Source organism: Ambystoma mexicanum, chromosome 9 (assembly GCF_040938575.1).
Source record: "Ambystoma mexicanum isolate Mex_15411 chromosome 9, UKY_AmexF1_1, whole genome shotgun sequence".
Lineage (NCBI taxonomy): Eukaryota > Metazoa > Chordata > Amphibia > Caudata > Ambystomatidae > Ambystoma > Ambystoma mexicanum.
In genome coordinates this window covers 367,813,539-367,885,627 of record NC_090931.1, presented here as the reverse complement: position 1 = coordinate 367,885,627, position 72,089 = coordinate 367,813,539, and positions in this window count along the sequence as shown.

The following is a 72,089-nucleotide window of genomic DNA, read 5'->3' as shown; positions in this document are numbered from 1 at the left end:
TCTTTAGGAAGGTTTGGGATATGGTATTGGATCTGGTGTTCTTTCCTTAGGGTGTTCCAGATCTGACCACCTTACCTCCTTATCGAAATTTGGACATTCCAAGGGGCTGCATGAACCCTCCCCTTCTATCCGTCAACCTGACCCTCTTTCTATGACATTGCTATAACCCAACTGGAATGACTATCATCATCCCCTTCTCTGTCTAGATTTAATATGCTCAAAGACAATGCTCTGCGTTCATCACCGAACATGATTTCCTCTACAGCCTGTGGTTTTGGGATCCAGGATCATTTACTGCTGATTTGAGTCCCATACTCACTGTTCTGCTTCATTTGCTCATATATCTTATCGATCCTCTCTCTCTAGTACTTTCTGCATCATATCTTTCCTCTTCCTGTGCTACTTTAGGTACTTCTTGAGTCATTACTCTCATCGGGAAAAATTCACATACTGTGTTCCATCGTTCCTGTGTTTCATCACTCAGTCTTATTCATTCCTTAAGAATAAAGCTGGCATCAAGAACTCGCTGCCTTCTATTCTGTTCTATTCCTTCTTCCACTTTGCTTTGCTCTCTCGTGTCTTTCCTTGCCCTCTCTTCTTCTTGCTTTCATGCTTCCCTATTTATTTCTTCCCTTAGTTCTTCTTCTTCTCTTCTTTTCTGTAATCTTTTTTCCTTTACTCGTGGTACCTCTTCTTCCTCTCTCTTTCTTTCTTGCCTATTCCTTTCTACTATTTCTTTCTTCCTACTGTCGCACTTCGTTTGTCCTTCTGCCCGCTTTTCATCTTTCTCTTGTTCTTCTCTATATATCTTTTCCTGTTGTTCCATGCTTTTCCTTCCTTGCTCATTCTCCCTCAACCGCTTTTCTCATTCCCTATCCTTCTTTTCTTGCTAACCTTTGTAATCCTTTTGCCTAATTTCCTTGATCATCTCCCATTTAACTTGAGCAATATCTGCCGCTCATCCATTTTTTCTGTACAAGCGTTACTGCATAGGCCCTATCATTTTCTCCTTTCCATCTCTCAATTTCTCTATCCATATCTGTTGATATATTCGATCTCCTGCCTCTTTCCTCTTTAGCTCATATGAACTTACAGGCATCTTCCTTTCTTTTACTCTATTCTGGACTGTCATTGCTACTATAAGCAGAGGTTCATATGTTGGGTTACTATACCCCACAACTGCTTTTAATTCCTTTAAAGGGTAGAATCGTATCTGTTCTACATCTACGCTCTAAATCTCCAGTGGAGTAAGAGGAGACAAGGGCTCAATGCCCTCCCCTTTATGACCATTAAGCATCCACTCCTCTTGGACTGGGTCTTTTTTCTCCTCTTGCTACATTTTCCAAAGTTCTAAAAATGCCAATCTGTTCTCCAATTTCTTTCCCTTGTACGCAGCGTGCACATATGTGGTCATGTGTTGTAATCCTGCCTTTGACAATGATCCCCCTTGTGGATTTGGCATGAAAATGTTGTCAGCTTTGCCATTTACTCATTCTGCACTGTACTGTTTGAGCTTGGGCACATGTCACGGTAATGTTTGCAAAGGTGCATGAGAGGAGTGTCCCCCATAATGACAAGTCGCAATTAACTGTCGTTACCAGATCGTTAACAAACCTCTACCTATCTCAAAGCTTCTTGCTCAACACTTTTGATCTCAAAACAATAATCTGAGCAAGCACCATCAATTGCCGCTCAATCCTTTTATATTTATACAACCTATCTATCTTCTGATTGGTGCCAATCTTTTACTAAACTTTAACTCAAAACAGCGTCACTTCCAACCTTCACAGTTTGTCACCTCTCAGAACTTCGTACATCAAAATAACACTCAAAATAATGACACAATACGCATTAATAACTTTTGTGATCACCTTCCCTTTTCCCTGTAATCATTTATAGTAAAAGGTATTCTCTCCTTGCCTCCAATTATGTTACCCCGTACAGAGTTTAAGATGTCACCTTACAAGGTCCTGACTGTGTGTTCTCTCTTTTAATATTCCGACTGGAATTTGAGATGTCTTCTTCTATCTCCCTTGAAATAGGTTACGTAGGCGTTCCTTCATCTAGAAAAATGTTCCAATGACCGGAAAATATCACAATCCCACCCCTTTACATTGCCATTTCCCTTAGTCTACTTACATCTGTTTAATCAACTCAAGGCCTTTGGTATCGACTCATCCTCCAGTCTGATCACTTCACCTTCTGTACGCGGAGTGCACATGGAAACCGGCAGGGATTTCTTCAAAGAGGGACCTACCCACCGTCTCGATTCTTCATGCAAGTTTATTTCTATTGGCCACTCTCCACAGGAAACTCCACGATCTTCCAGCTAATGGTAGAGGATGGTGATCGTCCAAAAATCTCAAGTCCTACCAGTTTAGATCTGAAGAAATCTGCACCACTACCACATGAGCTCATGACCATTGGAATGTGCATTTATGGCTGGATGGGATTACATCAGAATAATACTGAGTCCAAATAACCGGAGAATCTGAAGAAAATGTAAAGTTGTTGTTTTATTAGCAACTATCTAAAAGAGGGCGGTTACAACGAACATCAACAGACGTATGCTCAGCCTGTCCATGATTTTCACAAAAAAACATAATGATATACTTCTTTATGCATCAGAGTGAAATCATACTATGTGGCAAAAGTGAAAAACCTATCAATGGTTGGTATTGGTTTAGGAACACATCTAGATATACAATCATATAGGAGCTAGGTTTGTTATTGGCTGTCCAATATCAGGTGGAAAACTCATGCCTACCTCTTCATACGTGTAATTTTAAGAAAAATCAGTTACACCGTGTTTCATTGGTTTCTCAAGCTATAAGGTCCTTCATTAGAGAGACTAATACAATTGGTTGGCACGTGTGTGCCATGTTTCGAACATTCAGTTCAATTAGCAGCACGTGAGCCAAGACCCAGGTGCAAGTAGATAAGATGTGAGACAGCCCTCCCACCCAATTAGCCCAGCATCTCTCATCACCCATGCCTTCTGCATGAAATTGTCTTTGTACTTTGGCCTTGCAGTGTATTCTCATCCTGGGAATGCACAAGAGTGAAGGCATTCACTCGCTATCGTTTCTGGAACTCCAAGTTCAAACTCTATTTCCACCTTTGTCTCACGTGAAAAGAGACCACAATTTGGTGAATTCTGTTTTAAATGCTTTAAATGAAAAAAAACTTTCCATCTGTTGTGTTCTTTCTTGCACCTTAACGTGAGAGGATTGATCCTCTGCACACTCATTCTTCTTCAGAGTAGATTGCTGACCTCGACTTCTTAGTTCTTGACTTCAGGCGAGACAGTCTCTCGATGCATCTCCAATAGCCTGCTATTCTACTGTGACACAGCTTTTCATTCATTCTCAATGATTCTTTGACTTAGTATTTCATGATACCAATGTCCAGTTTCTATACTATGACGGCTCTGCCTGCATTCTATTTGCTAATTATAGCTAGCGTACACAATGACTTGATCTATCTTGCATTTCAGCATCTGTACATTCATTAAACTTCCAATTCTACAGCACTTTTTACCATGTAATCTTCTCCTTTTTCATTTTAACGTTCACTTCACTCCACTTCATCATTTCTCATCTAGAATCCATACATCATTTTCATTCAGTATCTCAGGGCGTCATGCACACTTTTTTATGATGTCATCAGTTCATCTTCTTAGCTCTTTCTCATATTCCTTCAGGGTGTTTCTCCTGCAGGCTACGGTCAACTTGAGGGTACATTCAATATGGTCATCTTAATGGATAGCGTCTTCCATGTGATCGCTTTTTTATTGGTACAGTAGCTGAGGTGAGACAGGGCATGGTCTCATGACTCCAATACAGTGGAGGTAGAGGGTATTATCTCCTGCGGATGTATACGTCTTCTCCTCTACACCAGAGATTCAGTAGTTTTGGACAAAGTGGCGACTGGTCAAGTGACTGCCCATTGGATCTGACTTCTCAGTGACAATGAATGCAACTGCTGTGGCAGAGCATGAACAGAGAATCAATGCCACTGCTGATAAGGTAGAAAAGTAGAAGTTACAATACTGCCAAAATGAGGTATTATACATGTGTTAAGCATAGAGCAATTGATTTCAAATGAAGGAAAGAAGGTGGCACCTGAAAGAGCCGAGGAGATTATGAAAACGCCAAAGGCAAACACAGTGAAGCAGATGAAAACATTCATGGGGTTATGCAACTATGTCAGAGCCTGGGTGTTTGATTACAGTAAGTATACAAGACCACTTATGAAAGCTTTAAAGAAAGCACAAGTGGATAAAGTAAAAATATAATGGACTGAAGAAATGGAGGAAGGGTTTGAGGAGCTGAAAAGAGCAATTTGTGCAGCCCCTGTTTTGGTAATTCCCAATTATGCTGAGGAATTGTATTTGTTTTCTCACACAAATGAGACAGCTATGACAGCAGTGCTTATGCAGCGAACTACGTTGGTGTACAAACCTGTAGCGTATTACAGTGGGATTTTAGACCCAGTTATGAAAGGAAATGTCCCTTGCGAACAGTCATTGACAGCTGCGTTCGCAATTGAGAAGACTACAAGCATTGTGATGGGCTGCTCTATGACTCTCTTCATGGAGCAAAGCTCTGATTGCCCTTTTAGAGAAACCCAAAGGCACATTGACATCCCAAAAAGCTTCAGTTTATGAGGTAATTATTTCAAACCCAATGATTAAAATTGTAAGATGTAAAATAATGAATCCTACCACGTTTATAGCTGAGCCAACAGAAGAAGTCAATAATGTGCATGACTGTGATAATTATGTTGAATTATATGATGATATACCCTGAATATAGGAGAATGTTTTGGCTGGAGGGGAAATTCTATTTATTGATGGTTCTTTGAAAATTGTTTAAAGGCATTCAGTCGCAGTGGTAGTGAAACACAGATTACATGAGGAATTCAAAGTTGTACAAAGTGCAAGGCTACCATCTCACTTTTCAGCACAAGCAGCAGAATTAGTAGCGCATATTGTCGCTCTTGAGAGACACGAATGACAGGAAGTGAGAGTGTACAGTGACTCCGCCTATGTGACGTCAACCATACATGCAGGATTAGCGTGTTGGAAAAGGAGGTGCTACCTCTGTGTGGACGGCATTCGACTGCAGCATGCATCCTTATTGGACAGGCTTATTAAGGCACTACAACTCCCAGTGGACACAGCAGTAATTAAATGTGTAGCGCATATTAAGCAAACAGATTTTATCTCTTGCGGCAACAAAGCCGCAGACGAGGAAGCCAAAAGGGTTGCATATTCCCCAGATATTTTGATTTTTGATACCGAAAGTATTGAAGAAAAAGTAGTCATAACCATGTTAGTGTAAGAAGGGCTTAATAAATTGTCACTAACCCAGGTAATGGGGATTCAATGGAGTGTGCCATAAGAAGACCAGGAATTGTGGAAACGAAGGGGGTGTTCTTTTTCCCCCAGAGAAGCATTATGGTGATGGGATAGCACTGGAAAGCCGGTGATCCCAGTAGCGTTCTTAAAGGTCACGCTTGAACAGCTACATTACCCCGCACATGTAACTAAGGAATGTCTTGCTGCTATGATTGCGGAAGACTGGTTCATTCTGAATTTGTTGGAACACATTGCACTATTTATGGTAAACTGCATTGTGTGTAAAACGTTTACTGCTGGGCATACAATGAGAAGCATTAGAGGGGTAATACCTCAAACAAATGGTCAGTTTCAGCATTTAGATATCGAATATGTCGAAATGCTGCAGGTGTGTAATGAATGTAGGTATCTATTAGTGGTTAGGAGGTCCATGCACACAACCTGATGCCACTTGCGCAGCAACACTTTTAGTGTGCAAAGTTTTCCTGAAAAGAGGTGTGTGTGAAGTGCTGAGATCAGACAATGGGACACATTTTGTTAATGATCTATTTGAACAAATAGGGCTTCTATTGGATATAAAACACAAGTTTTATTCTGTTTATCACCTGCAAGTCAACGGAATATGTGAGAGACTCAACACCCTCCTGAAAGAAAGGATTGCCAAGATTACATTGACTTTGAAGACGGGATGGCTCTACTGCCTACCCCTAGCTTTATTTCCCCTTTGGAGTCAGCCAGGAACAGACCATCACCACATCCCTCACGAGTTAGTGAGAGGGCGGTGTATGAGAATGCCTCTTATACCTCCATCTAGGACTAGAAGTGATGCCCAGAGTGTAGCTAAAACTTTAGGTGATGTATTGCATGATTATTTGACATGTATTTGACATGTATGACCTCTATCATCTCTCTCATTACAGATCAAGTCAAATGAAAGGGGGGTTGCTCTCAGAACACAGATGAAGACAATTCAATAACCAACCCAACTGAACTTCTACTGGCACCTAAGTTATATGTTGGTGACTAAGTATTCATTAAAATCTTTACTAGGAAGTGGCATTAGCCACGTTTTAATGGTCCCTTTTGTGTTGAAAATGTCACCCCTTAAGCTGTAAAGGTCCAAAGAAGACGAGCTTGACTTCACTTGGGCGATGTAAAAGCCTATAAAGGTGAGACCCGCCCTCCCATTATTGAAAACCCAGAAACAAGACAAGAAGAAGAATTTCAGCATGTGCAGACTCGATCGATGACGAAGAAGAAGGATGATAAAGCACCTACTTGTACAGATTTATCTTGGACTAAAATTTGGTGGACATTCCTTATAGATATTTTAGTAGGAGTGCAAAGACTTGCTGAGAATTTTAGTAGGCCTAAAATGAACTTTAGAAACACATTGAATCATCAGTGTTATGCCTAAACATCAGTTCTTCATCAGAAATTGGAAACAAAATCAGTATCTAGATTCATTACGTGGTACATATCTGTTCTGAGCAGTTAAAAACATGGTACTTACTGACAGGGAAGTCCATCAGCTTGTGCTTGCAGTTTTTGTGTTTATGCTTCAAGCTTATCCTGCTCTTGTCAGAAGAGACATTGAAATTCACACTTTTTTACAAGATCCGAAAAATGGCCCTGTGATAAGAAGGCTTCTCATCGCAATAATCAAGCAGATTTTACAATTACAGGTGTAAAGAAATGTTATGATTGTATTAAAGATGAGAATTGTAGAAGACGGCATGGTTCTAGAGAATGAACAAGTGCAACAAGTACCAGGATGGTGCAAAAAGTGGATGCCAATGTTTTTGTGCATGATATATCCATGCATGATTACACTCTTTGGGCCTCATCACGACTTTGGCAGTGACCCTTAAATCCGGCGGTCGCGCTATTACCGCCGGAATAAGGGTCCGCCAAATCAGGACTTCAGCGGATTTCGCCCCAGCTCTTGGCTGGGGGGAAATCCGCTGAAAATGTGCGTTCATACCGCCGGCGGGAAATCCGCTGGCAGTATTAGCACGAAATTTCCCCATTGAGCCCAATGGGGAATGGGGCATTCTTGAATGGGCTCAATGGGGAATTACATTACCGCCAAACTTGTGATCCAGCGCTATTAGCGAAGGGGAGTTCAGCGGTAGGGCTAATACCGCTGGCGGTATTACCGCCAGCGTTACCGCCAAAGTCGTGATCAGGCCCTTTGTCTTTCTGTTCCTCATCTTTCACAGTCTCTATTGTGCTAGTACTTTCACTGAGGCAGAGGTCCCAATGGTTCTCCCCACTACAGGAACTGCTTTTGATTTGCTTACTTCCACTGAGGTAGAGGCCCCTATGGTTCTCACCACTGTGAAAATTGTTTTTGATTTGCTTCATGAGTATTACACAACCTTTGAATATGGGAGACTGAAGAGACATGCATAGGAAGATAATGAGAGGATAAATACCTATTTAGATAATGCAGTACACTTGGGTAATAACAAGGGGTATCAACACATGAGAAAGATGTGAGAGAGAACATCTAAGGAGAGTTGCTATGTCTGTGCTCTCATACCCTATGTCATGGATGCAGTGCAAACTTTAATCTCCAGAGAAGTTCCAAAACACGATGCCAGATGTCTCGTTCATCTTGCTGCATGTATGACTAGAGGAACATTTTAGGGAAGTTGGGCCACCTTGCGATGGAGGTCGAAATGGTCATTTCCATACCAGGATGTTTATATCAAGACTACAGAGATGGAAAAGGAACCTAAATGGAAGAGAAAGATGCTTGTATATCCTTCAGCAGGACAGGAAGAGGTGATCATTGAAGAGATGAAAAGAATGTACTGCCGTGATAGAACAGATTTAGCTGGATCTCCTGGATGTTGAGCACAAATTCAAGTTTTAGTCTATGGATGAGCGAAGTCCAAAAAGGGATAGGAAGAAGGATTGATGTCCTGTGCAGCTCACCTACTGAAGCCTGAATATGTACAAGAGGTGCAGAGGGTGAACAATGGATGTTTGAAGTCATGGGCTAAGCAGGCCAAACTACTAACATGGGTAGAAGACAAATCAGGTCCAATGGTTGTAATCCCATTGGCAAATGCAACATTGTGCTTCCGGAGACATGGAAAGAATCATGTAGGAGACAACAAAGACTGCAAAACTACAGTTGACGTTTCAAGGATGGGAGCAGGGACAGCCATCCCGATGGATCGATATTGGTCTTGTGGGCCTAGGGCCTACATGAAGCTGCCCACGGATTGGGAAGGAACGTGGTTTTTGGTTCTCATCCATGTTCCAGCATTAGTGATTCCTCAGAGTGATCTGAATATTGGAGAATTTCCAAAAGTAGACGCTCATTTGAGAAAAAGAAGATTGCTTGAATTTCTCAATCGAACCAGGAGAGGCAACTATTTCTTAGCCAATACAATAGAAGTGTATGACTCTATTCCGCATGAGCACAGTTTGTTCAAAAAAGAAGAGCTGAGAGCCATACTACTAATGACCTTACAGAACAGATATGTCCGTGACATGATCATAGCGATGGAAGGAGGAGTTTGCGCCAAAGTTGGGCCATCATGTTGCACATTTACACCTTCTCACGATGACGCAAATGGGACCTTGACAGAGGCCATGACGTTGCTCACGAATCTGCATAAAAAGATGGAAGACGAGATAGAGGACATTATAGATGACAGTTGGTTTGTTTTTATATTCTCTTGGATTCTGCAATGGATGGCATACATATTCAAGTTTCTTGGAGCAATATTGGTGATGGTGATGTTCAGATTCTCTGTAATCAAGGTAATTGATCAGTGCAAGAAGACGGCAAAGAAGGCAGTAGGAATGAAGATCATGATCGATAGAGAATCTTCATTTGGACCCATGGAAATGACTGCTGAAGATATCAGAAAATACATAGAAGCTAGTACCGTAGCACCAGAAGGAGCGAAGTGCCTGTATACAAAGAATCACAAGAAGTATGTGGATGATGGGTTTATTGTAATACAAATGGACAGTTCAACTACATGATCTGGAGCACAATATTAAATAAGAGCTGTCTTCTAATAGCCCGATGGTTCGAGGTTTGCACTTCCTGATAGGATTCTCCTATATAGCTGCTATCTTTGTGCTACAAATGCAAATGTATAATGTATTGTAAGGACTTAGTCTCGACTTACATCCTATCGTCCTGTGGGGTATTGGATATATCCTTCTGTGTTTTCTTCTATGCACATGGTACATATAATTGACCCACTTTCTATCCTCCTGTGGGGTATTGGATCTGTGTCCTTTTCAATGTACTTTGCACATTTAATTGCTGAATGCGAAACATAGAAACAAGGGTCATGTGTTGCATTACCTCTGAACCCTCTAGAATAGAAGGTGGTCAGTTGGTCTGTATATGTCTTGTGGCATTTGTCAGATTAAGATATAGAAACTAGGCCCACACAGATTGATGGCCAGATGTAATTATAAAGGCATTGGATACTGTTGTTCAGACCTTGTAATGATCTTCATGCCTTTAGATTTTTTCAGGTCCTTTGACTCTGAGGTAGCTTTTTTGCCGTGTTGTTGTCAGGGCAACAACCGCAATGATAGACGGCATGTTATGTGAAGTCATCGCGTTACGTGTCACGCAATTACATCATCACGTCACGCATAATCACGACGCGATGCGCTCAGTGCATTATGTTTAACGGTGGAGGCCTGATATCATCGAGGCTGCAGAGGACCATGTTGGCTTTAGTTGTAATATACGTGATCCACTTGTGAGAGGTAAGAAGGAGGCTTAGTGTTATGGGCAATCTTCAGTAGTGGAAGCCAGTCGAGTGACCGGCAGTGTGGCTAATTGTGGGTCTGTTTTTGCTACAGGCTAATTGGTGACAGTGGATGCCCAAATTGTTCATGTTGAAGAAAGGCATTATCTGGAATGGAACTGGACTGGAATAATGTGGTCCTTAGGTCCAATTAAAGTAAAGCAGTCAATGTGAATTAAGGTAAGGGCTGTTGCTGAACCTGGGGTTTTTTAGGTGCATTACCCCTTCTAATTTGGAACTTATTGAGTCTTTTGTTTTGCCAGATCCACTATTGTTGAGAAAGCTAACGTCTGACCCGCACTGGTGCAAATGTATATTTGAAGGTCTCCTTCCTAATCTTGTGCCAAGAGAGAAATAGAAATCATTCTCTAAAGAGAGGACACCAGTTTCCATGACCAAGGGTGAGGATTAAGTCCATACCCGTGCATTTATTTTTGGTTCGATCGGTGGAGGAAGTTGGGAATTGTTTAACTTAATTGAAGTTAGTTTTTTCAGATTGGTTTTAGGTTTTGGTCTAGTAGAGTAAAATCTCCATGCCACTAGAAAGGTGAAGAACAAGAATTGGAACTGTTAATTGACTTGAAGACATTTATTGCTACAAGTTATTTGGCTCAGGTATATTATTTATTGTATACCTGTGCACCCAATTGGTGATTAGGGATGGCTAAGTTTAGTAATCAAACCCAAAATGCCCATTTAGTAATGTGTTTATGTTTATATGTACCCTTAGATATAGGAACCCGGAGTATAGAGGAACGAAAAAACATACTGACAGCACAAGACAAATTTCTGCCCCTGAAGAATGTCCAGTTATTTACAACATCAAGGACAGAAACTAATGTGAGTTGGGCTATGTTGACACAGTAGGAAGCAAGAGAAATTAAGTTGCTACTGTGTGGTTTCAAGCATTTGTGAACTTGATTCTGTGAGGTGGAATAATTCTTGTTATCATTGTATACTGATATGTTGTGTATATGTGTTTTTTAATGCTTTGTGATACTTGTGCTGGAATAAGCAAACAAATTAAAATATGACATTTTTAGAAAACTTTGTGTAAGTGATTAATTATACTATACGCAGCCCACATTTGCTAAGTGGTTGCTTATAGTTTCTTGATATCCTAGGGTATAGTATGTTGTGTTATTGATTATGAATGTGTCCCTTCTTTTGGTTGAATATATATTGTATCCCCACTTGGTAGGAGTGATCATCACCACCATGTGGGGCAACCCTGGATTGAAATAACGTGTCTGTGAGGCACCTTTGTCTCGTAGTGATCCACCAGAGTAGTAGGAGGGATTGTGTTTCACTTTTAAGGTCCATACCTATTTTCTTGTGAGTTTGGTGTGGATTGTTTCCATCATATTTTATACAAGCATATTATCATGGCGACAGCATCAGAAAACAGTCTTGCCTATACTGAAGACTATATCTTACAGCTTTTGAATTCTATACCAGAGTTGGGTTTAGACAGTGAACTCTGTGATATAGGGAAGGACGATAAATGGAATGAACACACACAGCCTTGTAAGAGACTGGTACGTACAGAGTTACATGCCATCATCATGTTGGAATACCATAAGAACAAGGCTCTACCTCAGGGCCTGATAGAACACAATGAACCCAGGCTCTTTTTAGATAATGCAGACTTCAAATTAAAGTGGAGTTATATAGCCAACAAGTGTGGGAGAGATTTGCTAGTAGTGATCATCGAAACAGCTCAGAAACCACTAAAAAAATCTTGGTTGATTTAAATGCATTAGAAGAAGATATGAACAAGAAATTTGACATCAAAATCTTCAAAACTAAATTAGAAGCCCATATGAAAGAAATGCAAACATTCAAGGTTGAATCTAGTATAGAAAGAGTCAAGAGACTCAAAAAAGATCTAGCGAATTTTGCACATGATAAAGCCTTCCAATATGTCACAAAGGACTATAACTTTGGAGCTCCTACAGGGGGACAGAGACCCAACCGAAGAGTGAGGTTTAGTAACACATCATACAGCTCGAGTGAAGAAGGAGGAATGCCCAACGAAAATGAAGACACCAATGTGGGGGGTCAGAGAGGAAGAAATACGAATGCCCCAACACAAAGGGGTCGTAATTCAAGAGGAAATCAAGAAATGGGTCAACACGCCCACCTTTTTTAGGCAGAGTGAACAGCCGGCAGGAGTGGACAACAGACCGAATGCAGACACGCAGCTAACGGGGCTGGTAGTTAATTCATCCAGCAAGACCCTTTCCGAGGAAGAAGAACGGTGCTTGAATAAAGGTCTAAACTTTGTGGTATCAAAATACCATAATCCTTTCGAGTTTAGATTGGAATTTAATGCCTTTATGCGTAAAGTGCATTTAAAAGTATTTTTTGAAGACCAACCAGCCAGTACCCACACTAATTTTAGTGGCCTTAGAAATCCTTCCACTTTTTGTCTTCCTTACCACACACATTCTCAGGAATCAGTGGTTTTTGAAAAAAAGGTCTTACGAGATGAGGAAGAACTTGAAATGCAAGGTATGTCGAAAAATTCCAATCTGAGTCAGCGAGAAATTGCGATGCTATGTGGCTATCCGGTAGGCAGATAAGGGAGGTGTGTGGGATGTTTTAACCCACTAGTCCATGCCCTGCAACATTCCTGTGCGCTGCTTGCATCAGGAACATCAGAATGGCCGCCAGAAAGCATGATGTGCGCTAAAAATCACCCAGAAGTGCGCAGGAAAATCTGAAGAATAGGCCGCCAATCCGCTTTTGCCTTTGTCAGTGGTAACACAGGAGACCACTGCCAAAACCTGTCATTTGGTTACCCACAGAGGAAATTGAAACTACTTGAAAAAGTAATGCTGCATTGCAAGAGAAACACAGAGCTGTTTGAAAATCAGTTCATCTTGGCTGTTAAAAGTGCAAAAATCATGGTTCACAAACCACACAAAAGATCCAACCTCCTTGTTGGGTGTTAAACATCATTTTGCTTCAAGAATCCACATAAATACAATGTCAGCAGAAGTAAATTTATCAGAGGAAAATCCACATTTAAAGATGCTTGCTTGGAAAAATAGGTTACAAATGGGCGCAATACCGCTACTTGCCTGTGTCAGAAGCTGGCGATCTCTAAACCTGTCATCTTAAAACTTGTGTCTCAAAATCTAAGTATAGGGAAAGAAGAGACTTCCATCAAATGCAATATAGGTTGCCACTATTTAATTTTCATGTTGAAAAAAACTGGAATTGAAGATATGTTTGCTTATTTTTAAATTTGTAACTTTAAATTTCACAAAGAACAATGTCACAATTTACTGTAAGGTACCCTGATTCAGCTAAACGTCAAAGAGGTTTTCCCCCACTGAGAACACGCCACCCTTTTCCTTCCCACCAAAAGGAGAGGATCTCTCATTGGGATGCTAATGAGAAGAGGAGGAGACTTGCTCTGCTGCTCTGGTAAAGAGACAATGGGCTTCTTGAACTGAAAGAAAATGCTAATTCGGGTGTAGGCTGAAACCAGATGCCAAAGGCAGAGAGGCCTGGGACTGCTCTCTAGCCAGCCAAGACCTTGTGGGTGGAGAGAAGCAGTTTTGTTTATTCAGAAAGCACAGAAAATATGTTTGAGACAAAGACTTATAGAAAATTGTACCGGACTGGTAAAAATATGAAATTTAGAGGTTATTAAAATGAAAAGGCTGCTCACAAGTAGAAACTACTCTGGAATTTGTGTGATATTCAGAGACAGAACTATGAAATTGTGGACTTTGTAGCAGTTGTGATAATGTTAAAAATATGAAGCTTCACAAGAGTATGCCCAGACGGTATGTGCATGTATGTAAAAAATTGGTACAGAACTGACACTGAGCAACCAACTAAAAGGATGAAAAACTGTCATTTGTGATCCAAACGTCGTAGGAAGATGAGACTTGGACAGAAACGTGCCTTAGTTAATCTGTAATGTAAATATGTATTATTAACAAGTTGGGGATATTGGAAATATGTTTTTTTATGAAAAATTTATTTTCTGGGTAAAATCAAAGGGGAGGGTTTTTCTCTGGACCATAAACACGGCGTCACTCTGACACATCATGACACATCATGACACACTTTTTCCTTCTCAAATAAGGGGAGACGGTATTCTCTGACCTATCAGATGCTTAAAGGGTTGGGCATAGTATAATCAGCCTACCCACCCCCTTGGGAAATACATAAATAGGGACTGCTGAGGGCACAGGGGACACACACTCACTCATCAACTGATTCACTGGCGAAGCACCCTGCAGGAAGAAACTAGACTCCAGAACCCAGATCCAGACTCCAGAAATCTGAACCAAAAGGCCCAATCCAAAAAGCTGAACCCTTCTCAGCTGGCCTTTAAAATCTTGCAACCTGATTTTAACCCCTAAACTTCCAAGGGGCCTAACCAATTCAATAGCCCGGCTGTGCTGTTTGGCTGCTTCTGGCTAAGAACCCTTGCTAGAACCCTGAGATCCAGATCAGTAGAGCAGAGCTGTACCCAGAACCAACCCATCAGATCCAGCCGAAGAGGCCGTGCAGACCAGAGTACCTTGCTGAGAGCAGAACCAAGCACCTGAGACCTGCCCGGTGGCGAGCGAATTCCAGCCAAACCTTTGACCAGATCTTTCACGGGCCCATTCCAACCCATAGTTGTGAGTATTTAGCATAGAACTGTCCATAGCAAATCTCTTAGTATTAAGTAATCCAATGCAACCCATTCCAATAAATCCAGACTGCATTATAGAATCTCTTTTGTCTATCCTGAATCCTTCTCTAATCCATTTCCTTCTGTGATAATTGTAGTGATAATCATCTTTGCGCTAAATATATTTTCTGAAGAAAGACAAGTGTCTCGGCGGGCAAAAGTCAGAGCGGAGGCACCCTGTTCTGGTGGCTGACCGTTCGGGTATCTTGCATCTTCATAGCCTCTCAGTGTAAGCCAATATTTGTTCTAAATCTTCAACAGCACATCTTTCATTTTGAAATCTTGACTCTTTATAGAAAAATCTATCTTTACTAAAACCCCTGTAACTCCTGAACCGTACGTGCTAGGAATGAAAATTAACTGTAATTTTGAAGCTAACATCCTCAGCTTTCAAAGAATGCACTCCAATTCCTTCTAGTTCTGCTGTAAAGCCTTTCTCGCGCGCTGAACAGTTTGCCGCGATTTGCATTTGGCTCAATTTTACTCCATTTAAAAATAGCTATTTCTTGCTTTCAACATCTGAATTTCATTTTCCATCTGCTAATCATTCAACAATCATTGCTAGTGTATACCTGAACCAATCCAAACCAACTCTCACTAGTTCTGAATCACTTTAGCAAATTAAAGTCATTTTAGTATTTTTCCCATTCATTTCGTATTACATTCAAAAGCATTTGACCTGTTTAAAATCATTTCTGTTCTCTAAGCTTGCTGGGGGAATTGGGATTGAACTTGCAATTGTTGATTGCTATTCATGAAACCTGTGTGCCCTCATTCCATCTCTTCATACTGCATATAAGGGGGGATTGAGTAGTAACAGGGGGAAAGAGTGATTACATTGTCTTTGATTGAATTCATATCAAGTTTATTCTCTGCTGCATTCATTTCATCTCATTGCATTAATTGAACCCACATAAATTTATTCTCTGCTACCTTATTCTTCTCACCCATACTCCTATTGATTAAAGAGATTGTTGATTGTTGTGATCTCACCCCTTGCTGATCATTGTTCATATTCATAATAGTGTGGTATTTAGATATTGTTCATATTCATAAAAGTCTGATATATATATTGTGAAATTCTTCAAATAAATCTTTTAACTTTGCAAAACAAACCTACTTCTTTGTTCAGTGAGACCAGGGGGGATTCAAAGAGAGGGGCGTTATATAAGGGTACATCGTTCAGAAATAAAAGAACTTTTCACATAAAAATATATAAATAAGGGTTCCAGCTGGGCATTACAGCTAGGCATTGACTTAGTTGAAGTTCTGGGTTGAAACCACTTCCAGGTGCCACCGTCATTTTGAATAAAACAGATTACATCGACAAATGCCGTAGATTATTAGCAGATAACAACAGCTATCGGAAAATTGACCAAGATCCAAGTCCCGGCCTTATCAAAGGATAAGGGAGAAAGTTTACAAAGCAGTAGACCTGCAGTTAATCAGTAAACAGGAAGGGGATTACCTTACTAGGGAAACAGCGAGAATCCCCATGTTTTACATCCTACCCAAGTTACATAAAAACAAGGAGAAACCACCGGGTAGACCGATAGTGTCGGGTGTAAATTCCATTCTTGAACCTCTGTCTAAATACATAGATTTCTATCTACGTCCTTTTGTAAATAAAATGAAAAGCTATGTACAAGACACTAGAGATGATATTGTGAAAATCAAAGGATTGTCCTTTGATCCCACCAGAGATATATTGATTTGTCTTGACATTCAATCTTTATATACTAACATCCCCCAAAGAGCCACCTTGGAAGTGGTGGAAGAAACATTATTACAACGAGAAGACAACCATCCTGTGAGCAACGCCTTTATACAATGGTGTGCCAAACAGCCCTGGTCAATAACTTTTTCCAATTTCTGTGACAATTCTATATACAGGTGGAAGGGACCGCCATGGGTGCAGCCCTGGCCCCTAATTTAGCCAACCTATACATCGATATGGTCGAACAAACTGTGATTTATTCGGGGGCCAATCCATTTAAACCCCAGATAATACAATGGATGAGATATATCGATGACGTCTTCATGGTGTGGCATGGGTCGATTGAAGAGGCTAACAACTTTCTGGTTTGGTTGAATAATCAGAATAGGTATCTTAATTCACAGCGTCTATGAGATCCATTGAAGTCAACTATTTGCATTTGGGGATCTACCATAAAGACAACAAACTGTGGGTCAAACCCTTTGTGAAAAGTACTGACAAAAACGCACTTCTTCATTATAAGAGTCATCATGCCAAGCATGTACGGGACAACTTTCCTTTTGGCCACTTTTTGCATCTTAAACACAATAGCAGCACGAGGCGTGATTATGAAGAGGGTGCCAACATACTGATTGATAAATTGACAGACAGAGGTTACCTAGCCAAAATTGTGTCAATCAATCAGCGAAGCGAGCATTCAATAACAACCGGGAGGCTCTCTTTGAAAAGAAAAATAAAGACAAACACGAGAGTCCTGTGGTGTTAGGATATCACAAATGCTACTGCAGTCTCTTTGTCCTTGTTGTCCCATGAACAAATCGCCATCTGGACTTTGGTGCTCCAAAACGGTATGGATCTAGATATTCATTTTAACCTTGTTAGGAGGAATCGGTGCAGTCGTAAAAAGTGAGTGTTGCTCCTTTATATTAGATTACGCATGAGGCATCACTGATATCATCACCCACATTCGACATGCTGCAAGCCTCCTGCCCACATAGTACTAACACTTCCTGTTCCTTTGGGTCTTGGATTATATGTCTATTATGTCTGGTGGTACCCCTAGACACGTATATTGGCCACCTCTTGCTTATAGCAGTGGTTATAATTTTAAGTTTGTCCTGTCTGTCAATAGTCTGTAAATGCCTCTGTTATCGAGTATGCAATACCTGTTCGGATGTTTCCCAAACTGCGCAAGTGCTCTACTGTCTTATTACTGAACCTTACTGGAAGTTGTGAGCTTAGAGGAAAGGCCAACCCATCCGCTATGTTGGGTCTAATTAGAGGGTTGGTTTGATCATACTGCCAGGTACAGTGTTTACTTGGGACAAGCTCACTGATTCCCAAAGGTTGTAGATACGAGAGTAGGTAGGAAACCCTGTATGTATTAGCGCTGGATTTCATTCTCATCTTGCGGGTATGGATTGGTTGAGAAAAGCTCAGTACACCTGGAATTGTCACAAAGTCTATGTATTGCTGGTCACATGAGATAAAAGCCAACACATGTTTTGACCATAGTCTTTATCAAGGCAGAGTAAAGATAATTGCTGGTTCTTCAGTAAGGAAGCTGGGTAGCCACTTGGGAGCCGCGGTGACCCTGGTGGATGGGATTTGCGGTGAAGGACTTAAGGACCAAACTAATGAACTATGAAACGGTGAGTGCAGAGTGACGTTGGGAACCCAGGCTATCTAAGTTTGTGAAGCATAACAGCATGACTGATGCCCTGAGTAAGAGCTTATTGTGTACACTGCAATTGCCATTACACAACTCGACTTAAATTAATGAAGATACTATGGAGCATGCAGAATTGGTGAGTTTAGAAACTCATTAACAGTCACCTCTGTCTCCTATAAATTCATTTATATCAGACTCTTCATCAACACAATTTCAGGCATTGGAACGCTTCTTACTATCATTGATAGGTCAATGTGATGGACTTGAACAAACAGCTGCTACACATTTACTTAAACTTAACCAAATAATAGATTACGCAGTGTTTGTAACACCTACAACAAATGTAGCTTACTATAAGGATTTATCAATAATTGAGACATGGACAAATAGAGAGAGAGAATGTGAGGCAAAAGGATCCTACTTGTTTAACTGACAAATCAGAAATCATCATAGCTACCGATACTGCTAATAAGACCACCCAAGAGGGTAAACAGGGGAGTGAGACACTAGGGAATGATAGCACAAAAAGAGTAGATGATGACTATATATTGAATTGAATGATAAAAGCACCAGTAAAACTAACAAAAAGGGTACCAAAATGAGAAAATGAATGGGAAAACAATGACATATTTAAATACCTAATATGTCTATGACTCATACCACTAGAACAAAGAAAAACACTGTTGCTGAGGAAGTATGTAGCAGACAACAAGACATAATGAGTGAAATAATCAAAGAAGCTGAAAAACGAAAATACTAAAGGATTAACTAAGAAAAGAAAAATCAAATCTAAAGCTATTGTAAGTGAAAAGAACATTAAGCTGAGATGTGAGAAAAATAAGGGAGTTGAAGACATAAATCCCTTATTGAAAGTCACTTTCCAGGGTGTATGGGCTGTATAAACCTCATAAGAGCATAGCTAGTAGATCTAATAGGTGTGTTGACTCTAGGGTACTTGATGATATTCAATTGTTATATGAGACTGAAACTAGCTTTAATGAAGCTGAGTTCCCTGCAGCTAATAATAATAGTATTAGTCAGTCAGAAAATGTTGTGGCTAATTTACCAAAGGAAAAGCTTAATCTTATAGATGACACTCGTAGAAAAATGGAAGCGTATACCTCTTATAAGCCTTGGGAGACTGATAATATTACTAATAAGGATAATCTAATGAAGGAAGTGTTCCAATTACAAATGTTCCTGTACTAACGAATACCCTTTGAATAGATCTGCATTCTTGAACCTCTGCCAACTGATACCTCAGTTGCAGGTGATATCTACAAAAGATATTGAATTGGTAGAAATTTGTGAGTACTGATCATTTGCTACCATCTTGATTCATATATACCGTGAATGCACTCTAGATTTCATAAGTAATTGTGAAGTGGATTTCTATAGATTGGGTTATGAAGGCACTATCCAAAAGATTACATGGAATCACAAACTAAAGAAGGAGTCAGTAATACTAAAGCATTTTTAATCAAACCAAATCTAGACATCACCAACAACCAGATGGTCAACTCGGAAATAAGAAATTCTTTGTGCCAGGAGAGGAAATCAAAATTGCTACCAACTCCCGGGAACAAGAAACTGTTCAAATAAGGACAAATGTCTCAACCCAAATGGAAGCCTGCAATACTGATTGGTCTTGGCTGCCAAGCTTCCTGCCGAATAATTTTGGAATTGTCCCTAACCATGTGAAAATATGTGCTCATGGAATATATGTGAGGATTCATTCACTTATTTGAGGAAGAGGGTTTACTCTCTCAGGCAGGATCAGTTGATATTTTGGCTTGCAAGAAACCTGGCTTTTAGAGGAAATTGAACTGGATGAATGTGTTACTATTCAAAAGATTGCTAGTAATGGCAAGCTCCTGGAAAAGCTGGCCATCTCTCAGCTTAATCTCCATTCTGACTCTGTTGGCTCCCTCCATGACCACCAATCTGACTTCAGAGCTGCCAGAAGTACGGAAACTGCTCTCCTGAAGATCTGTGAAAACCTGCTCTCCAACCTCGATTCTAACATTCCCTCTGTCCTCATCCTACTTGACCTCTCCCCTGCATTTGACACGGTCAACCATACCACCCTGCTCAATCGTCTTCGTGACAACCTCAGTATCACTGATCAGGCTCTGGCCTGGCTGACCTCTTTTCTCTCTTTTCGACCCTCCCAGGTACAACTTGGGTCCTTCCTATCTTCTATCTCCCTCTCCACATGTAGTGTTCCCCAGGGGTCTATCCTCTCGCCCTGGCTTTTCAACCAATGCCTGGCAACTCTAGCTTACTGCATCTCAATGTTCTGCTCAACTTTCCAGTGCTATGCTGATGACACCCAACTCATTTTCAGGCTTCCTTCAGCCTCCTCCTCTCCTTCCCTTATCTCCGATTGTCTAATCGCCATTCAAAATTGGGGTGTCGCCAATGATCTATGTCTAAATGCCAACAAGACTGAGATCCTTCTTATTGGTACACCATCTCCATCCTTTCCTCACACTCTCTGGCTGGCCTCCCTTGGCCCTCCTCCCACCCCTACTTGCGTGGCTTAGAACCTTGGGGTTATCTTTGACTCTACACTTTCCTTCACCGCACACATGTATGATGTCCAAAAACTCTAACTTTTTACTTCACCTCCTTAGAGGTACTCTACCTTTCCTCTCCTTCCCTCAAAAGCTCACTGTCTCCAAAGCTCTGTTTTTTTCCAGACTGGATTACTGTAACAGCCTCTTCCTAAATCTACCTGCCTCCACTCTCCGCTCTCTACATCTAATCCAGAACAGGACTGCAAGACTTGTCCTTGGCCTTAAGCCCTAGGATCGTATTTCTCCAGCCTTGAAATCCCTTCATTGGCTCCCAGTGGATGCAAGGATTAAAACCCTTTGCATTGTCCACAAGGCTTTCTGGGGCCTGGGTCCAATATACCTTCAACTATCCCTCCCCTCTCGAGCCCTTCGCTCCTCTACTACTAACTCCCTCAGGGTTAGTCGTTTTGCAAAAAAACGAGCTGGGGGTAGATCCCTGTCTTCGGCTGGTGCATCCCTTTGGAACAGTCTCCTGGCCATCTTGAAACTTGAGGAAAAGCATCTTCGGTTCCGGAAACTTCTCAAGACCTTCCTCTTTGCCTCTGCCTTTGCCCCCTTCTCCCCTGTTGATCTGTTTTTTCTCGTGGCATTGTGCACCTGGCCACCTTCTGTTCTTTCAGGCCTAGGTATCTTCTCACCCTGCCACCCTCCTGCACTGCCTCCAGGCCACCATCTGCACTAGGGTTCTGTATCTGTACCCATACAGTCCCCCTCCCATGTTTCATCTGCACTTATCAGATATACCTTTCTGACTTTCACCTGCCTCTTGCTGGCTGCACTACCATGGTTTAAAGCCCTTATTTATTATTTATTCTATTTAATATTTATTTATGTTTTCTCTCCTCTGCTTCGCACTTCCCACTCCCCCCCTCCTTGCACTTTTCCACCATTTTCCTTTCCCATGCACTTGCACTTTCTTAAATGTCACTGGGCCTAGTAAGATCGCTGTTTTTTTCTGTTTTTTCTCTCCCTTGTTCCCCTCCCTTTTTGCCTGGTCGCGCTCTGAAACACTTGTGTACGAGCGCGATATAAAGAAAATATTATTTCATTTAATTTCACTTCATTTCATGGTATGGTAGGTCACCCTAAAGGGGGCCTGCCTATTGGATGCAAAAACACATATAATCTAGTTGAGCTATATACTAATATAGATGTGATGTTGGTCTGTGTCTTCCATGGTAAACTGATGGATGGTTCTGATTTTGAGTGTTAGATTATTAATGTTGATGATACACCCAGTACTAAGTCTAATCACAGCCTGATGAGTTGATGAGTAAAGTTCAAGAGTTTGTGTCTTCCTATAAACATAAATATCACATTATATTGAGGGGAGACCTTAATTCTAAAATACCAACTAATTTATATGAACATGATGGTATTTAAAAAGCAGAACTAAAGCAAATTGGGTGTGATAAGAGATATTGCTTTGCCAATGTATTGGACCCCGGTAGGTATGTGCATGTTAAATGGTAGATGCACTAATGGCTTCCCTGGAAATTATTGCATCGGCATCTATGCTTTTATATGAGATGTATGTGATAATTATTTAAAGAGAAGAAAGTGACCACTTCCTAATTGTGGTAAAAATTGAAGTACCCCTATCAAGTTTGTGCCATCCGACGGTGCAGGGCTTCTAAAGGTGCAAAGCATTGAGTACTGGGGTCATGGACAAGGATTTTTCAGGCAGGGGTTGCTTCTTGATGATATATTGAAAGTCTACCATAGACACTATTCCTTGCTCCTTTTGCACATTGTTGATTAAGCACACACCACGCTCAACCCTGGTCCGCCTTCTATAAAGTGTAGTCCAGGCAGGCACTCAGTCCTGCGCCCACTGATGTTACAGCCAAGGACAGGTGCCTGAAGACGTATCTGCCTGAAAGGATACTTATGCCGCTCTCTCCACCCCTCTGCGGTGCAGTGAAGACAGGATCAGCACATGCAGCGACATTCTTCGACCTCCACTGGATGACAAGGTGTCACCTAGTGGTGAAATGATAAACATTGGGCCTCATTATAACTCAGGCGGTCCGGAAATAACGGTGGCGGTAAACCCGCCGCCACCCTTGTTTCCGGACTGCCTGATCCCGACTCCTGCAGGCGGGAGGTGATGTTCCCGCCAGGTCTGACCTGGCGGGTTTAACACCGGCAGCCTGCAGGCGGACGAGGAAACACTGGCAGCATTACGAGATACTGGCAGTGTTTCCATGATCCCTATTCCCATCGAGTCCATAGGACTCCCATCCCATAGGACTCGATGGGAATGGGGATTAACACCATTCCGCCTCCGTGATTCCCGGAAAACCGGGGTTGTAATGCCCCGGTAATTCCAGGAATCACAGAGGCGTAATGGTTTTACCGCTGCGGTTACCGCCGGACTCGTAATGAGGCCCACTGGCTGTGAAGGTTGTGTCTGGCATCTCTCATTGATTAGTGGGGGCCAAGTTAGAAAAAGAGTCATATGTACAAATGTCGCACTAAAGTAAAGTACCTAGGTTCATCCCTGCCATAATATATGGCGAGGACTGCTTGTTGAAACACGTTTATTCAGTACACTCATACTAAAACAGCGTTTTAGTCAATGCACTGGCCAATTCACAGTGAGAATTCTGCAACACCTTGAGGCTTTAGCCAAAGGAATTTAGTGGCTGCTGAAATCATTATTAGCCCTCAGCAACGTCTTAAAGGCAATTCTCGGAAAGATAGCTTAAGGGCAACATGCTCGCCTTGGAAGCAAGACGACACAGAGCAACACAGGTTCGATCCCCTGGCTCCGGGCTTAGACACCTCTGGGTACTAAGCACATTATAAATAACCTATCATATCATATCATGCGGCCGTTCTCATCTGCAATGTACAGATGACTGATTCAACTACAAGGTAAGTGCTAATGGCGTCTATGTTCGTCCTGAATTCCCACAAGGAATCATTGTAGGTTCCGCCCACTCTAGCATGTAAGTTTAAGTCTTACTGTTGACATGTGAGCGTCCTGAGTTCCAACACTGGTCCTGCTGCCTAATGAGAGCACCTGCACCTCCGGAGAAACTGGCTGACTCACAGACCCTGGGCACTTCTGCGCCCCGTGAGCTCTCCCAACCCTAAATGCTGCACACTCTGGCACGCATGGTCCCTCTCCTAGGTAAGAGAGCCTATGAAACTCACTTTGCCATGCGAGAGGCGACAGGTTGGGAAGGTGGCACACTCTGTCGCAGAATGCACTGACTTTCCTGGCGCAACACTGGCAACTCTGCTGAACGCCCAGCTTGGAAGTGCGCATCGCTCACCAGCACCAGAGGGAGGAAGTACCTGTTACAGAATGCCACGCTGTGCGATACGTTAGAACACAACTAAAACTAGCAAATGTGCACAATGACAAAGTACTTATATGTCATAATGAGCAGCAAAGAAAGAGGAAGCTGTGAAGTCGCAACTGACTTATGAGAAGGGGGATTTGCCATGATTGGTGGAATTTTGTCATAGAGTTGTTTTGATAACACAAGGCTGTATACAAGGGTTTGATGGGGTACTTGATATTGGGCATGTTAATTTGCTGCCCTGAGCTGAACAAAAAGGAGACATCTGAACACAATCCCAAGCACTTGAAATAGAATTAAACCACTCAAGGAGGCCTAGGTCGACACTCTTGGGGATATCAGCTGTAATGGTGAATTCTACTCTGAGAAAAATTCTGTGCAATGGTAAAAATGGTACACTGAGTAAACTCACATATTTACACATTCTGAGCTTTTTGACCAAAGCTCCACTGGAATTCAAAATGGAAAAACCTTTAAGCTGACAAAGCAACTAAGAAGGGTAGGTTAAACAAGGACATTTATGCAAGGGTGGCTCATCCATAATGGCTAAGGGGGTGCTGACCCGCCAGAACCCTTGCCCATCATGAAAGAGCTGTGCTGGCCCAGTGGAAACACAGCGCACTCCCTCAGCTGCTGCTTGAAGCAGCCAATGAAGTGCTCCGCGACTGTTTAAACAGTCAAAGGGAAACATGGTTTCCCTTTGACAGTTTAGTTCCACAGCATGCATGTCTAATAGACCATGCAAGAATGAGGTGTTTTTGTTCCCTGCCTTGTATGGCCCATTGGAGATGCAGGCTGGGGAACTGCACATTTGAATATGTGAGGGGACTGTTCTGAGCCTCTCCACACATCCAAACATATCAGGGTGTCGACAGAAGAACTCCTGCACCTACATGCATGTGCAGGAACCAGGCAACTCTCTTTGCTGCAACAATGGATTTTTTTTACTGGGCCTCTATCATAGATGGGCAGTAAATAAACATGCTATGTATTTAATTAAAAATAATGATATGTGCTATTATGTGGCTAGACTGGTATTTTGGGGCAACCAGTCTAGCCATTTCTTACTGTGGCATGACATTTTTTTTACTGGCCTTCTGTGAAAAAGTAACCTTGTGCAGTTTTATTACGTGGCTAGATTGGCATTTTTTGGCAGCCCGTCAATCCATTTCTTAATGTGGCATGACGATTTTTGATAAAGCAAGCATGATAAGTGTTACAACGTGGCTAGACTGACATTTTGGTGAAGCTATTCTAGCCATTTCTTATTGTGGCTATTTTTTTACTGGCCATCAAGGGTAAAGTAAACATAATAAGAGATATTACGTGTGTAAACTGGTCTACATTGTGCAGCCAGTTTTGACATTCTTTTTTTGTGGCATGGCATTTTCAAAGGCAAATCCAACACAAGTATTTTCTTAGGTTACTGCCATAAATTGGCAGAGCCAGACAGGACATGTTGTTTTACAGTATCATTACTGGTATTATGTACAAAGCAAATATAAGTATGTTCTTCTCTCGTAATACTTGCATATATTGCTGCAGCTAGCATGGAACTGTATGGGCACAGAAAGGGTGTGCATATTTTTATACTGGCATATATTGTGGGAAAAGAATTCTTGAAAATGTGTTGGGTAATGCTCCTATGTACTGTTGGTGACCTGCATCCGTTGCATGTTTGGATTGGCGTTACCCTACAAAAACAATTGGAAACTTCCTGGATTTGTACCCATTTCTTCACAGAAAGTGTGTTGTGTTACGCTGCATTTCAACTCATTATTCAAAATAAATTGTGAGGGTGGGAACAGCCCACCCAACATCCCTTGGTTGGTTGGTTCAGGCTCCCTCTCTGTGCTGGGCCACTATGGCATATTTCTGGGACATATTTACGTTCCTCCAAATGAAAATGTCCAGCTTCTTGGTGAAAATAGCCAACATATTGCTGCAGTCACCATGGTCTGCTCGGAAAAATACAATACTCCTGTGATGCAGATATGAACATTGTATGGGAAATATCTACTTTTCTTTGTTGCACAAAGTTAAGTGTGTACTGTTCAAGAAAAATCATCTTTTCACATTTTACAAATGATGCTAAACATCTATGAGCACCCTAGCACGGGGAGCCAGCCAATCAGGTGGGTAGGAATGCAGACTTGGACCGGCAGTGAAAGCCTGCGTTCCATTCCACCTAATGGCTGGCTCCCCCTGCTGCAATATTCACCCCTCCCTCCGTCCCCTTATTATTATTATTTTTTATTTACATCCCCCTCTTACCTTATTTCGTCTGTGGCAGCACTCACCGCTGCAGCCGCACCTTCCGCTCTGCTCCCGACGGTCGTTATGGAAAGGGATGAGGGGCTCCGTACGGAGGCCCTGCATTCCCTTTCCATGGTGTCCATCTTGTAACAGTCTTTTTGTTCCATGAACGGCACGCTGCAAGGCACCCCATTTACAGAGCAACAATTCTGAAAATTAGCCCCGTCCCAGCCCATTGCATGGGTGCTAATGGCCTTATGTACCTGTACAATGGGCATCACCGGGGGTAATGGCCCGGGGACTACTGAAGGTACGCATACATATGTAATGTTGTGCTCACACTTGGAGTTTGTACTAATCACCATATGTGTTAAAAGAATGTACCCTTTGTTAAAAGAAGAGGCCTTCTCTTTATACAGCGGCATTTAAGACCTGCTGACCTGGCAAGAACTTGTTTTTAACAGAAGAATTGTGTTTGGTCACTGTATATCGAAGCATGCTGAGCCTGCTAAAACTATCTGCAGATTATGGGTGGGGAAGGAATGAGTAAGCACAGCCTCGTGCACAGAGATAAGGACACAGAGGGGCACGAGAGAGAGAGCGAATAACAGATAACAGGAAACCACAATAGCAGATGTTGAACTGTTGACCGTTGATGCAAAGTCATGACTGGGAGGAACCGCCTTGTGGTGGACATAATCTATGTGCAGCAATGTATGACAATGTAAAACAGATGGGTATAAAAGGACCACGATGTGCAGGGGAAAGGGCGGCACTTTGACGACTTGCTTTGCGAGACGGTTGAACTTGTGGCCCATTCGCGAATGCTTGTGTGTTAATAAAGCAAAGTTTACTCAACTCTTTTCTGTTTGAGTTTTATAGGGTCCCTCTTGTACTGGTTTTGGTGACGGCGAGAAATCGCACCCACAATTTTGGTGTCAGAAGTGGGACGAGAAGGAGCGACAGTCCGTCACTGGGTGAGGAACGCCGCGGCGGAACCGGAGAAGGAATTGATCACGGGGCCCCAACAACTGAATCCGCACCTTTGATTGCAACCAACGCGTCATCCTTGTTTTTCCGGCTCCGTTGGCGGTGGAACAGCAGGCTGTCGCCCTTCAGGTCCGGAGCACTCTGGCGGGACCCTTAAGATAAGTGGTATGGACGGATGCATGATGGAATAAGGAAATAATGATTCAGGGTTTGTGAAGAGGACGGTGGTAAGTCCGTCAATGAAGAAGTAATGTTGAAATGATGATATGATATGTTAGATACGCCAGGAGGATGTATTATTATTGTTAGCCAATAGGTGCATATTTGGGAAAGGTGAGTGTTTTAGGCAATTGCGGTATACCGCCAAGATGGGTCAAACGGCTTCCCACAAGGGAGGTATAGGCAAGAGACACTATGCCCCCCTTGAAGGAACCCCTGCATTTGATATGTTGATTAAACATGGATTGAACTCGACATTGTTTTTAAGGGAGTGGTCTGAATATACAAAAGATTCGATTGAACATAATTGGCCAGATACCGGGTCCTTTGACATAGACCGCATATCCAAAATAGAAATAGAGTTAGTAAAAAGACGGGTTAGACCCGCACAGTTTGAGGCTATACGACTATGGAGGGTAGAAGCAATGCGCAGGCGCAATGCTCAGAATAAACAAAAAGCAAAGGAGCAGAAGAGAACGGTAAATCAAAAATTACATGATCTAGAGATAAAAGAGAAGGGTGAGAGGCTAGATCAGTTGGATAGACATATGATGATTAAGAACAGTGGGGGTATGTATCCTGCCGTGCCGGTGCCTCGATATGAAGATGTGATAGGGCTAGAAGCAGAACAAACAACGACTGAATTATTGTTTCCAGGAGCTACAGCTCCACCGGCTGACAGTGAGGGTGAAAGGGTGGAATTCCCAATGAAGTATGGAGACCCAGATAGGTTGATAGACCATAGGAGAACGACTACTGTAGAAAAGGATAGAGATGGAGACTTGCAAATCCTTATGACTGGGCTGTATGGCACACCCCTCAATGACAGCCTACGGGACCAATTGGGGCGTTTGACACCTTTGGAATTTAGGACAGTGGCCACTAAACTATATACCTTTCATGAGGGTAACTGTAAATTGAGAGGACAGAGTACTGCGGATCTGCCCTCAGCATATCAGGACGCTGTCGCGTTACTACCAGTGACTGCGTCCAGTGTTCAGTTATGGGGATGTATGTCCGACATAATAGCGGAAGTCATAAGGGGCGGTGTTGAATGGGAGAAGGAAAAGAGGGCATGGGAAAGAGAGGTGAGGGAAAGAGAGGCTAAACTCAAAGATGCAGACCAGGCGGGCCAAAACGTAGCTAATCGTATGATAGCATCCATACACTCGCAGTCCATGTCCACCCTGGTGAGTCTGATGGAGGGCCTTGGCTGGCCTATAAAAGTAAACGTAATTAAATATCTTCTTATTAGGGTGGATGATATAGAAGAGGAAAAGGAGCCTAGATATGTGTCCCAGTGGAATAGGATTAGGACGGAATTGGATAAGAAACTGCTATCTAATATAAGAGTGGATGATTCAGGGGCAGAAGAATGGAGGATGGCTAAGGTGGAGAAACTATTAAAAGATTATAAAAAAATAAAAGAGAAAGCTCTTAGTCATCAATCCTCTGTTTCGCCACCAGCGCAGGCCCCTGTGAGTGAACAAACAAATACGGAAAAGTTACTATTAATGCCAATGAGAGAGTGCCAACCCACCATAGAGGCAGCCACTGGTAACATGATGCGCACCTATGTGTATGTCCCTTTATCCCGAATTGAATTAATGCATATCACCAAGTCCATCCCCGACCCCCGTATAGACCCGGCAGGATTCTACAAAGAAGTAGGAAAGTTATTCAGACCAGGGTTATTTACCGTAGAGGATGTAGATAACATATTGTTAGCCATTGTCCCAGAAGAAATATGGACCCCCTTTCGTGCCAAAGACAATGAAACAATAAAATGGAAAGATGTAATGGATGCGAGCAAAAATAGAAAACTGCATGAGGAATATCCTGAACCCCTAAGGGGGCATGGCATGGCAGTCCTGAGGGCTCTAGAAAAGGTGTTACCCCCATTTGATGTGAATGTGGAGAAACTGTCCGCTGTGATACAGGGTGCAAGTGAGGAAGTAGCACAGTACTTTCTGCGTTATGAAGCAGCATTCAAAGCGCACAGTGGGCTAGAGATAGGGTCTGAAACGGGCCAACGGTATTTTGCCACAAACTTTGTAGACGGTCTCCACGGGCCAATTCAGGAGAACATTAGGAGGGCAGAAAGTACATGGATGACTAGAAATCCCCGGGATCTCCTCGAAATGGCTAGGTATTACGAAAGAGGGGAAAGAGTGAAGGGACAACAAAAGGGCACGACAAGAGAAGGATTTAAAAACCAAAGTGTTGATGCAACAGTTGCATCAAGGGCCCCAAGGCAGGTATAACTACAATTATAACGGCCCCTCACAGGGCTATAGTAGCAACATGATAGGGGGCCAAGGGACAGGAAGAGGTACAGTGCAAGGAGGTGCGCTATATGGGAGGAGGGATGGGCTACCCCAAGATGTATGTGCCTTCTGCAAGAGACCCGGACACTGGAAATCCCAGTGTCCCCAGAGTGGTGGGAGAGGAAGGGGCGTACGGCCCCCTTCACAGACAACATTTGCCCCAGGAAATAGGACTGGTGGTTACGGCAACCAAGACAATAGAATGTTTAAACCCCCTCAACCCAATGCCTTTGACGGACAAGCAAGAGGGGATGTTCCCTGGCCGGCCCCGCCTCCCCCCAATCTACTGTATCAGCCACAACAAATGACACAAGTACAAGGTGTATGCCAGGGTGAAGAATGTGGAGAAGGGGTATACTATAACGATGATTTTCAGGATAACACAAGCGATATGTCCTGAGGATGCCGGAATGAGATAGCGGGAGTGGTGCAGGTTCCTATAGACCAAAGGGGGCCTTTTGCCTCTATTAGGATCGGCCCCCACCGAAACTTGAGATGTCTGGTAGACACGGGAGCTGGAAACAGTTCCGTGAATATCAGAGCCGTCCCCGCTGTCCCATTATCGGATAAAAGCAAGGTATCAGTTGGATTTGGGGGAAATCCAATAAAGACTCCTGTAAGTGAAATAGTAGAAGCGGAACTTCATGGGGTAAAATGGGAGAATGGGTGGCTGTTGACCAATCACTGCCCAGAAAACTTGTTAGGTATTGATGCATTAAAAACGCTAGGGGCCACAATATATTGCTCCCCCCAGGGAGTGAGAATGACCATAAGCAAACCTATGAGTATGATAGGAGTAATGCAAACCCTGCCCCTGGAACTCCAAGTCATCCCGAATGAACTATGGGCCACTCATGGGAATGATGTAGGAGTGTTGGATGTTTCCCCAGTAGTAATCAAACTAAAGCCCGGTGCCAGGTTGCCCAGGATAAAACAATATCGCATATCACACGAGGGAGAGCAGGCACTATATCAAATAGTGCAGGACATGATACGATTAGGGGTGGTAGAGCCAACAAATGATAGCCCTTGTAACTCTCCGATCCTTCCAGTACACAAGAAAGGTGATGAAGCGGTACCCTATCGTTTCATTATTGATTTGAAGGAGATAAACAAAATAGTAGAACCCAGATATCCAGTTGTCCCTAATATTTCAAGTGTACTCACTTTAATTCCCAAAACAGCGAAATGGTTTACGGTAATTGATTTGAAAAATGCCTTCTTCAGCATTCCTATTGCCGAAGAAAGCAGGTACCTGTTTAGTTTCACTCTTCGAGATAGACAGTATCGATTTACTAGAGCCCCGCAGGGATATACAGAAAGTCCCGCCATATTCAGCCAAGCACTAAAAACACAGATGGATAACCTAGCCCTACCCGCTAACACTGCTCTGATACAATATGTTGATGATTTGCTATTATGTGCAGCCACCGAAGAGGAATGCCATTATGTGACCAGATTGGTGCTAATGCACTTAGCAGAGAATAAGCACAAGGTAGCCCTAGCCAAAATGCAGTATGTAAAACAAAAGGTCCATTATTTAGGCTTTGAGCTGTCCGAAGAGGGGCGAACCCTGTCTACTGATCGCATTGCTTTGATACAGTCCATAAAAGGTCCAGACACGGCAAAGGGTCTCCGAAGGATAATTGGTGTTTTATCCTACTGTAGGCACTGGATTCCTGAATTCTCTGTATTGATCCAGCCCATGCTAAAAGCCTTAAAAGAAGTACAAGAAAACGGCCCATTAGAATGGACACCTGAGATGGAAAAAGCCCTGACAGCTATGAAAGATGTTCTATGCCACGCACCGGCCTTAGGCACACCTGATTATACTAAGAGATTTTGCCTTTTTGTTGATGAACAGGAAGGTTGCGCTGTGTCAGTCTTGACACAGGAACAAGGGGGTAAACACAGACCATGTGCATATTTTTCTAGCACTCTGGACTCAGTAGCTCGAGGCCTACCCCCATGCATGAGAGCAGTAGCTGCAGCAGCGACAGCCCTAAAACAAAGTGCAGGTATCATCCTAGGGAGTGAAGTAACAGTAAAGGTTCCACATACGGTAGATGTTCTTCTGAATAGAGTGCATACACAGCATTTGACTACAGCTAGACTCACACAGTATGAGATGATCCTGTTTGCCAGTAATGTAAAAATTGAACGGTGTAACACTTTGAATCCAGCGACACTGCTTCCTTTGCCCACCTCACCTGATGACATTAGGCATGATTGTGTGATCCAAATGGAAGAACACACTAAGGGTAGAGCAGACCTGCAAGACACCCCGCTGGTTGATAATGAGGGTATATTATTCTGTGATGGTTCCTGTTTCAAACTGCCAAATGGGGAGACAACAGCAGGGTATGCAGTAACTACAGGGGAACGGTTGATTGAGAGTGGGAAAGTGTGTGAAAAATCGGCCCAGGCAGCAGAATTAATTGCGCTAACGAGAGCATTAGTGTTAAGCAGCGGTATGAAAGTGACAATTTATACTGATTCAGCCTACGCTCATGGGGTGGTTTCCAGTTTTGGTAAACTCTGGGGAGAGCGTGGGTTTTTAACCTCCCAAGGTGATACTATTAAACATGCCCGATTGATTGCTGAATTATTGCAAGCCTTTACGCTGCCCAAAATGGTGGCCATAGTGAAGTGCTCAGCGCATAAAAAAAACACTGGATTATGTCACGCAGGGAAATTCTTTGGCTGACCAGATGGCTAAACTAGCTGCCACAAGGGACACTCGGTGGGAAGCCCGACAGCTCATAGTGGGGAGGGATGTGACTATGGAAGGGACGAAGGAGCGCGTAAAGGAAATCCAAGCAGATGCAACCATTGAAGAAAGACTATCTTGGCACAAGGATGATCAATATGAGGAGACGGTAGATGGGCTATGGGCACATACCAAAACGAACACCTGGGTACTACCTGACGCATACTTACCTGTGATAGTGAGCGTGGCTCATGGTCCAACCCACGTTAACGCAAGAACTATGGAAGAGGTTTTAAGTACTGTGTGGTACAACAAAAGATTGGGAATGTATTGTTGCCAATGGGCAAAACAATGTGAAATATGTGTTTTATATAATGTGGGGAAAGGTGTACCGGCCCCGGCGGGCCACAGTAAGTTACCCACCTGCCCTTTTGAGGTGGTGTATATGGACTTTATACAGCTGGAGCCTGTAAATAAACATTCCTACTGTTTGGTGATGAGATGTGGGTTCTCAGGATGGGTGGAAGCATATCCCCTGCGGGACAATAGTGCCACCTCCACAGCACAATGCATATTGAAACACTGGATGCCCTTGACTGAAATGGCCGGATGCATTGCCTATTGCATTATTGAGTATGCGTACTATGCCTAAGCGTACACATGGTTTATCTCCTTTCGAAATTGTTATGGGGCGCCCACCAAGTATTGGGACCCCCATATCACCTAAGAGATTGTCTGAGCAAGCATGGCCTGCATTACAACAGTACTGTATTGGGTTAACTAATAGACTGATTTCTATTAATGCACAGGTGAACGCAGTAGCTCCATCTCCTCTGATAGGAGAAGGTCACGACGTGCAGCCCGGTGACTGGGTTGTTATAAAAGCCTTCGATCGCACCAGCGGACTGCAACCCAGATGGAGGGGCCCGTTTCAGGTTCTCCTCGCAACACAAACTGCGGTAAAAGTTGATGGCAAATCGCACTGGTACCACGTGAATCCAGAAAAGGGAACCAACCAACCCCAGGTTGCAACAGTACTGCCAGATGCCACTAGTAGGTGTGCCCATCGCCTCCGATCCTGTGATGTGTATGTGCCAAGCAACGTGTAAGGACACTGTTTTGAACTTTGATCATTAGGGAGATGGACATTTGGACTCTCTTGTTGGTTTTAGCAGAATTGTGCCTTACTGAAGACGACGGGCTTGTAGCCTGAAGGGCCTCCGGCGTTCCCCTCATGGGACAGGCACTACGAGACGTGGGACAGATCGGATGAAGGTTTTCAGTGAGACCTACCACTATTAGAGTAATAAGGACACTGGTGCTTTAAATAGGGGATATTGCTATATCGCTAGGTTGCAACTGATATACGCTGTATACTGAGCCATATACTGAATTATGTCTGCACCCGTATATGCTGGTTTAATCCCTGAGCAGATAAATGTATGCTCCCCAAACACAGAAGGTAAGAGAAAAACACCACTTTGCACCACAAGGAACAAAATCTTATTTTTTGTATGCTCAATAGTAGGCAGCTCCTTACGCCTATACTGGTTCTAGCGGCAATAGTTGTAGGAATTTGTCTCTGCATCCAATGCTTCCCGGTATGTGTGTCGTGCTGTGTTTCCATGTGTTCTTCCAGCATAACGTGCCTAAATCCAATGGATAAAAGCCATGTAGAACAGGAATTTTTTGACATGGGAGGCCTGGAGAAGATTATGGTACATACAGTATGTGATGATGTTGCTTTCCTGCCATCTGCTTATGCTAGGACTGATTAGATTGATGCTCAAGTGCGAGCAAAGGGTGGATTGAAGGTACGCATACATATGTAATGTTGTGCTCACACTTGGAGTTTGTACTAATCACCATATGTGTTAAAAGAATGTACCCTTTGTTAAAAGAAGAGGCCTTCTCTTTATACAGCGGCATTTAAGACCTGCTGACCTGGCAAGAACTTGTTTTTAACAGAAGAATTGTGTTTGGTCACTGTATGTCGAAGCATGCTGAGCCTGCTAAAACTATCTGCAGATTACGGGTGGGGAAGGAATGAGTAAGCACAGCCTCGTGCACAGAGATAAGGACACAGAGGGGCACGAGAGAGAGAGCGAATAACAGATAACAGGAAACCACAATAGCAGATGTTGAACTGTTGACCGTTGATGCAAAGTCATGACTGGAAGGAACCGCCTTGTGGTGGACATAATCTATGTGCAACAATGTATGACAATGTAAAACAGATGGGTATAAAAGGACCACGATGTGCAGGGGAAAGGGCGGCACTTTGACGACTTGCTTTGCGAGACGGTTGAACTTGTGGCCCATTCGCGAATGCTTGTGTGTTAATAAAGCAAAGTTTACTCAACTCTTTTCTGTTTGAGTTTTATAGGGTCCCTCTTGTACTGGTTTTGGTGACGGCGAGAAATCGCACCCACACTACTTCAACTGCCATTGCTTCACTCAGCCATTAACTACCGGGCCATTACCCCCCCCAGTGATGCCCTTGGAATAGGTACATAACGCCACGTTAAAGGATGCACTTGTCAGAGGCTTCAAGCAGTTGTGGCAAGTCTGGAGCAAGACATATGGATGCCATTAATTTCCTAGCAAAGTGTACACTGTTTAAGGCGGGAGCATATATGTATGGTGTTGGGTACATTTACCAGCCCAGCAGAACACCCCTACATCACCAAAAACGCATCTCAGCAGTCACCAGTAGAATGGCTGCACTGGCTCTGTGAGCACTATCACCTCGCATTAAAACTACATTTTGCAGTCACCAAAAGAATGGCTGTGTTGTTTTTACTAAGCACATATGGGGCGAGATGAAACACAGAATACCCCCAGAATTGCTGACCGTTAATTTCCTCATTTGCACCCGAGAAAATAAGTCTCTGCTATGAAGTGCTGCTATGCTTCCAACTCAGAATTTCCCATTGAAAAAGAAAGAGTTCTGCATTTTAAAATGACTGTGCACTGATGCCCTGTCTATCTTTTCGACAGTACACGACTAAGGGCCTCATTACACGGTAGGCGGAGAACCATGGCGCTATTAGCGCCATGGTTCATGCCAGTAAAATACCGGCACCGCCTTGGTGGAAAGGGGAATTACCGCCCCATTCCAAGGTTGGCGGGGCGGTAATTCCCCCTTCCACCATTGCCCTTCCCCATTCCCATTTTTGCCCTGTAGGGCATAATGGGAATGGGGAAGGCGCTAATTACGGCACCGCAAATTGCGGTACCGTAATTAGCACCCTGGGTCCCTTTGCGGGTTGGGCACCCCACAGTTATAACGGCTCCAAATATCACATTCATGGGAAGCAAGGAAGAGGGGAGATTATGTAAAGGAACTGTGCTAGGTCCCAGTTGTAACACTCAAAGGGAAACAAAGTTGTTGAATTTTGCCCGTCAGTCCTTGAAATTGGCTTATGTCCAATTTCTACTTTCAGGCACCATGGCAGGGTCTTGACTGGAGTTTCGCTGGTTGCTATCCAGCTAATGATACACACCACTCCTTGTTCTTGTCTTTAAGAGTGGTATTAAGAATAGAGGCTGGTGGAGGACGAGGATGTGGATCAGTTGAGGGTACTTCAAAAAACAGCTGAATACGTTTTGCAGACTAATCACAATAGTTCAGTTCTCCGTTAGTTAGTAAAGCTGAGCTTCATCACTCTGGGTGCTAAACCTAGCGTGTCATTGTATTCTAGTTGAATAGGCCTAAAACTGGAATGAAGAAGCACTGTGACATAAAATACAGCATGGGTCTGCAACCTTTGACTATGATGGATAGGGTTGATGGGAGTTATCATCCGAAATATCTGGAGGGCCAAACATTGCAGATTCCTGATATAGAGCAACCATGCATCGTGATATAGAACAGCCATTAGGGATGATATTGAGAACCTGCATGGGAGGCTTTAGCCTGAGACACTTATTATTCCAAAGCCTTTTCTCAGATTGCTATAGGAACATGCTGCTGGACAGCAGCCTATGTACATGTGAATCCAAGCAGAGCCACCAACATAATTGTCCAATCAATTGTTATAGGGGATATATACAGAATACACACCGCTTGTCCTTACTTATTTATAGAAATGACAAGAGAGGGTCCCGTCCCGCTCTAATTTAAATGAAACTGGGATATCAGAAAGATAGCCCCCCTAAGGTAGGTGGTCCAGTTCTTATTTTCTGCATAAGTTTGCTTTTTAATTGAAAAATAGATGTATTCTATATAATAATAACGTGGATAGACCTGCCTTATCTCACCCCAGTTTATCTTTCACATTGTAGGGACCCACAATCACAGAATCCTCCCATATAAGCAAGTACTGTTTTGTCCTGATGAAGGATGTCCTTATTTGGTGCACAGAAACTGCTAATTTTAGGCCAAAACACAGTGTGTCGACTGTTTATTTTGGTTCTGAAGAAATATGTAAATTGTGCAATATACATTGTGTCACGAAATAAGAAATAACAGTAGTAACCCTTGATAAGAAGATGGGGTGCCAACTATGACGATTTTCAGTGCATGGCTTTATGTAACTAATGTAAATGTGGTCACTTTGTTCCTGTGTTTACACTATGTGGTTTGTGGAATCTTAGATTCAGATCTGTTTTTTTGGTATCCTGTTTACAAGGTGTGAGACTACATGTTACATACATGTATGTGATTCTGTTTTCGTTATGCAAACTTACTAAAATGGCACTTTATTTGTTGTTCTTTTTGATGTGTGGGTGGTATATACTTTCAGTACAGCACCCATGTCCATCCAAACTGTGGACCCTGATATATTATTATGTTTTATTTGACTAATCGCGTGGGCAAGCAGTGTCGCTACCAGGTACCTTTTTTGGTTGAAAATAAATCCAAGCAGAGGCAGACTTTTGTGGAGAAATTGATATCATATGTGTTTAGCTCTGCAATTTCTCCTGAGCAACAACTCTGCTAACCTGTGCGCAGGAGGAGCAGCTAGAGCAATGAGTTGATCGTTATCCACTCAAAGTGCAAACAAAATAACGGGGAATTAAAACATGTTAACAGATGAACAGCACAACACTTGCCACTCATTACATTCTTTAAACTGCATCGGAGTTAGGATTTGTGTGCTGTGAGCTGACCCTGCTCCGGGGCAACCTTTTTTGATCTGTGCAATGCTGCAGAAACTTTAATACTACGTGTTTTCAGTATTTGGCTCTCCACGTATACTGCCTAAACACAATACTCAAGGGCTTTTGCTCTAATAAGGAGCGCGCCCTCAAAAAATATATTAAAACTATGACAACAATAACAAGAGACAGCATGTAATCTGACAGGAATGAGGAGGGAGTGTACTCAAAGCCTGATCGAGGGCAGCCAGGCAGGCTGGATTTAAGGCCTGATCCCCAAGTCCGACGATTTAAAGAAAACGTGGAACGGTACTGTGGTGTTGCTGTTTGGCACCTGGCCAGAAGACCTGCGCGATTTATTCCTCATTGGAGGGAAAGACATAGCATGAGTGGCGGGCGGGCGGGCGCCGGCCGGGGCTCCACCCTGGTCAGTAATTTGCCAGACACACTGCCAGCGGAGCCGCCATTTGCTTTCCATTAGCGCGTGCTCTCGTGCGCTGCAGATGAAGGCTTAGAGGCCCAGCCCAGGGAAGGTGCTTTACGGTCCTCTCTTGCTATCCCCGATTGCCCCTTCATTAAAATGAGAAAAACATATAAGCTTCAAACTTTTCAAAAGAAATAGTTTGAGTGACTGAAGTGGTGAGGAGCGATTGTTTTTCCCACCAAATAAAAACATTCTAACCGTGTTTTAGGGGGTGCGAGTGCAATTTAATTTCATGTTTACGGTCTCTAAAGGGACAGAATGCTAGAACATGATAGAACATAATATCCTTAAATATGCAATGCATTGAATTGGTGGGTGGCCAATAGCTTTCGGGAGATGGACCACCTCCTGCACTGTGTGGGAAATCACTGGGGCTTAATATATATCCTCCTGATTACATCCTGCCTGAACTCTGCAAAGCTTCAGGTCCTGGGCATAGAAATAAAGCAAGTCATGGACTCCCAGTAGGCGAGAGAGTGATAAGTTAGGTAATACCCCATTCTTTCACATAGGCTAACGAGAGTGAAGCGAGCGCCCTACTGCACTGTGCCAATGTATCGGTGACAGAGGCACACATACACAAGCAGTGGCGCAAGTACGTCACTGCTGAGAAAAGAAAAGACTGGTCCCCTCACCACCATTGGATCAAACATCAAAATAAATATCTCCAGCACTTCTCATATATATATATACATATATATATTTATATATATATATATATTACGTGTAGTTATGGTTAAGTTGCTGTTTCCGTAGGAAGAGCACTTTTTGGGCGGCTTATAACTCCTCTCCCTCTGGATGAATACTCACTAAACTTTGCAAAAAAAGTATATGGGTCACTCTGAATTTTTGCGCAATGTTTGGAGATGTTTGGTCCAGGGGGGGAGTTATAGGGGGGGGTCCCAAAACATCTTTTTTTCCCATAGACTGAATGTGGGAAAAACTTTGCGCACGGCTACAGGTCAAACCGCTGGACTGATTTTGACGAAATCTGTGGCAGGTACAGAGGCTTGGTCCAGAAAGCGTGCTTTTGTAAATTTGGTCACCATCCGTTCAGTACTTTTCTTTATAATTATCAAAAAGTAGGTCTGAAAAAATGTGTGATATCTATGTTTGCTCCTCGGTCACACTTCCCTGTTCGGTCGCCAGGGGCTGGCGTCATGACCGCAGACACGCAACGTCTCTGCCCATTGGCTGCTGCGAGACGTGTTTTGCGTCAGATTGTTTGGATGCGCCCGACATCTTGGATCCGCCGAAAGCGGAGCAACAACCAGCGTATACATGCTCTTTTCATAAAACTCTTTTGCTGTGGCACAGAGCATTGAGAAAGGTTCAGACAGTAAGACAACGGTGATCAATGCATTTGTTCTGGGGGTCGGTCTTCATGATGTAATTTCTATGGACACCTTGTACGCACAGTAAATGTGGGGTGTAATAACGATAGCACTTCAGTCCATGCAGTGGACATGAAATGTGTAACTGTTGAAAGCACACGCATATTGGTAGGCAATATTGAAACTGACAACATGCCGTGATTGCATTATTTTTTTTCCAATGGCTATTATTATATTCATTAGTACGCCGCCATGGGTGTCAAATGCTACAGTGGTTGTGGCCAGGGCCTAGAGTCTTGGATGCATGGCCACAACTTTATGCTTTATGCAGTGATGTCATCAATGATATTTGTGATGTCATCTTTGATGTCCTGGGTGTTAGTTAAAATTGTTTACTGACTGTACATATATATGTATGGCAGGGAAGGAAAAGAAAGAGGCTGAACAAGTGATGTTGACATTGATGTCATCATTGACATTTGAGATGACATCTTTCATGGTCTGGGTGTTACTGTTAGCAGTACACAGGGGTGGTGGCAGGGTTGGGGGCTTAGTTTACCATAACTGTTGAATTTCAATTAATTAATTTGAAGCATAAAGGGGAGGTGGAAAGTTTTTCTTTTTATTGAAGTGTACAGGTTTTTGTTAGGGCAACTTAACCATAACGTCCCCTCAACAAAGTATTTTTTGTAATATATATATATAACTTTGCGCACGCCTGCAGCACAAACCGCTGGACGGATTTACACAAAATTTGCGGCAGGAGCGGGGGCTTGGTCCTGAAAGCGTGCTTTTGCTAATTTGGTGTAAATCCGTCCAGTAGTTCATTTTAAAATGACCAAAATGTAAGGCAAAAAAATTAGTGATATTTCCGTTCGCTTCGCGGACGGACTTCCCGGTTCGCTCCGCAGACAGTGCCCTGATTGGCCGAGCGGCTTGCGCAATGTCCATGGACATCCGACGTGTTCACTGATTGGACGGCGTGGGGCGTGGAGCGCATCAGATTTTTGGTGGCGCCTGACATCTTGCATTCGCGGACGACCGCGGACAGCGAGGTGAAACTTGGTTTAAAAATTGTATTTAGTGGAGTGTGTTGGTGTGTAAGAGTGTTTGGGGAGGGTGGGGGAGTATGAGATAGGTGCAATGTTGTATTTTCTTATGTGCTAGACGCTTTTGTTGTGTTCGATTTGTCTGCGGACAACACGGCTGTTCTGAAATGTTCGTAAATAAGCAGAATGGATTCGTGTCAAGTTGAAAGTGTTCTAAGAAGACTCGTGGGGTCCTGGAATGTTCGCAGAGGGTGTCCTGAAGACGTTGTCTGTATTGTTCATTGTCAAGCTGAAAGTGTTCTAAGAACACTCGTGGTGTCCTGAAATGTTCGTACATAAAGAAAATGGGGGTGTCCTGAGGACGCTGTCCGTATCGTCCTCTGGCAATTTCAATGTGTTCTAGGAACTTCCTTGTGTCTGCAGACATTAAAATGATTGCAGTGCTTGAATTTATGGGTGTGATATGCTGCGGTGGTTGTGGCCAGGGTATAGAATGTTGGGTGCATGGCCATTTGGCCATGCACCCAAGACTCTATGCCCTGGCCACAACCACCGCAGCATATCACATTCATATGCCATGCACCCAAGAATCTATACTCTGGCCACAAGCACCGCAGCATATCACACTCATAGCGGCTTATAACTTTGGGTCAAAAACAAATTTATAAGGAACATTGTTATAAGCCAGTATGGGTGTGATATGCTGCGATGGTTGTATTTATCATGTTATACTTCCTATTTGGTTTAGTAACGGGAGTCCATGTTTTTCTTGTTCATTTCGGTGATAAAAGAAAATAGCATGTTAGTATTAGTATTGTATAAAGACTTATTACATTGTACAATCAACATTTTCTTCTTTTTTTTTAACCTCATATTTAGTAGATGACAAACCAGAGTACTGTGCAATTTGCTCATTTTCTGTGTTTGTTGCTAAAATCATTGGGTGTGTGGGAGAAACAAAATCCATGTTGGATTAAAAAAAAAACTTTTTGTGTTATGCTACAGTTTATTTGTTTGTTTGTTTTCAGTGTTTACTTGCTGTTTCTGGCTAATGCTTTATACATTGGATTGTTCCAGTTTTTGGGAGCAGTAAGATATTAGGTATTTGTTTGGATATTGTAAAATTTTGGAGCAGTTAGATACCAGTAGGCAAATTCTAACTGTTTATTTTTTTATATAATTTCGTGCTATTGATTTATCTGTTTGGATATTTCTAAATTTTGGGACAGTTAGATACCAATTGGCGTATTCTAACTGTCTGTTTTTTTCTCTATTTGAGTGGTATTAATTTATCTGATTAGTTGTTGTAGCATCTTTGGGCAGTTAGATAGCTTTTGGAATATTGTGACAGTTTATATTTTTTACTACAAGTGTACTTGAGGTTCAAGTACAGTTTAGTTATCAAATTTGGGTTTTAAGAACATTAAATAAGCATTTGTAAGATTTGCTGGTAATCTCTGCTTTAGAGTAATGGTACTATCATTATATTCAAACTATCCACATTTCTTTTTTATATATGCAGTGTAGTGCCCTGAATTGGTTGTGGCTCCTGCGTGGTAGATTATACCTATTGTTGTGAAGGTTTTCCTACCAAGTTATATTTGACCATGTGTGAATCCAGTCAGCTTGCAGTTGTTTTTGGTACCATCTGCATTGTAACGTAGAAGCATTAGTATTACGTATTTACTATGTGTTTGTATTACTAACGTGGAGCGATTATCTGAATTGCAGGTCGAACATAATCTACCATGCTTTGCATTTTGTACAAGTTGCTGAAATGGAACGGATTCACAATTAGGTATTGATATATACACAAAGAGTTCATTGGGGATTTGTTCTTGTGTCACATTGTTGCAGAGAGTGCATGTATGTTTCCACATGTATGAAATCTGGAAGATTTCATTTATAGGTATGTTTTTGTTTTCCAGTACTAATAGTAAGTACATTAGAAATTCGTGTGGATCTTCCTGTGAGTTTATAGTGAATTTCACCATTCCAGCAGAGTAGTCCAATCGTTGTCTTATTCCATAAACACTATACGTGTTGTCAGGATTGTTTGCTGCGTTTCCGTGAAGTACTAACATTTGCAAACACAATGGGTCTGTACTGTGTAAGTAAATGTTCTCAACAATTGGTGGTAATTGAAATAGAATATTCCTTGCTACATTTGTGTAGCAACTTACACCAACTATATTTGAGAGTTTAAATGGACCAGGTAGTTCTGTATCTGACTGTTTTTTTTGGAGTTTGTCTTCCTTCTTTGAAGAAGTACCTGGTTTACTTTCCCTAATTGATTCTTTTTTGCTTGTGGCACTTGATGAAGTATTACTTTATTTACTCTCTTTGGAGGATTTGCAGTGACATCCTGTTGCTTTTCTGTTTGATTTATTATTTCTTTTATAATGTTTTACTTTTTGTGGAACAGAATATGTGTTTAGATGGGGAGTGTATAGTGAACGAAGTCTATTGTATTCAAAATGCAAGGAATATCAGCGTTTATTTTACTTGTATCAAAGTTGATTAGAAATAGACCGTCAAGTGTACGTAAGTGTGATAGTGCTACGTAGCGCATGCCTTCTTTAAAGACTGTGTTACCAATGTCTATCATTGCTTTGTCTAGGGTAAGACCTTGTGATTTATGAATGGTGACTGCGTATGCAAGAGTTAGAGAAAATTGTTCTCTGCGTACATACATGTCTTTGAAGAGAAGGAATCGAGCTGTTGAGCGTCCTATTCTTTTTTCTTCTGAAAGTTTGTCAAAGAGAATATTGACAAACTGAATTTTGTTGTCACGTGGGTATGTTTGAAAGCCAACAACTGTACCCAGTGCTCCATTAACTAGTCCTTGGTCCACGTCAAGGTAACGTTTCAGCATTACTCTGCAATTTAAGGATAATTTTAATATCTTTTCCAGGCCTGCTGTGTTTGAGATTGATTTTTCTAAACTATTTAGTCTTGTTGTGGCTTGGCCACACATGGGTGGTGTCATTCCATGTACATCTAGTTTGTCTGTGGTGCTAATTTCCATTATTGGTTGCATTTCTTTACTTAACATTATTTCATTGAATTTGAAACAGTTTGCAAGAGTTGGCATTAAGGCCATACAATTGACATTTTTGTGGGATAATTGTTCCGTAACATCTGTAGCACATGCATTATCACCATAAAGTGCATGAATGTGCCGGGTTTTCAATATTGCTTCTGCTTCTTTAGAAAGTATACCAACTCTGATACTTTTCAAGATGTTGGCATAAGTGAGATCTGCAGATTGGCGCATGTTTTCTGTTAATTCTCTGTATTGGAAATGTTGCCAAAGGTTGACATTTCCTATGCTGCCAACAGTTTTACGGCAGAGTTTGTGTCCTAATGTTTTAAAAATAGCCTCACCTTTTACTGGTGTCAATTGAAGATCTCCGAAAACAATAATGCGTGTTCCTGCAAAGAGCTCTTCATAGTTTGTTTTGAGTACTTCTTGTAATCTGAGGTGAATCAAAGCCAACATTAGGTTGGACACCATGCTCACTTCATCTATTAGTAGCATTTTCATTTGTTTCAGTACACTCCTCTGTAGTTCCATTGCAACGTCTGCAGAAAGTTTGTAATAATCTAATTTGTTTTGGTGTTCTAATGGCAGGAGTAGTAATCGGTGTAAAGTGACACCACCTATGTTGTAGGCAGCTAAACCTGTGGGGGCAGTGACAACAGCTGACAGTTTGTTGTTTGTCAATTGTTGAAGGAACTTACTGATGATTTTGATTAGGAATGTTTTGCGAGAACCAGCTTCACCACTGACATACAATAGTATAGGTTTGTAATTTTGACAGGTGCATTCTTTGTTTTCATGTTGTACATCATGTGCAATTTCTTTTGTTACTTCTTGAAAAATGCTATGTTGCTCATTGTTTAGCTTTGATTGTAGTATAGTTAAGTCTTCTTTATCTTCATACTGACACATGGTGTTTTCAACTTCTATCATAGCTAATTCTGCCTCATTTGTTATTAGTGGGTCTCCCAGTGGTTCTTGGCTTCCTGTTACAGAAGGTTGACTACTGTCAGGAGTGTCCTTATCTAGTTGGACCTGGAGTTCTTCTTCGTGTTGCTGTTCATTGTGCAACATTGTATTGTACTGTGCAAAGTTTACATCAGTTATACTGCTTTCATTTGCTTTGAAAGCGTCTTCATATAAGTCATAGTTATCTAGTATTTCTTCTTCTTTTCTCCATGGTTTAAAGAGTTGTAGCAGGGACATGTAATAAACTTCTTTATGTTGTGGAGTCTTTAATGACAATTTGGTATGATTAATTTAATTTGGTTTTGTGAGTTTTACTAAGCTGCCTTCACAGTTTGTCACTTTGTATTTACGGTTTTATTCATCAGGTTTTATATTATTTTTATATGTGTAGTTTTGGGCTATGTGGTATAGACATATGGTTTCCAAAGTGGTACTCCTGTTTGGGTAGTATGTGGCCAATAAATTGTTTTTTAAAATGTCTTGGCTGTTGGGATCATGTTTGCTATTGTTTCTATATCTTCGTATGATTTTAGAACTCTTTTTCTAGATTTAGCTGGACCAAGACTTAGCCATACTATATTTTCAGATTTACCATACAATGCAGTACCAGTTAATCGATCAGCTGCTTCATAGGATCCACATTCTCTATGGGACAGCATTTTTATACCCAACCTGTATCATTTCTGAGACACTGTTTTATCTGATGACAGGTCATTCCAGAGGTCTTGGAGCTCTGTCTTTTCTGATTTGGTTAAGTATGCTGTGACATATTGTGCAACTGCAGTAGAATTGTCTGCAATGTACTGCACATCTATATTTGCATTCCATAGGTGGGCAATGATTGCATTGTAATCATTGATATATTTTTCTTCTTCTTTTCTTTTTATGCAATATGTATTTTTAGGTGACTTACCTTCAACACTATTTCTAACTGAAGACATGAGGTTGTTCACTTGACCTGTATTTGTAACTGGTCTAGGGCAACCAAATCGGCATTTGGTGTAGTATTTCCCTTTGTTTTTGTATTTGCGACGACAATATTTGCCATATTTGTGTCTTTGGAATTGTAAAATTTTTTTGCATGAAGATCACTATTTGTGGATTCTGATGGAATTTCACAAGTGACATATTTTTCAATAAACTGTAAAACACTGGCATCACTGCCTTGACCAAATTTAGGAGTATCATTTAGGAGCATCTTTAATCCATAAAAGCATGTGGACATGTGGTGCTCCTCTGGCTTGGTATTCTTTTCTCCAAAAGAAGTGTTGCACTTCTCCAAGGGGAGGAACAGTTTTATTACAAATAAAATATAGCATAGCAATGAAGCAATGGTGAAAATATCTTGAAGCATTAACAGGATCCTGAGAACAAAGTTCTCCGGGTGTTAGTATATCTATGTTTGGTTTGTTTTCGTTTGATATGCGTAGGAAAGCATGCAAATCTTCCCATGCATATTCTGCACAACTTAATGTAACAAACCAAGTGGGTGGGCCAAGGTTTCTGATCATACAATGTACATCTCTATGACGTCGAAACCAGTAATCTTTAGTACCACGCATATTTGCTTATAGATTTGTAAGATTTGCTTGTAAAACCTCATCTTTTTGTTGAACTTTTTGTAATAATTGTGTAGCTGTCATATTTTGAAAGTGTGATCCTGATTTTAATATGTGTGCAACTCCGTAACACAAAGTTGCTAGTTCACTTTCAAAGAGTAGGTGGAATATGCATTCCACATTTTGTCGAAATCTGGGATCTTCAGAATACATTTGTAATGAGCAATATTCTGATGCTGATATTTGAATAGGTCTATCATCGTATCTTCCTCCTTTGCCAGTCGGAAAGAGTAGAGGAAAAGCACGTGCTTCTATACTTTTTTCCCATATGCTGATTAATGATCCTTTTGTTTGACGCATTTGGTACGTTTCTAGTGCATCTTCTATGGTGTCATTAGAGTGCAATGGATGAATTGTATAATGGTCTAAAGTGTTTGATATTGTAGCAGGATTTAGGAGCTCAAATTGACCACCTTCTTGTGTCTCTTGAATTATTTCAGTTGTATCTTTCAAGTTTTCTTCAATATTAATTTCTTTGTAATATTCATTATTCGCTTTAAGATATTGCAGGGCTTCTCTAACTTTATGTAAATCTACCAGTTGTTACCAAATTATATTGTCTTTTGTAGGTACTCCATTTACCAAGATAATTAAAGATTGTTGCATTGGTCGTTGCACTCCTAGAGTGTGCACATTTTCTTTTAGATATAATGGTAAATACACTACTTTTGCACAAATACCTTTCACTAATTCAGAGGGAGGTAATTTTGCAGTTTTTGGTTGAAGGCGTATTATTGCTTGAAATGGGTGAACTGTTTGAATTATGATGCTCTCATATGAATTAAGTTGTTGAAGGGATTTTGGTAGTGGATATAATTCCAAGTTATTTGTGATAGCACGTGAAGGAGTTTGGTTCTTGTCTAGTTTTGTAGTGCAGTAACTGCAAAGTGTTATGGGGTCAGTTATTTCGTATTTGTTTTCTGCTATAAGGTAGAGAGCTAATTCAAACCATTTAGATTCTTCATTGTCTTCTATTTTGTATGATAGGTCTACAGTCTTTGTGTTACTTTTATAAAAAGTTCTGTGGCAACATACACACACGTGGTTTGGTACTTCTTAAGTACTGAAGTACTTTCAAATTTTAGTATTTCTTTTTTGTATGTGTGTAGTGAAAGGTTGTCATGTGCAGAATTGTTACAAAGTTGGTTTACAGCTAATTCATCTTGTAAGTGGGTTTCACTTCCAAAATATTTTGTCTGGATATAGTCGATTTCTTTTAGTAGGTCTTTTGCTGTACCATGTAGAAGAATGTCATTTAAATTGGCTAGTGCTAAAGCAGGACTTTTAGCATAGTACAGTTTATAAACTAGATTTCTTATAGTTGCATGATGTGTTGATATCCTTTTGATATCATGGAAGGTTGTTTTGCAAGTAGGTCCTGTAATGCAGGCCAATGAATGTCCTTGTAGTCCTGTGTACTTGCGTACTGGACAAGCATCCATATTTTGTAGTAGTTTAATTTTGATTTTGTCTTTGCTTTTCACATATTGATTGAGGAATTGGCGTAAAGACTTGAACTTTTTTGGGAATGTTACACATTGACGTGCATGGCCATTTGTACACTAGATATTCTGATTCAGTTGAATGGAGGGGTAAATCTATGTTTTCAGGGCATATTTTTGTAAGGAGTACTTCTTGTTCCATTATGTTATTATTAACTTTTTCATAACCTCGACCACTGCTATGTATGGCAATTGTATTTATTTGCTTTTGTTTGTACGCTTCTTCATTAAAGTATGGTTCTGTGCTTATAGTGTGACTCCATTCACCTCCACAGATATTTAAGAAGTTATTTCTGTTGACATTTCGTTTATTGAGGAGTCTTTTTTGTAATTTAGTTATTAGTTTTGTTAGTGGTTTTATTCTGTTTAACACTAAAATAAATAACTTTCTTTTGAGAAGAATTGCACTGTCTATCAACTCTTCTAAGATTACTTTTTTACGATAGGTTTGAAGTGTTGAACCTGGTCTCTCTCCTGTTTTCATAAGATTTTGAAGGACTTTATGATGGAACGTTTTGGCTAAAATACTTTTCTTGGTATGCTTACTTTGTACTACATCAAGATTTATAGAAGAAGTTTTATTTGTAGTGATAGTTGATTTAATTGTTTTTTTGGTTTGTTTTACTTTTTGATAGAGGAGGCAAAGTTTTTTGTACTAGAAACTTCTTCTGTTTCACTACATGACTGTATTAGCTGTTGTGTTTCAACTTTTTTTTACAAATTCTGCTATAGATGGATGTTTATGTTGGAGAGTTTTCTTTTCATTTGCTCTACTTCTGCGTTCCTTTCTACAGAGTTTCTTTTTGGTAGGCATTCTTTAGGGTCTGTTGAAAAAATACAGAAGGTATGGGTTTGGGTGTTCTGGAATGCATGTGTGTTGTGTGCATGAGTGTTTTAGTAAGATGATAAAGATGTATGTAATGGTGTGTGATTATGCTTTGGGAAGTACAACTACTAGGGATGGGTATTCTTGAATTAATGTGTTACTAAACTGGGGTTCAGATGAAAGAAAAAAGTAAGCCAGTGGTTTGGAGAAGTATAAATAGTATATCTAAAGCTATACAATTAAAACAGTTGTTTGTTCTACAACATCTAAATTCTAGCGGCTGAGTTGGGTAATTTGTGTGTCGAAAAATAGGAAGTTGTGGGCCATTCTGCCAGTAAATCACTGTTTAAGACGATGGGATTTCTGGTCAGAATGGTGCAGAATCTCTATTTTTAGGCACAGAAATAGCATGAATTAACCTTACAGTGTGCTTGAGTAATAATTCAAATATTATGGTAACATTCTACTTACTTTTTTTCTAAAATGAGCAGTTTGCTTCTTAGTTGTTCTTTGTACTTCAAATTGAGCTGATTCTTTTCTGGAGAATGGTCTTCACTGCAATTGTAAAAGAAAGAAATTAGTAATTTGGTTTGTATATAGGACTGTTTTTAATTTAGACATAGATTTTTTTTAAATTGAAATGCTCAGCGCCTTCCTCAAAACCATTAAAACTATCTTATGACTAACTGTAGGAAAGAAAATATCTTTACTATGGCTTGTGAAATTAATAATGTACCACTGTATACCACTATTCCTGTAACTAAGCTTTTCTACGTAATAGTGAGTCAATGTCATAGCCTGCTTTTCCATGTAACAGTGAGTCAATGTCATAGCCTGCTTGTCCTATATAAATGTAAGTAATTATATAAATTGAAAACATTAAAACCAATTACGTGTTTGTACAAATATTATTGTTTGAGATTTGATCATAGTGTGTGCATGTACTTTTGTTTGATTATATGTAGTCTATATATTTTATTTCAAAAATGTTGGTTTAACATTATTTGCGTGTGTGTGTGTGTGTATGAAGAAATTAAACGGTATAAAGGTTTGTAAGTCACAGTTCATTTTAGGACAATGAAAAAATGATCGTAGATTCATTTTAGAGATTATACAAGGTAAATGTCGGTTAGAAAATGTGTTCATGTACTGTATAGAAAATATGCATACCTGTAGTTTGTGTTCGTGCATATGGATATGGACGAAGCTGCAAGTAGAAATCTTGGAGACTTGTATAGTATTTCTCGTAAATCGTGCTTGCCAATGGTATGAGACTTGTACTCAGAGAGATTCACTGTACATTTGCAGTGCTGATCTATGATGATGCAGTTACATGTAGAGGTCTTGGATTTGATTGGTGGATGGTCATGTGATTTCTTAGCTACATCCAATGAGGGAATGGTACAGATAGTGAAGTGGAAATGGTAGAAGGGCTGTCCATGTTACGATATGTTCCCGGACATGGCGGTAGTTCTAGGACACCACGTATTATATCCGGGGAATTTGGGGTGGGGAGGCATGCAAATGAGATTGAATGTAGCAAGGGATTGGTCAGTAAAGTTTAGTGAGTGTGTTGTGCTAGGAGAGGTTTTCTCAGATATTCTTTTTGCTGAGAGAAGAACAGATAGCTATGGCTGAGTGTTTAAAAAAACAGATTGTGTGGATTTTGGGAGACTCGTGGATACATTGGTTGAAGGTGCATGCAGAAAGCTGTGGAGTATCTATAGATCTTGGATTCCCACATGTGGAAGTGCACTGGCATGGAGTGCGTGGAATGAAGTGGTTGGACTTGCTACCTCTCTGTGCAACTTTGAAGATAGAGGAACATCCAGACATAATTGTAATTCATTGTGGAGGGAACAGTTTAGGACATGTGTCTGGAATTTCTTTGCAATTTGCAATGAAAGAAGGACTTCAGAAGATCATGGACATGTTTCCAAACTCCAAAGTAATTTTTTCACGGATTGCGCAGAGACAAATGTGGCTTCGTTCTTTCTCATGTGGTCCACAAATGGAGAAAGCAAGGCGTAATGTCAATAAGGCTGTTTGTGCCTTCCTAAGAGATTTTGGCATGTCCCCTTTTCACAATGAAAATATTATGTTTCGTAGTACATACATTTTTCGCAGAGATGGAGTCCATCTTACTTATGCTGGCAATCAGATTTTTCTGAGAAATGTACAAAATGCATTGCGACCTTTTTTAGAAATACAGCATCCACTTTGAAGTAGGTGTTAAGTATTTATAATTTTTGACATACAAACACCTCCCAAAGGCTCTTTTCAGAGCCACCACTTGCTCCCAGAGAAAAATGCAATGGTTACAATAGGGTAGCACCCCAATTTTTTTTATGTTTGCAAACTGTCCGAGGACTTTTAAAAAATACAAAGGGCCCTTCTTGATTTATTTTCACTTCTATTTTTTAACTGTGAAAGGCGGCTCTGAAAAGAGCCTTATTTTTTTTTTGGATTTTTTTTATTTTGTATTTTGTTTGGTTTTTTATACACGACACACTAGGATAGGAGGGGAAAGGAGGGTAAAGGGGGGGACACCAACCACAGGGATAAGAAAGGGCGAGCTGAGAGAGGAAGATGTAGAGTGGGTTTTATTTGGGTAGTGAGCAGGTCTTCTCGTGCTCTGAGACGATAGTCTCAAAAGCACTCCAAAGTCGCTCCCCCCTGCAGAGTACTGTGTCACAGTACATACATACAACTGTGACCCTCGAAAGGTAAGGGTCATCAAAATTCTGTATGGCCTGTAAGGCAGCTTGAGGAAGACGCTGTCCCACAAAGGTGTTCCTTGTGGTGACAGGATCAGAAACGGAGGATGAAGTCGAGGCAATAAACCTACTACGCTCTTCACAAGGTACAACCTGACGAATGGCCCCAGTGTGGAATGAGTTCAGGTGTCGCTTCATGGTCGTGGTCCCAAAGCTGTACGCACCATGCCTCCCGCGACTGAGTACCATTTTGCATTCATTGCAGGTGACACGGTTCGCACGAGCCTTAGGAACATTCCCATGAACGGTAAACAACCGCCACACCCAAGAATCACGTCGAGGGCGGGTAGTAGGGATTTCCTCTACCTCATTCTCGTCATCCTCTTCTTCCTCCTCTGTATGCTCACTCCTGTTCCCCTCTTCAGGCCCTTGGGGAGATGGTGGTGGTGGAGGGGGTGGGGGTGGTGCTGAGCCAGATGTAGCACCAGGTGTCAATAGTGGAGCCATGGATGTCATCGTCTTGGAGATGGAAATCTCAAAATCTGCAAAGTATGTAGCAAAATGCAGTGTGCTCTGTGGAATAGCCAGAAACACAATGAGAATGAGCTCTAGGGCGTGGTCTTTTATACGGGTGCTTGTACGTGGTGCGCGGACATGCGCACCGTCCGCAAGACAGATCGAACACCAAAAAAGGTTCAAAAAGTCACAAAAACTATGTGGAAACTTAGGATTAGTATGTGGGATCTGTGGTATGGTGAGTTTTTAATGAGAAATATTCTGGATTACTTGGAAATGTACTTTTAAACTGTTCGGGGATACCAACAGTGTCCGCATTCAGAACATGCGATCAGCGTGGGCGCGGTCACATGATTGCTTCGTGAACATGTTCGCTAAGGAAGCGGCCGTCCGCAGGACACCCAATGTACGGACATTGTTTTGCGCATGCATGTGGATGTTCTACGGACAGTGTTCGGGTCCTGAACTAATTAAAAGTGTGTCACACGTAAAACGAACAGTTACGGACAGCTGTCTGTTCTTAGCACAGTTTAACTTACTTGCGAACAATACGGATAGACATAGCGTCCCCAGCACACCTCCATTTTCGTTTATTTATGAACAATTCAGGACACCAGGAGTGTTCTTAGAACAGTTTCAACTTGCTAGCGAACACTACGAACAGGCATAGTGTTCTTAAGGACACCTCCATTTTCGTTTATTTACGAACATTTCAGGACAGTACGAGTGTTCTTAGAACTGTTTCAACTTGCATGAGAACATTACGGACATATATAGTGTCCTCAGGACACTTACATTTTCGTTTATTTACGAACATTTCTGAACAACCGCGCTGTCCGTGGACACCTAAATTGGTTTTAACACAAAGAACTGAAAGTAATTGCAACACAATATAAAAAAGTAACTTTATTTGACATATATAAACAATTAATGACTGAGAAGGTGGGGCAGAAACTGAAACAAAAACAGTAGAATTAGGGATTTCAACATAATTGGGATCAGGTGAAGAAGGGATGAAAATGTCATCAAAACGTTTTGGTCCATTGAGAGGGTTTGGGGTTAAATGAGTGGGATATGGTGAGGGGGGACAAGTACAGGTGGGACAATGGTATGTTGTTGGTAGTTTTAGGTGATCTTCCACAAAGTTCTTTAAATCGTTAAAATTTGCCATAAGTTGGTCCATTTTTTGGTTAATGTGTGCTATGAGTGTTATCCACCGCTTCTTTTTCTGTGGTAGTGGCAAGTTTTGTATGGTCTGTAAAAAAAAATGTATATGTTAAATGTATACAAAATAATATTTATTAATTGGTTTATATAGTAAAGTGTGTACCATTAGGTGCACTATCTTCTGACATTTCGTCTTGTGGGAAATGCTCCTCTAGCCACTCCAGAGTAGTACACATTTCTGTGAGAAAACAAAAAAGTAATATATTTTTTTAATCTAATACAGAAAGTTTATAAATATATGAGTAAAATGAAGTGCACCAACTATTTCAGGAAAGTATGTGATGAGTAGTCTGTACGTCTGGTCTTGCTCTTATTTGTGGAGTGTCTGTGAGGTAATTATGTTGGAAGCCACTTCATCTTCTTTTGGTATATTCCATTTTAGAACATATTGTATTTAAATGAATGGTTAGTGTGTTACATATATGGGTTACATTTCTTAAGTATTACTACATATACTTTGTATGTGTGCTGCTTTATGAATTTGTTAAATGTTCCTATGTTATGATATAACAATTACACATACCCCCCCAGAGTTTTTAGGTGGTGGTACTGTTGTTCGAACATGTCCGCGGACAGTCAAATTCAGTAGAAAGGGTTCAGTATGTTCCATATTACATGTACATAAAGTCAAAGTTATTATTGTTAAGTTGTGCCTTTTCAATTTTTACTTCCTGACTGTTACTGAAGAAAACTATGTGGCTTAGATATGTCAGTAAAGGAACACAAGGGAGAGCCAACCATGTGATGTCATCAGTGATGTCATCAATGACATTTGTGATGTCATCTTTGATGTCCTGGGTGTTAGTGTTAGCAGTGCACGGTAGCGCGAGTTATGGTTGCTTATCTTACCATAACTGCCGAATTTCAGGGGTTTTTCGGTTTTACTTTGAACCATAACGTCCCTTTACCAAAGTGTTTTTACTGAATTTGATAGGTTTTTAGTAGCACAACTTAACCATAACGTCCCTTTTAACAAGGGTTTTTCATTGAATATATAAATATACACATGTATATATATGCTGCAGGGTTGCATAATTATATGTCACGCTTTGAGGAGTTTTTGCTTTTATCGTTGTTACAGGGTTTGCTATGCTTGTTTCTTAACCGGTCTCCATTGGGCAATCAGTAAATACAAATGGCTATTACCAAAAAGGTTGGCGGTTCGAGGCTACCCAGGGGTGCCTGACAAAGGTGATAATGGGAAGGTGGGGAATCAAGCCGTTTATTATTTAAAATCTCAGCTTAAATTGTTGCATTTCTGTTGTGGGCACCCTCCCTTCCTCAGAGCTGGGACATGATTTTTAAATTAAAACAATTCTCAGGACCTGGGGACTGAGAGCCTAATTCCGGGACGGTCCCAGCAAAACTGGGACGTCTGGTCACCCTATGTCAGCCTGCATTTGCTGCTACATTCCTACGCAGCCCTATCATGTGTGGCTCTGCATGGTGGAAATATCTAGCACATGACAACTGGCAACGAGATGGAGGTCCAACCTCCTCTTCTGCACCCCCGCTGCTGTGAAGTCCATCTCTGTTGCAGCGTGTGCATCACTACTCACTGGGAGCTCACAAAGTAAGCAGCGACATAAGAAAGACAGCCCCCAGGCAAATCTCTAGATGCTGTGCTTGCCTGGGTTTGCCACCCTGGCAAATCATGGAAATTCTCTGATGTCCTTGATGTAATGAGTGCTTAGGTCATAAAAGATTATGCAACTAAATATGGTTCTGCATCCTCCTAGGCAAACTGCACATGCCATGCATGTAATCCTGGAAATGCATAGAGAGAGCAACTGAGAAATCTGTTACAGAAAACTAGAAAAAATCGAAAAGAACTGACAGCTCCAAACGCCGTCAAATGTACAAGTCCGGCAGATGGCAGAGACCAGAGTTCAACAAAACCTAGGAAAAAATGATTCTCTCATTACTTTGGCTGCATGCAAAAACTGAAACACCTTCCACAACTGCAACAAGCCAAACCACTTCTCCAAAGTCTCTCTCCTGAATCCCGCCACATGGAGGCCAGCAAATAGCAAAACTGCTATCAAGAGGTTAGAGCCTGCGGACGACTGTAACTCGCCCAAAGGTAGGAATGATTCGAGCAATGGGTAAGTCTTCGTCATCTATGAAATACACCAGGAATCACAGCAAAGAAGACAAAGCCACCTAAATTCAAGATGCAAATCATCAGCCTTGGGGTGTCTTCTGTCATCAACATCAGAGTATCTTTCACCATATTTTCAGCCTCCAAATTCCGGCACATCAGCCCAACCTCCAATCTGCTGTGCCTAACATCCGCAACAAAAAGCCTGTTCCCCTCATCAGCACTTTCATGACATCGATAACGCATGTCGTAAATTCAACAACGAAAGGGTGTTTGCTAAAAAAGGCCACACTGACATTCCACCTACATGTCTCTCACATCAAAGGGCTCCTAGAAGAATTGACCTCACTCTCCACGTGTATTCCTTAAGAGAAAATTAGCCAGACACTACATTGACAACTCAGTCCAACAGGTGGTCCTTTGGCACTGGAGAATCCCATTCCATATGCATTAAGAACCTTCAAAAAGTGAGGGTCATGGCGAAGGTCCCTTAACCCACCAATTGGGTCTCCCTGATCGTCATCGCTTGACAGGCAAAACAACCATGACAGGTAAGGATCAGTAGGGACATGACACTACTGAAAAAAAGACGTCAACAGAGAACTCCACACAACTCCAACTGTCAACTAGATTGTGCCAAACCTAAGAGGTGGAAAGGCTTCCAGAAGATCAAACTCAACACAGATTCAAGAGCCGTCACAGCATGTTCAACTTACATTGGACAGTGAAGGCACAATAAACTCAATGTTATAAATAGTATTGTATGAATCCCCATCAAACTGTGTGATCCCGTTAGCCCAAAAAGGACACAATTGCCTTGTACAAATAGAAGCCAGTCTCAGAGAGTAAGTGGGTTCACCAAAGTTGATGATGGTGTGGAGACGGACAATACCTTGTGAATCATGTGACAGGTTGTAGGTGTCTGTGACCCTTCATATCCCACATGCTCTCAGATCAGACGTAGTCCACCGTGAGACAAATTGCCTGTGGATAATTTATACCCTGCCTAATGGATGATAGCCACTGGTAATTATTTATAACTTCTACATTACCCAGTTGTCGAGCACACAGCATCAACACCAGTAGTGCACACCCTGTATTACCAAAGCCAAAGAAAATCATTGCGACCTGCAGAATTTCCTGATTACCACAGTAAATGTTCCACCTTTCCATGGTAGAAGTAATGTAAGTAGACATAATGCTTTGAGATTCAACACTTTAACATAATTCCATGCTACTTGGAAAACAGTGGTGCCAACATTTTTATGCACCCTCAACAAAGTAGTCAGGATGGAGGGCAGCCAATTCCTGTGGAGGAACAGAGTCACCCCCCCACACATCTCTCTGGATGCTCTACTCCACCCCCCCTGACAGACTGCTCTGTTTCAGTGACCATCCTGAGAGATCAAAGCCACTGCTATAGCACTAGTAAAGAATCAACCCTTTCCAGGATTATCAAGTTGGCTATTTTAAGCCCCCCTTCCCCTGTAGTTCAACAGAAAGGGACAATAATAATGACAAAAGGGCCAGTTAGACAGTCCGCTGGAATACTACCCATTTCTTCTTATAGGATTGATGGTCATGGGAAGAAAAGAGACTCAGGACACTGATACATGATTAAAGCCTGGGTGTGGGCGATCAGATCACCCACATTTCTTTGCTCCTATCGGGGACACTCACAGAAGTTAAAGTGAGTTATAATTTGAACCTTTGTATATCTTTATGCCTGGGATTCATAAAGCACACACCCAGCTGGTAAGCAATTTAGCACTGTGCAAAGGGAAAGCATCTAGGGGTAACAGAGTAGTTAAATGGGTAGAGGGAGCAGGGGAGGATAGTAACTACAGAGGAGGAGAAATAGAGTTGAGTGGGGCAGCCATCAATTAGCTGGGAACATAGGTCAGGGCCAGCATGTTAGTCTTGGGAGCAAGACAACACATAGCAACACAGGTTCGAGTTCGAGTCTCGTGCTTAGAAACTTGTCTCTGGTATTAAGTGTGTTATAAAAGAACAAATACATTCAAGTGGCAAGATATTTTATGAACAATAGGGTCCTTCATGAAGCGTAGAATGGAGTGGACCAGTCTTACATTGCTAACTTGTTCCAGAGACACAGTACATAGCAGCAGATGGCCTGTTTCTCTTTTTTATCCACGGAAGTTCTTTATTTCCATCCTGGTGTAGTTGTATCTTATGTTGGTGTTCTGACCTTCAGAGAAGTAGAGTTTCTCAGCCAAGTCGAGTGGGGTAATGCACGCATCCAGGTGGGAGATGACATGGGCTTGGACAACTGTTCTGAAACAGGACGAAAGGCTTGAATTTGTGGATGAGCACAAGCTGGTACCTTGCTGCTTAGATGTTCTTGGTGATGCGGGGCGGGGGGAACGACGCATGTGTTCACTCCTGCAGGATAAGTCCAGGAGAAGACGGTTATTTTTTATTTTTACAGAAAGACTGCCATGATCAAGCCCTGCCCACCAACCAGACTCTTCCTTTAAAACACCCCTTGCAAGGGCGACACCCATGGGTGTAAAGGGTGCGGGTGTTCTCTCACACAGGGTGTTGGGGACCCGTGGGGGGAGCCACTCAGACTTGACCAGTTTTTAGGCTGGAGTGGGCCCCATGGCATTTTAACAAGCAATCAGCTGGCTAACCGGGAAAGCAGGCAAGTGAATGGAATCCAGAAGTTTCCCCTGACTGCCTGATGACAGGAGTAACTCCTTTACATGGGCTATCTGCCGACTCATGAGATTTGATAGAAACTCTGGTGCAGGTCACGTGGGCCTAGAGTCTGGGTACATAGGAACCAGGTGAGAGCCAACACGTGCGTCAACCTTGTTAAACTGTGACTATTGAATCAACTTACTTAAGTGGGAACAGTCTTGGGTAGCGCACAGTTGACTCTAAATAGAGCTGAATTCACTGGCTATGTCAACCCTCGAGGTCCATGATACCTTTGACATGCCAGAGAACTCTGCACCAGCACATGTTCCTATATCACAAAGGAAAATACTGTTATTAAAAAGGATAATTCCATCAGCAGATACACTGTCCTCCGTATGTGCTACAGAGTTTAAAACCAGCGAACTATATACGGCCTTCAGGAGAAGCTTAATCTCTCATTAGCAATGCCAACAATTTTCTAGGATCTTTTGGATCCCAAGTTAGTATGGACCCCTGAGGGGGCTGTTGCTCGTGATATTGCTGCCTTCAATAAATCTGAAAAAGCCACATGCCTGTGTTCATTCAATGGAGACATGGGAACTGCCCCACAACCAATGACTGTGATTGCTCCCCCTAGGACGGCAACAGGGGGAGTTATTACCTATGAATTTGGGACTTACAACCCCACCACCTTCGCTACGACTATGGCTTCTACAGCTCCTGTTATTCCCTAGTCTTTGCCAGCTGGAGTGCAACTGCATTCTGTCCCCCAGCTTTCATTTTACACTCTCCAGGGGAGGAGATATAATGCAATCCAAGGTGCCCGCTGCTGATGAGCCCCCTTGTTCTACAAAGCTAATCAAGCTACCTGCCCACAGGGTTCTATTAACGGGCCACTGATGGGTGAGGAAGTCACTAAGACTGAAAATAGTGGGTCAGTGGAAAAAAGGGGCCACAGGTTGCACCATCGGGGGTACCCAGTGATCTCCCATCAGATAAAGGACCACTTGTCCTCTCACGCCCCAGCGAGCAGTGGCAAACTTCATTCCAAATCAGCCTGAAGGTGGAGGTCTAGCACCCAATGTTTGTAAATGCCGTACTGTATTGGCAGGAATTCTGCTCCTTTAAAATTTAGTCTCATCGCTGATTAAACTGGTTGGAAGGGGCAGTTGTAAGGAGGGGCTACAGACCGAGAAGGGGGACAAAAGGATGGATTCAGACAAATCAGTGGAAGCTTGTTTATCCTTGCCTGAGATACGCTCCAACAATGCTAGTGCAACTCAGTGTGGTAGATTTAAATATCTGTGTCCACAGCAGAAATGGTATTGCAGAGCAAAAGGAAGAGAAGAGGAAGATCTTGAGTTTCTAGCACTTGAGGATGTTGTGGATGTTTGGCCTTCAGCCAGTCCAGTTCGAGATGCTGGGACAAGGAAGGGAAGCAATATGGTAGTGGTCAGAGATCAGGGGAGGGAGCAGATTTTTGAGAGGATTGCATAAGCACTATTTGTTGGGGCTGTTGTCTCCTCCCTAATCACTTGGAGTTTAAGGATCACTGTTGGTTGGAACACGTGCCTAGAGAGGGTTTCAAAAGATCTTGTGGGCACTCAGAAGTTCTAAGACTCAATTGTTGAATTTTGCTAATGCATTGTGCCATGTCTGTGGTTTCAGAGTAGAGATCCTTAGAGCACAGGCATCTTCCTTTAGTAGATCACTGGCAGTTAGTGCAGGATGCCCCGGGTGGTGGTGTCTATTGAGCATGAGCCTTTGAGCTGCGTGCAGTTGCACATCTGCAACATTTAGAAATCAGTGAAATGGACATGGAGACCCATCACAGACTCTCAGACACTGGGCTATGTATGGTGGTATGTTATCTACCTTATTCTTGTTAAGCTATAATGGATGGCTGGATTAGATGGCTAGAAATAGTCTGATGTACGAAGGGATGGGGACCTCCTCACAGAGAGCCTCAGCCGTCAGCTATTTTACCTCTGCTTTTCCAGTATTACTGTTTACAACAGTGGGTACTGTAAATAGGTCACATTAAGCTTCCTTCGCTCCATGTGCCCGAGCCCTTCTGATACAGCTAGATGTTGTATAGCGCCTCCCTCCCTGATAGAGAGAGAAGGTACCCTACAGCAAGAGGGAATACTTGCTAGTAGGAGATTAATACGAAGGGAGAAGCAAGGTGCCATATCCCTATGATCAAGTTTTCCCAGAAGCAAACATGAAGATATATCCCTAGGTGAGAAACTAACAAGCAGTGGCTAGGTATTATATGCCTGAGACTATATGTTTGAAGTAAGAAGTATGCTGGACCCTATAGGCCTGAGACTGCATTTTATATTAGCAAATCCTGGGAAGATTGATATTTCCATGGGAGGACCATGAAACTACTTTGACTTGAGCAGCCCTGACAATGGAATACAGTAGTCATTCTTAGGCCTTGAAGTCTCCGAATGATCTAACTAAATTAACTAGCATTCTAGGCCTGAGGCATTTCTACTAGTGCAAGAGCATGACAGGAGGGGAGGACAGGACAAACGATCTTGCTAGGCCTAGGGCATTCAAGGTCGTGCAAGTGCACAGACAGGATGTGCGTGGGAGGGGAAACAAGTGCGCCCGGTCCATCAGGGGCCTGGGTTAAGTGCAGAGAGGTTGCCCCTCTCATGGAATGTATTCTGAGTGCAGAAGTGCAGAATACATTCCATGAGTCAGAGGCAAGTGTAAGACTGGCAGGGGGAGCCTGGGACCTGTGAGGCTCCGGAGGTGCACCAGGCGACCAGTCAGGGAAACTGAGCAGAGATGAGGAGGATAAAGAAGGAGGGAAGCAGGAGAGAGAGAAAGGCGGTTTTCAGGGGAGAGGGAGAGAGAAAAAGGAAGAGAAGAGGAAGATCTTGAGTTTATAGCACTTGAGGAGGTCTGGCTCAGGACGGAGAGAGGAAGGGAGACTGGTCCAGAGGGAGGCACTGGCAGAGGATAAAGATCTACCCCCAAATCTCTGTTTGGAGAAACGGCTCACACTCAGAGAGTTGGAGGAGGCAGAGCAGAGGGCTCTAGAAGCAGAGTATTTAGGAAGCAAGTGTTGCAGGTAGTGTGGGCCATGGCCCCAGAAAGCCTTGTGGACTAGCTGGTAGTGGGACTTTTTAGAGATGTCTGAGATGTGAGAAGAGAAGGAGAGAGTGGAGTCGACGATGACCCCCAGATTTTTTGACTCACTGGTGGGTGAGGGAGTTGGACCAAGGTAGGCCGGACAGAGTGAAAGTGGGAAAGCGGGAGCAGGGGTCTAAATGTGGACGGTCTTTGTTTTATTGGCATTAAGGCAGAGATCATTTGCAGCACACCAGGACTGAATTGCGGACAGGCAGTCAGCGATGAGCAAGGTGGAGGAAGAGGCCAAGGGTAGCCTGAAAGAGAGCTGTGTGTCATCCACATAAGACTGAAAGTTGGAGGTGAAGGCAGAGATCCTGTGGGCCAAAGGGGCCATGTAGACATAGAAGAACCAGGGAAATAGATGATATCCCTGGGGAACACCACAAGTAGAGAGAGTGATAGCGGAGAGAAAGGACCCAAGTTCAACCTGGGAAGGATGATCAGAGAGAAAGGATGCTAGCCACGCCAGGGCCTGCTCTGTGATGCCCAGGGTATCATGCAGATGGGAGATCAGGATTTTGTGGTTTACCATATCGAAAGTAGAAGGGATGTCAAGAAGGATGAGGACAGAGGAGAGTTGGAGTCAAGATTCCGTGCCTCTTGATTCTTTAAATACAGACTGATGGTCATGGAGACAGCCAACAGATTTGGTGTGGAGGGTAAGCTGAGAGATAGCCAACTTCCCCAAGTGTTCACTCAGGAAAGGAGTGATAGAGATTGGGCGATAGACTGCCAGAAAGGAAGGCTTGGTGGAGGGTTTTTTGAACTGAGGGTGCACAAGTGAGTTCATGAGAGAAGTTGGGAAAACTCCAGTGGCGAAGGAGAGGTTGCAGAGGTCTGCCAAGGTCAGGGAGAGAGAGTCAATATTGTCCTTGATGGTTTTGGAGGGGAAGGGGTCCACCTGTTTGGAAGAGGCTTTCATAAACCAGACTTGTCTGGAAACCTCCTCAGGCATGACAGGGGAGAGATAGGAGAGAAGAAAGGGTGGAGCGGCCAATGGTGGCTCAAGAGATGATGGTACATGAGTGAATGCAGAGAAGATAGAGGACAAGATGTCCTGTGTTTTGGTGGTGAAGTGTTCAGCCAGGGCCGTGCAAAGGGCATGGGTGGGTGCAGTTGAGGGTGAGGTTGCAGTAGGGTTGGCCAGTTCCTTGAAGACTTTGAAGAATTTGGCTGTGTTGTTGGATGCCACAGAGATGCAGGCTTGAATATGGACTCTTTTCTTAGACCAGATACAAAGTCTATATAGCCTCTGCAGAAGGCTGCATACCAGATTTTCAGAGGGTGCACCTGAAGATCCACATTTTCATTCCGCTCCCCTGCACTTGCATTTAAGGTCAGCCAAATCAGAGTCGTACCAAAGGTTGCACTTTTTGGCAGGCTTCAGACTGATCCTCATGACAGGGGTGAGGATGTCAAGAGTGTTGGAGATAGAAAGGTGAAAGTTAGAGAGGGTTGCTCAGGGTGGGAGTCAGCCACAAGTGTAGGAGGAAGAGAGTAGGTAGTGGCAAAGGCTGCCACTGACACTCTTTTCTTGGATCGAGTGACCTTGAAGGTGGGAGGCAATGCAGGGTGTGCCAGATCTAAAGGTAAAGAAACCTTCAAGTGAGAGGAGAGAAGAGAATGAACAATAGAAGAGATTGAGGTAGTGAGAGGGATAGAGAGAGAGTGATGTCTGTGGAGATGAGAGCATCTAAGTTGTGGCCAGCAGTGTGCATCGGACCAGAAGGTAGAATGGAGAGAGAGAGAGTTGCATAGGTTGCGTGAAGGTCCAGAAGAGTCAGGAGAGTCAATATGGATGTTAAGCGCTATATGCTACCCTACTGTCTCCACTGACCTGGACTGCGGTCCCCAAGGGCGTTAAACCCACAGTGCTTTTATATCATACAAGTGGTATATAAGGCGCTATACAAATGCACAAAAACATAACATAACATAACATTGACTAACAGATTATAAAGCCTGAAGAAGGTCAGTGTCACTCTTAGATAACAAACCCTGTTATGTTATGGTTTATCACAATCTAACTCTGTTTTGATAATATTTTGCACATCGAACAATGTCATGTTTTGTGGTGGAAAAAGTCCATTATCTTCTTAGGACTTTGTTGAACCTAATAATACGTTCTGAGTGTGTGTGTTTTGTTGATGCCCCTTCACAATAAATATGTCAACAAACTGCAAGGAAAGTAGAGAAATTGTATTGCACTTGGAACTGGCAACCATGTCCCTGTATGAGAAATAGCAGAGCGAAATGAGGGCGCCAGGATGCGTTTCATTAATTCTTAAGATCCTGCATTAAAACAATGTTGCAAAACACTCACGTTTGGTCGTGGGCCATGAAAAGAGTAATAAAACAACCACGTCTATGCAAAAAAAAGTGTTGTGCACATTAATGTCAGACCTATGCCAAATTGCATAGCCAATGCAATTGTGTCTAATGGCAACGTGTTTTCAAAATATAGACTAGAACACTCCCGACAGCGGAGTACGGACACGCAGACAGGCATAGGATTATGAAAGGTGACAGAAGAAAGAGTGAGTGTGACCCAAAGAAGCAGCTGGGATCTGGCAGTGTTCAGACAGGGAGCAAACACTCAGTCTTAGACGGTCATAAAACATTCGAGAGCTAGGAGTGAGCAGTACTGAAATAATTTGTGGCCGAGGGGATACATCTGAGCGTCTAGGGACATCACTTTTCATTTCTAAAGGCTGTACCACTAAATCTAGAAAGAACAGACTAGCGAGACGAGGAGATAAAGGCACTTGCCATGCAGGGCAGGCCCTAGGATTTGAACGGCCAAGTGCAGCATAATTAATGCCCCTTAATTTGCATTTGATAACATCACAGGAAGTGACATCACTGGATATGACATCACAAGATAATAACCACTACGTATGCAGGCAGCAGCGAAAACATGGTTATCCGAGAGGAGAGTTTACAATAACTACACTAGCAAAGTATAAAAGGTGCCCATCTTTTAAGCCCAACAATTTATAATGAAATATTCCAAAGAAAACAAAATCCAAACATGAGACGTGAGCTTTAATGGCACTTTCTTCAAAAGCAATTTCTTCAAGAAAAAGTGTTCTGTGATTAGCAATGAAGAGGTTGTTTAATGTCCCCAGATCTTGGCCCCATAGGTTGCCACTGCAATAACGTGAGCTCGATACATTTCGAAGCTGGGGGTAGTATATAGTCACATGCAATAACGTGAGCTCGATACATTTCGAAGCTGGGGGTAGTATATAGTCACAAAGAGACTTAAAGATTTGCAAGATTCCATTGCAATGTCTACCCAAAGTCATATTAGCTTTTTCTATCTGGTGGTTCCATTTTCAGTTTTGTGCAATCCTGATCCCTAGTTAATTGAAAAATGGGACCTCCTCTATCCTAGTTTCTTCTATGATATGTACGTGAGAGTAGGTACCATGAGTCTTACCACATCTTATGAGTGTAGATGTTTCTTTGTTTGCTATTAGGCCTTGTTGGTTACAATATATAATAAAATGCACCATACGCTCAGCCCATCCAGGCAGAGTGTGAGATGGCAATACTGCATCATCAGTGATCATTAGCACGCTTATCTTTTCCTTATTTGCCCAATAATGGGGCATCTGTTGTTTTTGTGGGTACATTTTCCACTTCATCATCCAAAAGAGATTGAAGAGAGCAGGAGCCAAGCTACACCTCTGTCTAACTCCCTTGGGTACAGAAAGTGGATTTGTGATGTCCCCACCCAATCTCCATCTTATGACTACCCTAGCGTTGATATATAGCTCCATTATATCTTTTAGGTGGCCGGGGGTACTTTCTTTTTCTTTAGTACCCACCATAGTTCTCATTTGGCCATCCCATCATAAACGGCCTTAAGATCAAATAGACAGTAAGTACCTTGCACCACTTTTGATTTGAATGCATATGTCTAGGATCAAGTGAAGCTTGAAGACCTGGTCAACTGTACTTCTCACCTTACAAAAAACGGCTGGGACATGGATTAAGACACGCAAGTTATTCATCTAATTCGTCAATCTTGTTTCCAGGATTTTGCCTCATCTAATAGTGAGATTGGGTAATAATTACCAAGGGACGTGCATCCCCTGTTTTTATATATTGCCAATTTCCAAGATGCAGGGGGCATTCCTATATCAATAATAGCATTGAAGCATAACAAGAGGAACAGGTCCCAAAAACTTGGTTCATTCATATATAGGTCCACAGGAATTTGGTCGGGCCTGGGGTATTAACTGTAGTCGGGGTGGCAGTTGCATCTTGCACCTCTGAAAGAGTAAATACCAAGGAAAGGAGGATTCAGGGAATTAAGTACAGCTGATGTCCTCAGTATTCCCCAGGAAAGATGTTAAATCCTTTTCATAAAGGTGAGAGAAGAATAAATCACCCCTAATGATGTACTTTCCACTGTGTGGTCCCCCCACACATCCCTCATTTTAGGTATATGATATCCTTCTTGCAGGCTCAGACATCTTTTGACGGAAGAGGGTGCTGTGGGCATGGAGTCAATGTCTCTCGAAGGTTACCATTCACTCATGCAGACATGACGTTGATGACAGTATAAATAGCATGCACTGCATCCGTTGCCTCAGTTCCTAGTTTTTCCAATTTTTTTGCACAGCCGACTTGAGGATTAAATAACCCACATTCGGTTGAAAGAGAGAGTTATAGTAAAACATTCACCCCACAATCAGATGGGTAGCCTGGCAGGGCGATTACAAATCTATGGGAGGAAAATCCAGTAGAAAGAACATTACCATGGGTAAGTCATTTTTTTCTAGTGGATTGTGTTCTCCCACAGATTCCTCATCTTAGAGATACTCCAAAAGCAGTTTTGTAAATGGAGGTGGGAGAAGTTGATTTTGTAAAATGTTATGATTATTGAGTGATATTGTGCAGAACCGCTCTTCCAAATCGAGCGTCCTGGCACAACAGTGTCATAACAGTACAGCTTTGAGAAAGTGTGGACTGAGGACCAAATTGTGGCATTGCAAATGTCCTGCACTCAAACACCTCTTTGGAGAGCCAAAGTAGTTGCCAGTCCTTTGGCAGAATGGGAGATCTTTTCCAGCAATGGAGTAGCATTCTGAAATGCATATGAAGATCCAGCACTTTAAAGTTTGTTTGGTCACAGCTTGGCCTAGAATGTGGCCGGTATAACCAACAAATATATGATCATCTTGTCTGACATATGCCATCCTAGAAATGTAAAAACTAAGAGCCCGTTTGTGGTCAAGTCTGTGTGACCTCTCTTCATCCTTAGAAGAGTGGGGAGGTGGATAAAAAGTTATTTTGTGTGTTAGATGGAATTCAGATACAACCCTGGGAAGGAAGGAGAGACAATTCCCTCTAAACTGCCTACTCCTTAGAGAATACTGTAAATGGTGGTTTGCATGACAATGCTTGTAACTCACTCAATCTGCGAGCAGAAGTGAGGGCTACCAAAAATATTGTTTTCAAGGTTAATAACCTGAGTGGAGAAGAATTGAGAGGTTCAAATGGAGCTCCCATTACAATAATTAAAACCACATTCAAATCCCAGGACCAAACCAGTATAAGAGAGCAGTAAAAAAGTATTTGGCAGACCTTTCAGGAAATATATGACAATCAGCATCTTAAAGTAAGAGCCTTGTCCTGGTATGCATTTAAAAATTGATAAAGTTGCCAGGTATCCCTTGACGGTATCCACCTGCAGCCACTGATGGGCTAGATGCAGTAAAAAAGAAAACATTGCTAGTGTTTTGCAATTGAAATGATCTATATCTTTAGCTCTACACCAACTGCAAAACGTGTCCTAATGGCACTGGTATAGTGCTTTTGTTGATGTTCTTCTGGCTGAAAGCAACACCCCATCATGTCTTCTGGGAGTTCCCAATCCTAATATCTTCAATTGTCAGAATGAAGGTTCATTGTTCTGATTCCTGGGTGAAGAAGATGGCCTCCGTCTTGTGAGAGTAGGTCCACTCTCTGGGGAAGACGGAAAGGAGGGCAGATAGACATGTCCCGAAGGTCCGGGTACCACATGCCCCTGGCCCATATTCCTCCTCATCTGCCTCGAATATGGACACACCGGATGTAAATATATCAGTCTAAAGATTTGGGTTTAAAACTCATCTCACAGACTACAGCAAAACAATGCGATGGCTGGAAGGCTTAGAACCAATTGTAACCTCTGGCATTGCTCTTGGCAACCCTCCAAACCATCGTTCATCACTTGCCAAGCCATTGTAAAAGGGGAAAGACCATATGCAAATCAGGCTTGTTCCCACCCCAAAAGGAGCACTCCAGCCCAAACTGAAGGGTCACATCCCTTCTGCACAAGACCACAAGCATCCCCAGATATGTTTCAGCCTTATTGGGCCTCATTAGTGAGGAGTACGTTGGGCTCTAAGCCCCGCAGGCTCGGCGACCACCTCTAGGCATACCCATCCCACTTGGGGCGACTACAGCAAAACAAAATAGGTGATAGATGGAAGGTTTAGAATGAATCTTAACCTTTGGCATTGCTCTCGCAACCCTCCAGACCCTTGTTCTTCGCCTGCCACGCCATTTCAAAAGGGGAAAGACCATATGCAAATCAGGCTTGGCCCCACCTCAAATGGGTTCTTAAGACTCTGGCTTTTGAGCATGTGGGTCAAAGCCTTGCTAGATTCCCTGCCAGTCTTCGAAGGTGCAGTTGGCTCAACTGCCTTTTTCAGCTTTTTCGATGGGCCAGGAGGGGCTGCCTTCGAAAAGACCTCTGTCATCTTTTCTCTGAACTTTTCCCACTCAACTACAGAATCAGTCTTATCAGGAAACTGTACCTGATGCTTGTCAGGTGAGGAGTCTGAGGATGAGGAAAGATGGCATAGTTTCTTTGACTTTTCCAATCATGATGAAGAGGAAGAATGACGGGAATCAGTCTTGGATCTTGACTGTTTAGAATGTTGACATTGTTTCTTGGGCATTTCGGGAGATTTGTATGTGGTGGAGCTTCTACCTTCGGAAGATTTTCTCTTCAAAGGTGTTGAAGATGGAGACTTGGAAACGGACTGATTTAGGGTGAGCTTCGATTCTCGCCTTCAAAGCCTTACTTATTGTCGATTTGCAGGAGACGCATTCCATAACTTCATGTTTTTTGCCAAGGCCCCAAGGACAAATCCTGTGCGGATCAATGATCGACATCGTCGAAGCACCGTCTGCACATCTCTTACAGTCTGTCTTCAGCGTGGACATTATAGAGATTTTACTCAAAAAAGGGTAAAGATGTTGGTTGAGTAATTCGCTGTGGCAAGTCAAACTATTCCGAAGCATGCTGTGCATGTGGATAAACGGAACTGAGGATGCAGACACATTGTCTGCTATTTATACTGTTATCAACGTCATGTCCAGATGCGGGAATGGTAAACGTCGAGGGACATGGACTCGATGGCAGACAGTGCCCTCTGCTGTCGAACAATTTCTGAGACTGCAAGCAGTATATCGGTATATCTAAGATGAGGAATCTGTGGGTGGGCAAAATCAATTAGAAATGGTTAAACCAATTGTTTTCTTTTATGGCTATTTGTAGGGAACTTTCTTCCATTCTAGTACCATAATGAATCAGCTCCCAGAAGGATTTTGGATCTTTATTGTTTGTGCCTTTTTTGTGGGCAGCCCTGGTATCCAAAGCTTTTGGTATTTATTCTCCTTAATCATGAACTTATAACCCTTTCTCAATTGCCCAATTCCTTGTTGGTCATCCTTAGAATCATCTTAGAATCATCACATGACATGTGGGCACTCTAACAATATCAAACCATACTCTCCCTCACTCAGTATGGCTACAGTACATCAAGTATGTGTATTAATGTGTGTAACACACCAATGATGGAAACAGAACTACATCTGGCAGAGTCTGTAGGTCACAAAAACAAGAAATAATACACACATTTGAGATTATATGTTTACAGGACATATGGATGATGGAGTGCCCAGCATGGGATGGATATATTGCTTGTTTCCAGTCCTCTAAGAAGGGCAAGTTGGGGCACCTGTACGGGGGTTTGGTTACCATGATTAGAACCAAATGTTGTTTTTCTATTACAAGACAATGTGACATCTGTCAAGGCACCTTAGCTATTGAATTCGCTCTTGAGTTCAATGGTAAAAATGATCATTGTTTTAATAATTAACATTTACTGGCATATTGGTATCTGCCCTGTTGAAGTGATGGTGTCTAACATCAGTCATTTTTCTGTAAAATGGTTGTGCTTGAACCCAGAGGTTCACATATTAGTTCTTGGTGACCTGAACTCCACCTGTTTCAGTGCTCAAGACGAGGAGTCCACATCATGTAGCACAGATGGTTCTACTCTTCCATGCAAAAATGTAGGGATGGTGAACAATAGAAAAACTGGCTTAGTAATTTACGTCTGTATATGTTAAATGGAGCAACAGATGGGGATCAACTAGGCCAAGCTACCTGGCATAGTGGCCAGGAATGTTCAATTCTAGATTATGTTTTTGTAGAGCATATCTGTTTGAGAAGTGTCGGACATTAAAGGTTGTGAAGAATTCCTGGAGTGATCCCTGCATGCTCCAATGCTCATTTAACCTTAATGTATGCTCACATTTCGCAACTTATGGTTTAGAAATAACTCCAAATTCAGCACAAAATCAAGTTTCATGGAACGTGTTGAACGTTACTATAGTGAAGTGTGCTTTAGAGAAAGTGGTGAGTGATACCAGTTATGGCTGGAAACTGTTTACATTGACAGTCAAAAGTTGTAATGAATTCTTGTCTGAACATTTTGGGAAAGGATCTATGTGGTCAGAGGAACAAGGGAGCAATTATTAGGAAGACCCACAAGTTCAATGTGGGGGTGACCCAAAGGAAAAAGGAAATGAGAGTTGAAATTAGGAGAATAAAAGATCTAAATATCACACAAAATGAGAAAGAGTGTATAAAAAAGGTTTAGCAAAGGTTTAGGAATTGGATGAAAGGACAACAAGCTAATATTTTGCAGGTGGATGCTGAAGCAATGTTGTTGTGCTTAAAAACACATTATACTACTACCTTTTGGAGTACTATTAACTAATTGAATGCAGGGTTCGTTGAAGCTATAGCTAACAAGGTATCAGAATTCGACTGGATTTCCCACGTTGAGGATTTATATGTTGGAGGAGACATATTGGGCAGGTAACTCATGGAATTTCCTGCCTCTAGACCATTTGAAGGCTTGATTTCCTTAGAGATAGAGGATTTACATAGCATAATATGCAATGCTAGCAATACCCATGCTCCGGGACCTAACCAACCCTCAAACAGATTATTCAAAGGTGGTCCAAGATCCTGAGCAAAGATTTTTGAATTTCTGTTTGATTTCATTATTAAGAGAGGGCAGTCCCAGCATTTTGGCAGACCTCATACATAATCCCTATTTTTAAGTGGGCCCTAAGAATGATCGCCCAATCACTATCCTGGATGCCGACGGGAATGTTTTTGTATTTTGCTGTCGCATCTAGAGGAATGGGCGATCACAACTGGGAGAATACAAAAACGCAAACTGGGTTCAAGAAGGGCCATTGGACAAGCCTGAACACCTTTATAATAAAATGCTTACAAGATATAGGGCCTCATTACGACCCTGGCGCTAATGGGTTAACGGTGCCGTAAAAGGCTGCAGCGCTGTTAACCCATTAGCACCTAATTACGAGGTCCCTTTGCAGGACCCGACCTTAACAGCTGGTCTAGACCAGCCGTTAAAGTAGGGACCCGCAAAGGGACCTTCGCGGTAAGTATGGTACCACAATTTGCGGTACCGTACTTAGCGCCTTCGCCATTCCCATTATGCCCTATGGGGCAAAAATGGGAATGGGGAAGGGCCATGGGGAAATGGGGAAATACCACCCCGCCAACCTTGGAATGGGGTGGTATTTCCCCATTTCACCATGGCGGACACGTTACGATACCAGCACCAACCATGGTGCTAATAGCGCCATGGTTTAGTGCCGGTATCGTAATGAGGGCCATGGTCCCAGAGAAGCATTATAAAATGAATCACTTGTCAGTGCTTGATTAATTGTCCACTTTGTGCTTCGAAGACTGAAATCATTCATGGTATAAATGATGGAGCTGGGGGATCCTGGAGGGCCTGTTAAAATTGCTTATGTGGCTCCATGATAATACAAATGTTCAGGTGCGTCTACATGGGACCCTCTCCAAAAGATACCCACCCGGAATGGGCTTAGGCAAGGATGCATTTTGTCCATCTGCCTTTTTAACTTGTATGTATAAGATGTAGGGAACTGCCTTGACTTAGTAGCTTTTGCCCCCCAGGATAGGAACACTGAGTGTAAAGAGGTTAGCCTGTGCAGATGATTTTAAATGAGTAGATTATGCTAGAAGAAATAGCTACCAGTAAAATGGTTTGCTTCCAGCTCTAGTGGTGGAAATGTGGAGGCACTGATTAACTCTGACCTATGGCTTGGATCTCCTTGCCGAGGTACACGTGGCCTGGTTGGAAAAAACTGTTGGATAAATTGCTGAGCTTGATCCTATCGGTCCCTAAGACCACTCCGGTCGAAGCACTAAGACTAGAATTGGGGGGCCTGTCACTTAGGGCACATTGGCTCCCTAAACGGTGTAAGTTATATTGCACCCTGCGACTATGTTCCTTGGAGGACCACAAGCGCTTGAGTCTGGTCACTCACGGCCTGGGTGAGACCTGCAAAAACCCCTTCCTGTTAGCATTGACTAAAACCACTGAGCTACATTGTGAAAAGATATGTTTCCAGCTCTCTTATCTAGTCGATTTCCTCGATTGTCTGACTTTATTGAAGAGGAAAGCTTGGGACTGGGACCATACAAATTCTCTTAACAAACTTGCTGTGAAGAGGCATTATAGAGTGTTCCTAAACCTATGTATGGCATGGAATTGCAACCTGACTGGGTACTTGATTTTATGGATAACTTAGAGGGCACAACATGGCAGAGGGTCTTGGGCATTCCTAATGTGGTTCCTATCGCTGCTATTAGTTTTGAGCTTGGGCTTATTTTACTCAAGATCACGTGCCATCTGAGGCTCTTGTCGTTATACCAGAAAATGCTTTGTTCTGCACCTACCACATCATATGAAGATCTTGGAACCTTAATGGAGCCAGTGAAA